At 41.0% G+C, this 72,089-nt stretch overlaps 2 protein-coding genes across 11 annotated transcripts in view; both read right to left on the reverse strand.

The window, feature by feature from the left end:
* Window positions 1-21,539: 21,539 nt before the first annotated feature.
* On the reverse strand, window positions 21,540-53,172 carry LOC126284186 (ubiquitin-conjugating enzyme E2 L3). 3 transcript variants are annotated; one of them, XM_049982931.1, is made up of 5 exons: window positions 49,641-49,892; window positions 49,230-49,325; window positions 48,964-49,150; window positions 45,829-46,008; window positions 22,065-22,191 (listed from the first exon to the last, which is right to left on the reverse strand). In XM_049982931.1, the coding sequence occupies exons 1-4, from the start codon at window positions 49,665-49,667 to the stop codon at window positions 45,854-45,856; spliced, it is 465 nt and encodes a 154-aa protein (XP_049838888.1). In that variant the 5' UTR covers window positions 49,668-49,892; the 3' UTR covers window positions 22,065-22,191; window positions 45,829-45,853. The 3 variants fall into 3 exon arrangements, with proteins under 3 accessions (XP_049838887.1, XP_049838889.1, XP_049838888.1); XM_049982930.1 differs by lacking the exon at window positions 45,829-46,008 and having other exon boundaries at window positions 21,540-22,191; window positions 49,641-53,172; XM_049982932.1 differs by lacking the exons at window positions 45,829-46,008; window positions 49,641-49,892 and adding an exon at window positions 49,468-49,569 and having other exon boundaries at window positions 21,540-22,191.
* A 15,629-nt stretch (window positions 53,173-68,801) lies between these two features.
* LOC126284967 (histone-lysine N-methyltransferase 2D-like) overlaps window positions 68,802-72,089 on the reverse strand; it is a 322,299-nt gene continuing 319,011 nt past the window's right edge. For all 8 annotated transcript variants that reach the window (XM_049984245.1, XM_049984244.1, XM_049984243.1 and 5 more), the window contains one exon: window positions 68,802-69,561. In XM_049984245.1, coding sequence (XP_049840202.1) covers window positions 69,208-69,561 — 354 coding nt within the window. In that variant the 3' untranslated portion in view covers window positions 68,802-69,207. The remainder of the gene's footprint in view (window positions 69,562-72,089) is intronic.

Raw genomic sequence — 72,089 nt, forward strand, 5'->3', positions numbered from 1 at the left:
GTTGGCACTCAAGTGGCTAGGGGTTTCTTTATCGTTGACATTGTTTTGAAGTTCAAGTTGTGCTAAAGTTTCACAGTTAAATTTTTCAACTGTAATTACGCCTTGTTGGCCAGTTCTGTTGTATTGTTTAAGCGTACCTCACGTACGTGCAAATTCCAAGCATACTGATATGGTTTTATAATGAAAATGCTTGTCCTTGTAGAAAATGTGGTACACAACTTCCTAATCACAGAATACCAGGTTCAAGACTGTTAAACTTGTGTTTCCGATAAACTATGTGAGACTAGTGCAGTGCCAGTAGTCATATTTCATCTGATATGCAAATCAATAGCGTGTGAATGAAATGGATGTCTGATTATATATATTTGGTAAAATATAGTCCTTCAAGAAGAAATGCAGAATTTCTTAATGTATCACTGTTTCACATACAAAAATATGGCAACATTACACAAGCATGAGAAATAAAATGAAATCATATTTTTCTTGAGTGTGGTGTATCTGCACAAATATAAAGCAGAAATATTTATAATCTTGTAAATAAGTGAAACAAAAGATGAACTACATCACCAAAATATTTTTGGGTAGTTATATTGATGCGTAACAAGTATCTGCTATGACTGACTGTATGGAAGGGGCTCCTTCCATTTCACTTTTGTCTTCACCTTTGGCTGTGAATTGTAATCTGATATATGCTGAATAATAACTAATTACATCCACAGAAAAGTATCTGCAGTTATTGTAGCCCCCAACAGATTTCCCTTACTTGTTTTCATTACATGTACTATCTGTTCTAGAGAAAATATTTTGGGAAGGATAATGCATACTGTTCAAAAGCCAACAGACTGATAAGGAATCGTGTCTTGCTATTTAAGTATTTTCATTTCAAACAGAACCTGCATCTTTTTTAATACGAACTATGAATCAGTTTTGCCACCACTATCTATGGTGGAAACTAAATTAATGCTTTTCATAGTCACCCTGTTTATCGGACCTTCAGCCTGATACCCTCATTGCTCAGTAAGCAATAGCCATTTCATTTTCTTTTCAGGAAGTTAAATTAGTATTCTACAACATAATTGATATTTTCAGATGTTTGGATTTAAATTCCATATGTCATGCTGTGTGTCCTTCTGATAACAAATCTATAATTTATGCACCATATACTCTTGAGCAGATTTGATTACCTCTATCATTTGTATTGCTCCTTACTCCTGGTTGAAGGATAAGTTACAAGTCTCTGTATGTGTCATTTACAATGAGTTCAACACCTTTGAAAAGGAGATGAAGGTAGACAATTGGAATTTTGTAACTGGCTGTTTGCATATTGCTGAGTAATCCCATTGATATTGTTTGCTGATGATGCCACTTTCACTAATGTTGGTATCAGTAATACTCTTCACATCACTGGTTCAACAAAGACTCACATCCCTTTGTAAAAACGTTTTGAAGAATGTTTACCTGTAAATGTTCGGTGTGATATAGAAAGACATACAGTTGTTCGGGTCCCTTGTGTTACTGCATCATGTTACAGTGCTCCATTATCCAAACTTTCTTGGAAATGAGCTTCCAGCATTACTGGAAGATGTTTCTTTGGCAACAAGGATGGGTATACTTGTATTCTTCCAGCATGACAGGGCTTTACCCATTCTAGTCCTCAGGTAACACCTCATCTAAATCTAACATGCCCCATAATAAGGATCAGCAGAAACGGACCTATTAATTGGGCACCAAGGTCTCTGGGCCTTACCTCTTTTGGTTTTGCCTGTGAAGATGGCTGAAAAGTGAAGTCTATAAACAACAAGTTTTTCATGTTATGGGTAGTGCTGCCCTCTTGAAATAACACTAAAACAACCTCAGAAGAGCTAGACATGGTATTGTCAAGAGAATACCTAAGGGTTCTGAAGTCAGAGTAAAACTTTATGAAAATTACTTCTGCACTTAATCTTATACCTTTGCTTGAGTCATTCCTTGAGCATTTGTTTGGATAAAATTCTAATAACTGTATCTCTGTAACCAACTGGACACCTTATACAGAAGTAGTTATTCGAATGAGCCTACAGCAACTGTAGATCACATGTAAGCACTATGAAACTACAGCACCTGTTTCCTCTCGATACTAGAGATGAAATTTAAATTAATGAGCCATTTTTACTTTTATACAACATATAATCCTTAAGCAAGTCAGTATCCATCCCCTAGTTCATGGAAAATATACAAAAATCTTTGTATGGAAATGTGCATTTCATAGACCCAGTGGTATAGGGCTTGACTGTTGCACGCATGGTCACATAGGGAGCTGCACACAAGGCTGCAAGGAAGAGGGAACACTGTTGCTTCTGCAGTGCCGACCCTAATGTGTTGGTGGAAGGTAGTTTTCTTTCTCTGTTTCACTGTATGTGGTGTGCTTAACTGTATACCATTCTCTTAAATGATTTAAAGTATGAAGTTACATTATCTTTCTTCCAGCAATTCTATTTTGATTCATTTTAGTGAGGCATCAGACTTTCAATGAGCATAATATAAAGGTTAAAATAAACTTTGAAATGTTATCCAAAATAGACTGCATTTTCTTTTGTGGAACATTTGAAACTCCCATACATGGCCTTGATGAAAAAGACGATTCAGTAAATTCTGGAGTATTTAGAGGTTTACAAATATTTCACATCTAAATTAGCTTCAGATTTGAAGAATAACTTAGAACACAGTGCTGTCTTCAAAGGTGCTTACAAGGCCACTGAAAGAGATGCTTGGCTGCATACTACAAAGGAGGTATGGGCAGAAGTTAGAAAAGCTTCCTCTGCAGCTCTCGTATCTGATGACCCAACAGATATTTTGGAACACATTTCAATCATTCTTGTCCCACATTACATATCAAATAGAAAAATATTTGAACATTTTTGGAGACTTAACTCCAGAAACCAAAATTCAGATGGCATATCAAAGCATATTTTAGAACAATAGGACATAATATTTCAAGGAAATGGACAAAAAAAGATGGCATTTGATAGTGCAAATGTCATGAAAGGTAAACCAAGAAAAACAGGAATGCAAGTAAAAATAAAACCAGTTTATCGTAATCCACATTTCATTCACTACTATACACATCAACGTAATTTAATAATGAGAAACACAGCAAGTATTGCTACAAATGGAAGAGTATTTTTCTCAGACATTCTAGCTATTCCAGTATTCTTCTACAAGGTGGAACTTCATGATAGTTCATGAAAATGTGCCACCTTTAAAATATAAAAAACAACCTCACTGAAATTCAGTGAAAATAAAATGCAGATCAAACCATTGCAGATGTAACAGGAATTTTAAAATACATAAATGATTTTTCACAAGATTATGCTTCATTTTTCAATAATTTACAACCAAATGTGGTCTCAAAAAATTAGTATGTTGAAAGTTAATGAATATGTAACAATATTCAAAACTGCTATTTTCTACTTAAGAAATTCAAAGTACAGTGAGAATTCTTCAAAAATACTCATGATAGAAGCTAAGAAAGTGTGTGTGTCTGTATATGTGTTGACGAAACAGACAGATATTCTTCTACTAAATACTTAGTAGCCACTAAATTGTTGCACGAGAAATGCTTTGCTACTTTTGAGAATGAACATCACACACAATAGATAGTACTGTCCAATGAAGCATTTTCCACGAATGATGAAGCAGAGCTCAAAACTGAACTAAAAGTATACTGTATGTTTGATATTCATGAATACTGAAAAATAAATGAGCTCCTGTAATTTATCTTGAGGGGAAAATAGAACTGCACATTGATGTTCTTAGTGAAATTGTGAAACATATAAAAATCCTCTTGACAGTTCAGATGACTATATCTGAGATACACCACTGCTTTTCAACACTAAAAAGAATAATAACTTTTCTAAAAAGAAGTATGAAGTTGAAAAGACTAAATGTGCTTGCAGCACTTTCAAAAGAGAAAAAACTAAAGTCAAGGAGAAAATTACTGATTTTTTGCACAAACTGAAAGAAGAAGAATAGATTTCCTTGTTTAATAAATAGACCAAACTTGAACAGTGACAATTTGGGTTATAGTAAGTAAAAAATATAGTTTCATAATAAATTTTCTTTTTATTCATGTTTGTTTTTCTTTACACAATTTTAAAACAAAGACTACAAATTTTTTTGGACAGCACCTCCACTAATTTTGGCTGCATGGCATCACTAATCTACATAATACTGGCAGGCTGGCCTGGCTCCATATGAGCAGCACCAAGTGCATACAGCCAGACAATTTCTCTGGCACAGCAGTGATTTTGTTTAGGAACCACTGTGCATAGTTACAACTGAAATTCACTGAACAACACTAGGTAACTGAATACCATCACATTCTTATAGTACAAAGCACCCTCGCCGACCCACGCATAACTGGTAGGAAGCACTCTCCACCATGCAACATCTGTACGGACCAACATCTGTCATGTAACACTGATAATGAGAGCCTTCTGCCAGGCAGAATCGTTTGGATGCAGACACTGCTACACAACATTAGTATGAAGCAACCCCTGGCACAGATCAGTATGAAGTATCTTTTGCCGCATAACATTAGTATCGCAGTCTTTTTCATGTACGGATGATTCCAAGGAGTTCTATTGTTAAATGGCAATGGAACTATTTACAGAGCAGCAGGACTCTTTCAATTCATAATAATGCAGCCAATTTGTATGAAATATTTCTAAATTGTACACACAAACCTTTCTTGTTACTCATTCTATCTGTTAGTGCAAATCGTACCAAAATCAGTACACCATCTGTTCAAAAGTATCTAGACAGTCGTATGGCATGTTGAACTGACCATTAAATGCAACAAGAGGTGGATCTACAAGTGTATAAGAAGGTATCAAGTACTGTATTTTCAGCACAGAAGCAGTAACAGCAGAATGGTCAAGTCACTGAATGTCACCTGAGTAACAAATCCATCAGAAACATTTAAAAGCTGTCCAAGTTGACTGTTGGTAATATGACTGTGAAGTGGAAATGCTAAGGAACAGCCACAGCTAAACCAAGATCAGGTGGACCTCATGTTGCGACAGAATTTTACTTTAGGATTACTAAAGGTGGATGTAAAAAATCACATGAAATCAGCCAAAGGAATCACTTGTGAGTTCCAAAGTGTTACCAGCAGTCTAACCGGCACAATGATTGTACAGTGCTCAAGCAGCTCCTCATAAGCCATGAAATTCGGTAGTCAGTGTTAAGCAATACTTGAAGTGAGATAAAGAATGATGCCACTGGTCAGTGAATGAATGAAAACAAGTGATTTGAAAAGATGAATCATGCGATACCCTCTGGCAAGCTAACGAAAGGGTTTGGATGTGGTGAATCTGTGGAAAATGTTATCTGCCACCATATGTAGTATCAACAGTGAAGCATGCAGGTGGTGGTATTACAGCAAGGGGCTGTTTTCTGTGGTTAGGCACCTGTGAGACAATGATCTGCAGACAATTATATCCTTGAAATGGACTAGCCTGGCCATACTCCTGACCTGAGCTCAATAGAACACTTATGGAATGAGTTAGAACATTGACTTTGGTCCCAACCCCAGCGTCCATCATCACTACTTTCTCCAGTTTTGCCTCTCGACAAAAAATGGGCCACCATTCTTCCACAGATATTCAAACACCTCATTTATAATGTTGCCAGCAGAGTTAATGGCATCAAAGATGAAGGATGGATACACCCAACATTAATGTCCACTAATTGGTGTCCAGAAACTTTTGATCCGATAGTGTACATATACACACTCTTTGGTCTAACCCCACACAAGGGTGTAGAGGCCTCACATAGCAAGCCACTTGACAACCTGCCTCCATGAATCTATCTTGAGCATGTTGACTCCTTGCTGCAAGCCATTCCAATCAGAGTCTTAATTAATACAGCAATCCTGAAAAAACCATATATGAAAGTAAGCTGATTTCAAGATCGGATTTTATACTGCAAAATATTTTCTGGGGCAGACTGATCACTGGCCATAATTAATTGGTTGTGAACTGCAAATTAAAACTGATGAAACTGCAGAAAGACTGAAAATTAAGGAGACAGGGAACTGTATAAGTCAAAGAAAGCATGAGGATGGTGAGAGTTTCACAGGCATCATTATGCAGCAATTGACTTAAACAAGGAAAATAAATACAATAGGAAATATGTGGGCAATTTAGAGAGACAAAATAGTGAAAGCAGCAGGGAATCAAATATGCAAAATGTCAAAACCCAGAAGAAATCCTTTGATAGCACAGGAGGTACTGAATTTGACTGACGAAAAACTGTATGAATATCCAGAGGTCAGACAGAAAACCAGTATGAAGCAAATAAGGGAAGGCTTAAGGTGGGAGGAACATATGTAGGTAGATATGATACCACAAAACAAATTTGACAGAGGGCTGAAAGACAGAAGTCGAAACAGTACCACTGAGCCAGATGACATTCTTTCTAAGTACAAGAATTTAATAGCTCCTATTCCAAGGAGGGTCACTACTGCCACATGTGATTACTGCTAATCCATTAGTTTAAGTCATCAAGGTTGTGAACACATTACTTATAGAAAAATATAAAAGCTGGTAGAATTTGACCCTGGATAAGATCACTCTGTGTTGGAATGTGTGAAGCAATACTGGCCCTACAACTTATCTTAGAAGATATGTTGAAGAAAAAGCTTTTGACAGTGTGGACTACAATCTACTCTTTAAAACTCTGCAGGTAGCAAGGCTACAGTAAAGGAAGTGATAGGTTATTCTCAACTTGTTTAGAATCCAGACTAGTATTAAGAACTGAAGGAGGACTGAGTGAGACAGGGTTGTAGCCTGTTACCAATGCTATACAATGTATACATTGAGAAAGCTGTGAAGGAAATCTAGGAGAAATTTGTGAACAGTATTGAAGACAAGGACAAGAAATAAAAACTTTGAAGTTCATCAATAATATTATAGTTCTATCAGAGTCAGCAAAGAAATTGTAATGCCAGCTGAATGCAATAGACAATGCTTTAACATAAGGTTATAAGATGAACATAAATAAAAGTGAAAAAAGGGTAATGGAATGCTCTCTAACTGCATCAGTCAGTGCTGAGGGAATTTTATTATGAAAATTAGACAGTAAAAGTAGATGTGTTTGCTATTTGAGCAGCAAAATTAATTAACAGTGACTAAAATAGAGAGGACATAAAACAAATTGGCGATACGTAATAAATATTTCTGAAAAACTGAATTTCATTATATGATTATAATTTTCTGAAAATATTTGCCTGGAGTGTATCCTTGTATGAAAGTAAAATGTGAATGATAAACAACTCAGATAAAACAAATGAAGTTTTGATTTTGGTGCTACAGGACAGTACTAAATATCAGATAAGAAGATTGTATAACTAAGAAGTATTGAATCAAACTGAGAGATAAGTATAGGGTAATTTTAATCAAAGTTAAACTTTCAAAATATGGTAGAAATAACACCACTGATCAAAATGACATCAAATCCCAATGGAAAATTATCAGAGAAGGGGGAAAACATATGGCAGAAGGAAGGAAAAAAAAAACAGTGTGAAAATTGATCATTAAATGGTGCTGTATGTGTCAGAATACATAAATAAAAACACTTGTCATGCACGATTCACTGAAGTTGGTATAAACATGCCAGGTACAAGGCTTTTCCTCCTTACGCACCTGTGATGTTCGATGACTGTCTCAATGCAGGATTGCACTCTGCTTGTAAAGCTGTATTACAAGAATGGTGACTGTGCACATGTCATTCTGCAGAAGTCCCGGACACTGAAGGGTTTGAGAAAGGCGTTGGTCTGATGACTGCCATGGGTCTGGAGAAAATGATTCGGTCAAAAAAGACAGGTTTCTTTCGGTGTGCAATCTGGTGAAGGGGGGAAGCGAACTGATTCAACGTCAGTGGAAGCAGTGACCACAGCGATGCAGGAGGAGATGAGTGGTGGCATGCGAACATTGGACATACCTGTGAACACAATGCATAAAGTTGTACAAAACATCCTTCTTTGCTACCCTTTCAAAATTACCCATGTGCATGGGTTCCTTTCTGTTTATCTGCCAGCAACAGACCTTTCCTTTAGAATTTATTGCTCACATGGAAGTGGACAGTGATTGGCTGTGGGACAGTTTGTGGACAGACAATGCCCATTCCCCATCTGACAGGATATGTCAATACACAGAACTGTCGAATATGGGCAACGGAAAATCCACACGCATATCAACCAGTACCACTTCATTGTGAAAAGGTCACTTTGTGGTGCGGGTTTACGGCATCATTTATCATAGAGCCATATTTTTTCAAAGAGACAGGTGCTTCCAGTCCTGTTACCTGTATCGTCAGTGGTAAGCACTATGAATGTCTTTTGCACAACGTCATTCCAGCTCTCCAACAGCATGGATGGAATCATTTTTATGTAAGATGGCACAACTCCGCACATTGCAAATCCAGCTGCTGAAGTGCCATTTTGGAAATGCTAGAATTATCAGTCACCATTTCCCTACAGCCTCGCTGTCCTGGTCAACTGATCTTAATCCGTGCGACTTCTGGCAGTGGGGCTATCTGAAAGATGATGTGTTCAGTGTTCCAATTGCAAATTTAGGCGCATTGAAAGCACACATTACACAACACATTCTGAACGGCACCCTAGAAACACTTCAATCGATTGTGCAACATGTTGTTTCTCAGTTTCAACTTGCATAAAACAGTGGAAAGCATATTGAACATGTTTTGCACCAGTCATACGGAAACTAATAATCCAATTTGTTTGATACTTTTCATGTGATTTTTGACCTCAGGGCAATTAAAACCCGATTTCTCCCATACAATGTGATATGACCTTGCCGTGGGGGATGGACTTATGTAGCTAACAGTATCACACCTGTACACCCACACACACTAAGTAGTACAGTTTGTTTAATGTCAAGTGTACACCTTAGGCATTGTTGTATGATTCATTTGTTATTTGTAGTCAACCACTATTAAATTATGATGCTTACAGCACCATCTATTGGTTCATTTTGCAAATATTTTTCTTTTGCCATAGTTTTCCCCCTTCTCCGATAATATTCCATTGCAATCTGAAGTCATTCTGACCAGTTGTGTTATTCCTACAGTGGTTAGAAAGTTTAACTTTCATTACAATCACCCTGTATATTTATGACAAAACTTGTCTAAAAGAAAGGAATGGTGGATAGATCACAGCTGAGACATTATTGAGGATGATGCAAGGTAGCATTGATCATCATCATCATCATCATCATCATCATCATCATCATCATCATCATCAACAACAACAACATCAACAACATCATGGTCAAGGGTACCCTGATGAAAAGTCAGTATGCCATTCTCGTGGAGGGTGGACTAAGCCTGTCCCAACATGCAGAGTAGTTTATAATACATTAAAGTCCACCTCCTCTCCCCAGCACTTCAGGGATGGCCTGACAGTTCACAAAATTTTGTAACCTGTATAACACTGGTATTTGTGTCAATAAGGATGGTGGGATCTCCAAGGACTGCCTTGATATAAGTTTATTAGACAATGTATCCAAGATATGCTAAACCGAAAAGTGGCCCACCACAAACTTCACAGAGTGCTGAATCCTCGTGCCACAGGAGGATACTTTGCGTTAAAGGGCTCTGTTGTATGTGCAGTCTTGTGAGAAGCACTTCCTTTCATTGGTGACGTTGGTATGATGTCATCCGCGCCTGCATGGCTGATTTGACTGACCATCGTTTGTTTCTCATCACTTTCAACCATTCAGTTTCCTACTGATGTACGATTAGTCTGTCAGATAATAAGATGATGGCATGCAAAGAGATGGCACATCAATGTACAAAATCATCCTGACATTCTCCTTTGGCTGCTTTGTCATTTCCTTGTAACTCAATGAGTCCATATACCCAGCAACAGATGACCACATTGCAATGGGGTTGGAGATACTGTCAGAGATCATGGATTAGCTGAATCAACTGGCCCACCAGATACATTTGGTGGATTGCATGTAACACCCTGAGAGTCAGAAGAGACAAGAAACCTTGTCCTGTGACGCATTCGAGTCCACTCCATTGCCGTCATAATGCCACATAACTCTGCATCATGATTTGTAAATTGTTCTGGGAGGCAAATTTTGAAAACCCTTTCAGAGAAACAACCTGAACAGAAAAATGGATTCTCTCGTTGGGATCCTTCTCTATAAACAATGATAAAACTGTGGTACATAGTTAAAATTTAAGAAAACAGAGTTGTAGAAACGTAATCTGAAGTGCAAATTTTCTAGTACTGTGTCAAGCTTCCGCGATTCCAAAGTTACTCACAGAAGAGAGAGAGTCCGCAAAAAGTGGACAGATCCAGTCAGAGGAGTCAAACCATAAAACAAGGCAGTTAAAACACACACACAAAGTAGAAGGCATACAGGAAGGCTAAATCTAAAAACTGGAAAAAAAAAGAGTGGTCATTCCACAGGAGCTCCAAGACCGAGAAAACACGAAGAGAAGGCCCCAACCACAACCATCCTGCCCCTGATCCAGGAGTAAAGCAAAAGCTCATTTTCATGGAGGGTACTGAGGACCATTTCAACCATCCATGAATCGTCTGCTCATATTAAAAGTAAGGAATCTGGAAGACTATACTTTATATGAAGGGCCAAATGATAAGGACATTCCACCAGTATATGGGATACCAGATGTCATGCCACTTTTGGGCAAAGAGAGATTTAACATAAATCCACTGCTGGAATCATTAAAGGGAATGGGGGATAAGTATCTGCTTCTCTAGCCAAACGGTCAGCCAGTTCATTCCCTGGATGTCCACAGCACTTGGGACCCAGAGAAAGACAACAGAGCAGGTGGCACGACCAACGGATGCAGAGACCAAAGTGTGATGAGAGTGATATCGGTCGATTCCCTGCAGGTCGCTCATTGAATCAGTAGATATTAAAAGTCTGTGGAGGAAATCCTGAGTAACAAAATGGAGGGCCCTATTGATGGCTACAGCTCTGCTGTGAACACAATATATGATCCCTACAGTAAATGGTGTTCTAAGCCAATAGGAGTGTGAAATCATATCCCGCCTTATCTGTCATCTTAGGACCATCAGTGTAGAAGATGGTAGCACTCTGGAACTCTACGAGGATGGAACATACAAAGTGCTGGAAGGCCATAGGGGTTACAGAGACCTCAGGACCCTGGAATAGGTCAGTACTTATCTGTGGTCTAGACACCATCCAAGAGGGGAGGGGGGGGGGGAGGAAATACATGGGTCATGTTCTGGTGAGTGAAGATGGAGATCCCAACAGAGGGAAGTGAGGCACATTCAAACCAGCAATCCCATCTGTGGGTGATTATCAGGGGGGGATATCCCTTGTTTGCAAAGAGGATGGGGTACACGGGATGGTCAGGGTATCAGCAAGTGGCGACTGCATAAGAAAACAGAAGTTGGCTCCATTATTTTTTTACAGGGAAAGGCTTCAGTAGCCAGATGCACCCCACAATGGTGGACAGGATCAAGAATTTTCAGAGTGGAAGGAGCCTCTGAGGCATAAACCTGGCTACCATAATCTTGTCTGGACAAGACCAGAGTGCAGTAAAGATGGAAAAGAGTAGTACAGTCTGCACCTGAGATGTGTAAGTCAGGAAGTGGAGAACATTATGCTCCCACACGCATGTAGTCTTCAGGTGGAGAATATGGGGCAGCCACATCAGCTTTTTATCAAAAATAAAGCCCAAGAAATGGGACTAAGCTACAGCATCTAGGAGCTGGTCGCTTAAATGAAGTTCTGGATCGAAGGGTACTGTGTGTCAATGACAAATATGCATAACATGTGTTTTGGAGGGAAAAAACTGGAATCCATGGGAGGTGGCTCATGCAGAGGCCCATAAGATGGCAACTCGGACTCTGTGTTCAGCAGATGCTACTGAGTGGGAACTGCACCAGATGCAAAAATCTGTTGACATACAACACCGGGGTAACCAGAAGCCCAACAGATATTACAAACCCATTAATGGCTATGTGGAAGAGTATGACAATTAACACTGAACCCTGTGGGATATCATTCTCCCGAATCCAAGGGATGCCGAGTGAAGTGCAAACTCAAACCCGGAAAACTCACGGATAAAAATTGGAAGGGGACCACAAAACGAAATCCCTAGTCATGGAGGGTAACTAAAATGTGATGGAGCCAAGCCATGTTGTATGTCTTAACGTAGGTCAAAGACTGTGACAATGTGCCAGTGGCCAGGAAAAGCCTGTGGGACTGCTGTTTCCAACCTGAGCAAATGGGCTGTTGGAGATCGTCCTTTCTGGAAGCTAGACTGATACGGGGACTGAAGGCCCCGAGACTAGAGTACCCAACACATCTGGAAGCTAACCATCCTCTGAAGGAGTTTAGAAAGTACATTTGTCAGGCTAATTGGGCAGAAGCTGTTGAGAGACATTGGGTTCTTCCCAGGTTTGAGGACGGGTATAACTATACTGTCTCGCTATTGCGAGGGGAAGGCACCTGTGACCCAAATGCAGTTGAACACCATGAGTAGTTGTTGCCTCTTGGTAACGTCTAAGTGTTGGACGTTGTGGTTGTGAATGGAATCTGGGCCTGAGGCTAAGTAATGTGAAAATGTAAGAGCCTGCAAGAATTCTCATTCAGTGAAGGGTCCATTATAGGGTTCAGCTTGGTGGGGATTGAAACAGAGGAAGGTCTGTTCACCTCAGCATTTCTGCCAGAAAAAGGTAGCTGATGCTCTTATAAAGTGTGTCACAAGGTGTTCTGCAAGGACCAATGGATCAGTACACAGAGCTTCTTGGAGGATAAGACCCTAGACAATTGACTGTCTGGGGCCCCAGAAGGCCATGGAGCTTGGAGCAAACATAGCTATGAGGAGGCATACATCCCCAGGGAGGAAACATAGTGTTTGCAGAAGTCCTTTTTACTCTGCTTAATAAGGTAGTGGGCCTTAGCATCGAGACACTTAATAGCGAAGAGACTGGTCTCTGAAAGGTGTCACTTAAATTACCGCAGTGCTCGTTGGCGGTCCTTGGTCCACCACAGTACCAGTCAATGGTGAGGGAGGCCTGTAGATATGAGGACAGCAATGCCAGCGGCATGTAGAATACTGGCAAAGATGTCCTGCACGACCAAATCAATGCAATTTGAGAGAGAGCAGTCGAAGTGCACAGCAGACATATATAAAGACCAATTGGTCCTGTGGACTGCTCAACTTGGGTGCCTGTCTGCCTGGCACTGGCAGGGGAACAATAGAACCACTGAAAAGTGGTCACTGTCACAAACATCATCATAGAGTGATCAATGTAGGGAAGCCACAAAAGCTGGGAATATCGTGAGATCGACAGCAATAAAGGTGCCATGAGCGATGCTGAAGTGGCTAGGGGTACATTCATTGAAGAGACACAAATCAAAGTCTGTAATAAGTTGGTCAATTAGAAGATCCCTACCCACTGAAGTAGCACTCCACCACAGCAGGTGGTGTGCACTGAAGTCCCCGAGGAGGAGATATTGGTGGCTGGAGTTACTGTATTAAGGTACACAGTTCAACATAAGGAAATGGCCTACCTGGAGGGAGGTACACATTGCAAACCGTTATTATTGGAGTTGTTTACACTTTAATCACTATTGCGATAGAGAGCACTGTGTGTACCTGACAGCAAACTGTTGCTCATCTCGGCACCAATGACTCCTGCCGTCTGGGTTCAGAGGTCATCCTCAGTTCATACAGGCGGTTGGCGGAGTTGGCGAGGACGGAAAGCCTCGCTCGCAGGGTGGAATCTGAGCTAACTTTTTGTAGTATTTTTCCCAGAACTGGTTGCGGTCCTCTGGTTTGGAGCCGAGTGGAAGGCTTAAACCAGAGGCTCAGACGATTCTGCGATCTGAGGTGCAAATTTCTTGAGCTCCGCTATCAGGTGGAGAAATGTAGGATCCCCCTGAATAGGTCAGGCGTGCGCTACACGCAGGAAGTGGGTACAAGGGTAGCGGAGTACGTGTGGAGTGTACATGTGCGTTTTTTAGGTTAGAGAATTCCCTCCCTAGGCCCGACAAGACGTCTCCTGAGATGTGACAAGGCATTAGTAGGCAAAATGCAACAGGGAATAACAATATTAATGTGGTAATAGTAAACTGCAGGAGTGTCTATAGAAAGGTCCCAAATCTGCTCTCATTAATAAACGGTCACAATGCCCACATAGTACTAGGGACAGAAAGTTGGCTGAAACTAGATGTAAACAGTAATGAAATTCTAAACTCAGATTGGAATGTATACCGCAGAGACAGGCTGGACAGTGAAGGGGGAGGTGTGTTTATAGCGATAAAAAGTGCAATAGTATCAAAGGAAATTGACGGAGATCAGAAATGTGAAATAATTTGGGTGAAGGTCATGGTTAAAGCAGGCTAAAACATGGTAATTTGATGTCTCTATAGGCCCCCTGGCTCAGCAGCTGTTGTGGCAGAGCACCTGAAGGAAAATCTGGAAAATATTTCAAGTAGATTTCCCGACCATGTTATAGTTCTGGGTGGAGATTTTAATTTGCCAGATATAGACTGGGAGACTGAAACACTTATAACGGGTAGCAGGAACAAAGAATTCAGTGAAATTTTTTTAAGTGATTTATCTGAAAACTACCTTAAGCAGTTAAACAGAGAACCAACTCGTGGCGATAACATACTATTCAAAAAAAAAAAAAAAAAAAAAAAAAAAAAAAAAAAAAAAAAAAAAATGAAGCAGAAAAGAAGGAAAAAATTTTTTATCTAACTGAATTCACTGAAGTGGGGCAAAGACATTTTGGAAATCAGATGGTTTTATGGCCCTCGATAGCAGATTTACCAGTGTCCTTTAATATGAATGCATTCATTTTGTGAAATAACTAATCTTTGCAAGACAGTGACCCATGGACACATTATATCACTCAAGGAAATCACCTGTTATCTTCACCAAAGACAACCATGAAAGAAAAGAATAAAATGTCTAACAATAATGGGAATTCTTGGATGGAAAAATACATGAAATAAGGGAAAGGCAACCATTTACAGACGACTCATGCCGGTCGCATAGAACATGTAATAGAACATAGTTACAAATAGCTTTTGAGTTTTTGCTCCTTTTCTAGTAATAGTATACACATGCACACACGCACTATGACTGAAGTACTGATGAGACTGATTACTGAAAGCAGTTGCCTAAGAATAGAGCACATAAGGGACAGACAGAGGGAGAGAAGGGGAGGCAGGGGCGAAGGGGAGGCAGGGGCGAGGGGGAGGAAGGTGGGAGGCAGGGGGGAGAGGGCGAGGGCGAGGCAGGGGGGAGAGGGCGAGGGCGAGGCAGGGGGGAGAGGGCGAGGGCGAGGCAGGGGGGCGAGGGCGAGGGCGAGGCAGGGGGGCGAGGGCGAGGGCGGGGGAGAGGGAGGGGGAGAGGGAGGGGGAGGGGGAGAGGGAGGGGGAGGGGGAGAGGGAGGGGGAGGGGGAGAGGGAGGGGAGAGGGAGGGGGAGAGGGAGGGGGAGGAGGGCGAGGGAGGGGGAGGGGGGAGGAGGGCGAGGAAGGGGGAGAGGGCGAGGGCGAGGAAGGGGGAGAGGGCGAGGGCGAGGAAGGGGGAGAGGGCGAGGGCGAGGAAGGGGGAGAGGGCGAGGGCGAGGAAGGGGGAGAGGGCGAGGGCGAGGAAGGGGGAGAGGGCGAGGGCGAGGAAGGGGGAGAGGGCGAGGGCGAGGAAGGGGGAGAGGGCGAGGGCGAGGAAGGGGGAGAGGGCGAGGGCGAGGAAGGGGGAGAGGGCGAGGGCGAGGAAGGGGGAGAGGGCGAGGGCGAGGAAGGGGGAGAGGGCGAGGGCGAGGAAGGGGGGAGAGGGCGAGGGCGAGGAAGGGGGGAGAGGGCGAGGGCGAGGAAGGGGGGAGAGGGCGAGGGCGAGGAAGGGGGGAGAGGGCGAGGGCGAGGAAGGGGGGAGAGGGCGAGGGCGAGGAAGGGGGGAGAGGGCGAGGGCGAGGAAGGGGGGAGAGGGCGAGGGCGAGGAAGGGGGGAGAGGGCGAGGGCGAGGAAGGGGGGAGAGGGCGAGGGCGAGGAAGGGGGGAGAGGGCGAGGGCGAGGAAGGGGGGAGAGGGCGAGGGCGGGGGAGGGGGAGAGGGCGAGGGCGGGGGAGAGGGCGGGGGAGAGGGAGGGGGAGAGGGAGGGGGAGAGGGAGGGGGAGAGGGAGGGGGAGAGGGAGGGGGAGAGGGAGGGGGAGAGGGAGGGGGAGAGGGAGGGGGAGAGGGAGGGGGAGGGAGGGGGAGGGAGGGGGAGAGGGAGGGGGAGAGGGAGGGGGAGGGGGAGAGGGAGGGGGAGGAGGGCGAGGGAGGGGGAGGAGGGCGAGGGCGAGGGAGGGGGAGAGGGCGAGGGCGAGGAAGGGGGAGAGGGCGAGGGCGAGGAAGGGGGGAGAGGGCGAGGGCGAGGAAGGGGGGAGAGGGCGAGGGCGAGGAAGGGGGGAGAGGGCGAGGGCGAGGAAGGGGGGAGAGGGCGAGGGCGAGGAAGGGGGGAGAGGGCGAGGGCGAGGAAGGGGGGAGAGGGCGAGGGCGAGGAAGGGGGGAGAGGGCGAGGGCGAGGAAGGGGGGAGAGGGCGAGGGCGAGGAAGGGGGGAGAGGGCGAGGGCGAGGAAGGGGGGAGAGGGCGAGGGCGAGGAAGGGGGGAGAGGGCGAGGGCGAGGAAGGGGGGAGAGGGCGAGGGCGAGGAAGGGGGGAGAGGGCGAGGGCGAGGAAGGGGGGAGAGGGCGAGGGCGAGGAAGGGGGGAGAGGGCGAGGGCGAGGAAGGGGGGAGAGGGCGAGGGCGAGGAAGGGGGGAGAGGGCGAGGGCGAGGAAGGGGGGAGAGGGCGAGGGCGAGGAAGGGGGGAGAGGGCGAGGGCGAGGAAGGGGGGAGAGGGCGAGGGCGAGGAAGGGGGGAGAGGGCGAGGGCGAGGAAGGGGGGAGAGGGCGAGGGCGAGGAAGGGGGGAGAGGGCGGGGAAGGGGGAGAGGGCGGGGAAGGGGGGAGAGGGCGAGGAAGGGGGAGAGGGCGAGGAAGGGGGGAGAGGGCGAGGAAGGGGGGAGAGGGCGAGGAAGGGGGGAGAGGGCGAGGAAGGGGGGAGAGGGCGAGGAAGGGGGGAGAGGGCGAGGAAGGGGGGAGAGGGCGAGGAAGGGGGGAGAGGGCGAGGAAGGGGGGAGAGGGCGAGGAAGGGGGGAGAGGGCGAGGAAGGGGGGAGAGGGCGAGGAAGGGGGGAGAGGGCGAGGAAGGGGGGAGAGGGCGAGGAAGGGGGGAGAGGGCGAGGAAGGGGGGAGAGGGCGAGGAAGGGGGGAGAGGGCGAGGAAGGGGAGAGAGGGTGAGGAAGGGGAGAGAGGGTGAGGAAGGGGAGAGAATTTAGGTCAGAGTCAGGAGGATTGCCAGAGTATAGGATACGCTGCAGACAGTTTCTATCTGTGTAGTTCAGATAAACTTCTGCTGGAAGTAAGTATCCAAACGGCCCGTTTACTGAAGCAGCTATTGAACTCTTAGTGTTGTGGTGCACATCTTATTCGGCAACTGGATGTTTAAGTTTGGGTTTGCCACTGTCCATTCATGTAGATGGACAGTTGGTTACTATTCATGCCCACATAGAATGAATAAGGTACTGAAGAAATGCATTAACTGAAAGTGCTGGGTCACCACAAATCAAGAAAACAATATATGACTATATGACAATTGTCATTGTTTCATCCAACATGGAAGACAGTGGATGTTGTAGAAATTCTGCCACAACAGCAATCTTTTTAGTCATAGGTTGAGTGAATCGCTTCACATTAATAAATGTACATCTCTACCTATTTTCAGTTTAAGTAGTGTGGATGTTTGGAATGGCACAGAAATGTTATACAATGGTAATAAACTCTGAAACCATAAATGTTGCCAATCATCATAAGTTTCAAGTTATCTCCGTTTTCTACTGGCTTGTCACCTCTAAACTTTAGGGTAGAGTGGACACAGCCCATAACTCTAAACACAACATAGCATGTTCCTGATCATACTGTGGAAGAGTTTTACGAAAGGCATCCATGTATCTTATGGCAGAAGGCAGTGTAGGGCAATCTACCCAATGCATGTAATCAGTGTTCAAGTTGGTGCAGAAGCTGCTGCATCATTAAAGATAATTCATCAAATTTCTACACTACAAGAGCAAATATCATGTACACAAGAGGACATTGTAGAGTACAGTGTAACGATGACAGAGAATGCTGCTCACACACAGACAATACATGAGAATTTGCATACATTAAAGTCATTCTGTCACTTACCAAAACATTTATAAAAAATAACCATGAAATGTAAATAAGAATCATTGCAGTGATGCACATATCAATCTGGGAGAATGCAACAGTTTGTCCGTCAATAAGGGAACATTTTGCAACATCACAGAGGGGAAAGTAAATAGTCTGATATGGTACACTCAATTACAGGGTACAACAGCTTTGCATTATTAACCAATGCTCTTCCAGTAGCACCCTTGTATTTGAAAATGTTTTTTGTGAAGTAAGTTTAATACTATAATTAATGTTCAATTTGCTAAGAATTATAAAAAAGTATCTTCTGGGAAATTCTTTGATTTCTATAATGATGGAACTCCACAAGACCAGATTACTTTTAGTGTGATACACACATCAAAAAGTTTTGCATCACCTCAGTTCTGGAACTTTTACAGAAAATTGGAATAGAGATACACATTAACATCATTTCCGCCCTTTTTATTGCTCACGAAAACCAAACATTGCATGTTGTACCACCATACTGCGAGACCTTCAAAGGTGGTGGTCCAGACTGCTGTACACAGCGATACCTACAATACCCAGTAGCACATAGTCTTGTACTGATGCATGCCTGTATTCGTTGTGGCATATTATCCATACGTTCATCAAGGCACTGTTGGTCCAGATTGTCCCACTTCTCATCAGCAGTTCGGCAGAGATCCCTCAGAGTGGTTGGTGCATCACATTGTCCACAAACAGCCCTTTTCAATCTATCCCAGCCATGTTCGATAGGGTTCATGTCTGGAGAACATGCTGGCCACTAGTCAAGCAACGTCATCATCCTGAAGGAAGTCATTATCAGTTGGATGATGGCATTCACATAATGTACAGCTGTTATGAAGCCTTTCATGACTACCAGCGGCGTACGTCGGCCCCACATAATGCCAACTCAAAACAGCAAGGGAAACTCCACCTTGCTGTACTGGCTGGACAGTGTGTCTAAGGCATTCAGCCTGGCCGGGTTGCCTCCAAACATGTCTCCGATGATTGTCTGGTTGAAGGCATATGCGATATTCGGCAGTGAAGAGAACGAGCGGTCCATTTAGCATGTTGTTGGGCTCATCTGTACAGCACTGCATGGTGTCGTGGTTGCAAAGATGGACCTTGCCTTGGACGTCTGGAGTGAAGTTGCGCATCATGCAGCCTATTGTGCATAGTCTGAGTCGCAACACAATGTCCTATGGCTGCATGAAAAGCATTATTCAACATAGTGGCATTACTGTCAGGGTTCCCACAAGCCATAGTCTATAGGTAGCGGCCATCCACTGCAGTAGTAACCATTGAGTGGCTTGAGGGAGGCATGTCATCAACAGTATCAGTCTCTCCACATCTCCTCCATGTCCAAACAACATTGCATTGATTCACTCCAAGATGCCTGGATACTTCACTTGTTGAGAGACCTTCCTGGCACAAAGTAACAATGCCGACACGATTGAACTGTGGTACTGACCGTCCAGGCATGGTTGAACTACAAGCAACACGAGCCATCTATCTCCTTCCTGGTGGAATGGCTGGAAATGATCGGTTGTCCGACCCCTTTCGCCTAATAGGCACTGTTCGTGCATGGTTGTTTGCATCTTTGGGCAGGCTTAGTGACGTCTCTGAACAGTCAAAGGAACTGTGTCTGTGATACAATATCCACAGTTAATGTCCATCTTCTGGAGTTCTGGGAACCAGGATGATGCAAAACTTTTTTTAGGTGCATAATTGTTGAAGGTGCAAGATGTACTACTACTACTACTACTACTACTACTGGAACTACTACTACACAAAAGTTATTCCGACACTGTTTTCTATGCATAAGCTCTATTTTTATACTGATATGGCGATTATAATGTGTTTTAATCTTTTTTAATCTTAAAGCATGCATTTGAGTGCGCCCAATTCATTCCTATTTTGTAGATCACATTATTTTGTGTAGTGGTCTGTCTGTGCTACTTTCTGCTCTATGTTCCATGTGATTCGGGAGGTTCCATTTGATTAATGAAGACTGTTTAGTCTGCCTGAATCCCACCCATGTGAACTTTATTATCTTTAAAATAACAGATGACAGGAGATTTAAGTCCGGCGTCATAAAGATGCAAATGGAGCATTAGAAAGATGCAAATGGAAACAAAAAATGAGCAAATAAAATGGTAAAAAATTGTGAATATCAGACACTTATGAAATAAAAGATATTACCCACCTTGTCCTGGCCGATTAGTGTACGAGCACAATGCTAGTTAGTTCCGCAGCGACACATTATCTGACAGCTTTGCGAAATTTTAAGTCTTATTTATGTGCCTACTAACCATTCATTCAATGCCTCAATTGCATACTGAATTGTTATCTTCATTCCTATCAATATTTGTATTCCACCCATGACTTTCACTATCATTTTGATAGGGCAATAAATAAGATGAAAAGAAGGACAAGATAAGAGGGGGGTTGTGAACACGAAAACACAAAATGTCAAATTTAGACAGATGGATTCTGTCAAAACAATTCTGCCCCAGAAATGGAATCCAAGACACCACCTTCACCAACCAAATGCTACGAGTGTTTTTATTTCCTTATGAGCTTCTTAAGGAATACTAGTTACAAAAGCTATACACATCCAATCCATGCTTGCTTGAGGAAAGGAATTAAATCACTCGTCATTTGGGTGATGAGACATTCAATTCAAATGGGGTATTCGTTATCTTATTTGCCGACCTTCACCGGTATTTCATGTTTGCTTCTTGATTTTATCACAACAACTACTGAATATTATCTATCATGTAACCTTGATGTTTCTCAAAACTTTACCATCATGCAGAAATGATGTGTAGAATAAGTGTATCAAAATGCATCTGTAACACCCTAACTTACATGCTTCGGCAACAAATTGTGGACTTTAAGTTACCTCATATCATACGAGTCACACTGTGTGCTTGTAAAATATTCCAATGTTCTTTCCTGTTTTAAACTTACGAATTCACATATTTCAATATGATATCACTCATGTCTGTGTACAGGAAACTTGTAACTACTATCCCCGAATCATTGACATTTCTAGAGTTACTACTATTGTTATAAACTTCAACAAGGAAATAAGTTTCATAGTCTTTGTAAAGCAATCTAATTCTATGTATGTTCTTAACAATACTAAATTTACATTAAGGGCTAATACCAAAAAGAACAACTACATATTAAGATATTTCACAGCAATTTATATTACAGGTTTTTTGAGTGGAACACACAGCAAATTAGTAAATTAAATATGTAAAATTTATTCACATCTTTATCTTTTAATGAAAACAATCATTTATACCATACAATTAAATATAATTGTTTTAACAGAAACTGTGAAATATGTATACAATTAAGTTGACAACAAATTGGAATAAAACTGCGCTGTAAATTCCAACAGACAAACTGTATTGGTGATAGAACAATACCCATACTACTTTCACATATAGTAGTCTCAAAATCATGTGTATCTGGGCTGGTGTTTATCAAAGTGACAAATAGTACCAAGGGCGTTTCTTTATGCACTCATGCACACCAGTGTTGGCAACACCTGACAAGCACCCATGCACCGCTTCACCTGGTGAGTGTAGATGGTGCTAACACTGTCACAGAGGGGGGAGGAGTGTTTACTACACTTTCAGTGCACACTGTACATACACCAGAATTACAATCACAAACAAATGTTCAAGTTGTGTATCACAAAACCTCTCCTCCCAAAGTCCAGGCAGGAACTGCATCATTTCACAGACTTTAATCGGACGGTCGCTTCTCACTATGCTTCTTAGTGAACTCTTCAGCATTTTTCACAAATTTTTTACGGTCTTTGAGATACTCTTCAGCCAGGTCAGCACGAAGTGGATGTTCAGGTTCTGGGTCATTCACAAGTGCTACCAACGCCTGGATCACTAACAACAACAACAACAACAAAATGAGAGTTTCACAATCATCATTTCATCTAAGATATTTTAAATAAACATTCTGTATTTCAAATGCATACATAAGATATCTTCAAAAGTAAATGGGGCACCACCTCTCATCTCTTTTCTTATTATTGTAAATTGTAATTTAGATCAACACTTTACAATTACATACAGAAGTACAACACAAAAGCCAATAGTACTCTTGAATCTGTATGCACTGTTTCAAATTTTCAATTTATCCATCTTTAATACCCGAGAAAATTCTAAAAAGAATAAATTCTCTGAATACAATTTAATCACCACATAATTTATCTTTCTTCTTTCATTTTTACTTAGTAATAGTCAAAACATAGCGTGATGTTTTAGATAATGAAGCTCAATCATGCATATTAATAGTACATTTATGTGGAGTTTTAACACCATATTCAATTTACAATAATGAAGAGAAAAAAAGTGAAATCAAATAAATATCAGATACTACATCCAAGTTCTTTTGTAACTACTGATAACTATCAGCATACGCTCTGCATTTAGGAAGTACTTGCTTCTATTTTATGAAATCTGTGTTTACATACTTCCAACTTTGTACGCTACGATGGTACCAGCCAATGTCCACAAATCAGCTACCATATACTCATGAAAATGTATTTCAATGGTAAATTAATTGGTTTATGTAGAGTATTTTTAGTAAGTGAAGGCTCAATATATCAGTAAAATAAAATGAAGCCCATGACTTGAGAAACCAAAAGAAGCTTCATTAATTAAAACATCTGGGCTAAGAGGCCGTGGTCAAACAGTAGAAAGTCCTTCTCCTGACGTTTTGTTGCCAACTGCGGGCAACATCTTCCAAGGCAACTAAATGACTTGCCTATTTTTCTACACAAAATTTTTACTCAGGTACAATTATTACATAATCTGACTAATTTGATTTATATATTCAGAAGCAGAAGGTGTTTATAGAGCAACAAAAAATATGAGCTTGAACATACATTTTAACAAAACATTATAATCGCAACTGTTAATTTCGTGACAAATCTATAAGTGTCTGTGTTTTCCCTTATAGAAACAACATGTGACATGAGGCTGTAAGACCTGACTTCGTAAATCCTAGAATGTACTCACAAATGAATCTGACATACAGTAATCACTGTAAACATATTCAGGGCCAGCAAGAAGTCTCGACATTATTGAAAGCACTAACTTACCTTATAATGGCTGTAAAATGCAGGAGCAAAGAGGGGAAGGGTGTGTGTGAGATACTTTGTCACTGTTTCAAATGGTTTCCAAAAAAACGTTTTTAAATTAAAATTTTATTGTGTGTGTTTTTTGCGATGTAAACTCTTTAATACTTTCATCAATGTTCTATCACCAAAATAGCTACATTTGTTAATCTTAACATGGACATTGCAGTATTTAAATAATTTTGGATCTGTTTCAACCCAGATAAGCTTCTCTAGACAACTTATCACTCATGGCAATTGTGTGGAATATTCACAGAATTATAATTGTATTAGTTTACCCTTCTTCAACTTTGGCCTCAAAATGAACATTAATAAACCCAGTGAGACTGAATCAATAACTTCTTACAGTCTACAGACTTTCACACTCACTCTTCTCTGTCAACATCCTCAGAAGCTCCGTCGAGGTTGCATTGCTCATCATCATGCCCAGCATTAGTGCAGGTATTTTAGGTTAAATTCCATAGTTGGTGGAACCTATCCCGAATTTCAGCAGTTACTCTAATGCAGAAAACATCTCTCATTTTAAATAATTTTCATGCAAAAAATTGGCAGCTCTACTTGCATCACCAGAAATGTGGTGACTCCTAATTCATCTTGGAGGGCCAATAAAGATTCCAAGTTCCTCACACAAGCTCTTAACTTGACTTAAAACCTTTACTAAGGATTCCTCTCATTCCTTTTCCAATATAATTTGTACCGTGCTTATTTTCTAAGTACAAGTCCTCTGTTTGCAAATAATTTCACCGATCATTCACTACACACAACAGATATGACTGCCTCGTGACTACCTGAATTCCTGTGTCTGTTTGCGAGTTCTAGCTTTCGTCTTTTTCTGTTAGCTTCATCTACATCTACATTGACGTAGATACTCTGCAAGCCACAGTATGGTGCATGATGGAGGGTACCATGAAACAATACTAGTCATTTTTCCTTCCTGTTCTTCTCTAACATTGTCAAAATTTCTTTGTAGTGATTTCGTATCATGTTTACTGTATCACCTGTGCTCCAATGTGACCTGAATCCTCTTCAAACACATGCCTGTAGCAGCAATCAGAAGCTCCCACCAATGTGTGACCACTGAAAAAAAACTACATTTAACAATGTTCATTCTGGATACATTTAACAATGTTCCAATGTGATGATGAAATCGCCTCTACCGAAGCTGCATGCCAGAAACTAGATTCAATGAGTGGTTTGAGCAAGGCACAAATTCTGTATTATGACTGATACATTTTACTCATTGCTGCACATATGCCTGTCTTCTGGGCACTGCAGCAGCATCTCATAAGCTTCCCTCTACAGTTCATAATGGGAAGTCCATTGGAACCACACTTACACGCTAAAGCCTTCAGCTGTTTTGTTTTTTACTTCACCAATTCCAAGAAATTGCCTCTCTCCACGCTGGTGCCACTTTTCCTGTGGCCAAGTAATGCCAAATTTTGTTAGTTTTGTTACTACATCAAGCATTATAGTTAGTTGGAATTCCATGCAATTTTTTAATTTCTTTTGCCACTACTTTTAGTTTCTTTTTATCAATAGTATGTCGTCCCTGAAGACTTGCTTCCAGTTCCTTCCATTCGCTAAAATTCTGGCTGTGTGTAGCACTTTATTTATGGTTGGTGATATTGGGGTTCAACATTTTACAACAGCTATGTAGTTCTGCAAATGAATGTATTTAATGGACAACACGAGCCCACAGTAATACTGAATTTCAATGTTAGAAATGTGATTCGGTGTCACTTGAACCCAAATAACATGCCAAAAACAATGGGCTCAGTAGCCCACTTTTGCATGTTATGTTGACAAGTTTTTAAATCAACATGTTTATATCATTTACTTTATGAAAATATAAAATTGACTATGGATAAAATTTTAAAAGGTGTGAAATTTGAAGAGAATCACTTACCAATAATCTATCCTTCCATGGTGCATGTATAGACGAAAGTTGAGAAGTAAACGAAACAATTTTTTTTACTGTAACAGAATGGGTCTTATGGTGGCCAGTATATGAAATTAGCAAATCTGTCTTTACTAAAGGCATTGCCTCTGCCTACTGGAAACTCATAATACTAACAATTTCATCAGTAACTGTTGTGTGTAGCAACAGACCAAAACCTTTTAGCACTTTGGGTTGAAGATAAACTTTAGAGATGATGTAACCATAGTTTACAGCAAACTTGTTTAGGTCAAATCTTGCAACTATATTTGGAACCACTTTCACTTGTCCGGTTGCTTTGAAATTCTACCTAAGTGCCTGGGTGGACTTAAGCTGGGGGCCTGCATGCCTAGTGTAAACCACTCAGAACAGTGAGTGAAGTGTTTTGCATGGATCACTACATCTTTTTGAGCACTATTTGCATTCTGTGCAGTTCAACTGTGTTTTCCAGCACTAGCATGACCGGAACTGTCGTGCGTGATAGGGCTGACACAAAGCAAGCAAAATTGTGTGTTAGCTGCACAGACAGGATGGATAGCTCATGGAATAAAGAGGAGCCAGAGCTTCACCCACAGGAGGCCAACATGCATTCCTTTAGGCCAGGCCAGAGCATCAGAGCAAATCCACAAAACATGAGCTGAACAACCCATGATGTAGCCCAACTACAGAAGATTTGTAGAAGGATTGTGTTCCTGGGTGATTAAACACACACACACACACACACACACACACACACACACACACACCTCTGATGCACCAAAGGCTCCCAACATCAAATTCGGAATTCCATTGAGACAATGACAAATGCCAACCAACCAATGCAAACATCAACCAATCACAACCCATGGAAGTCCAAGACAACCAACCACAGACGGGACAACTATGTCAAACTGGTGTTCGCAAGAAAAACAAAAAATGGAACCAATTCTTGGAAATGCTTTCTGCCAGTAAGAAAATCAATAAATAGCAACAGCAAATTTGAACTGTTTCAAATGGCAGATACAAACACTGCAGAAACTCAACCATAACCGTCCACTTCAGCCCCTAATAGCCACTTTTAATAAAAGCCAAAACTCCACCAAAAATTATTGAAACGGGAAAATACATTGAACTTAATGCCATACTCAATCAGAAATGCGTGAATGCAATACGTAAAAGTAACCAAATTAAATGCCACTTTCACTCCCTAGACAAAGAGTTGCAATCCAATTCTTTCAAGAGAGAAAGATGCCATTATATACCTATTAACCGCAAACATATAGAGGATAGTAATTCGTTATCAAATGGATACTTGAAGTTCTGGAAGAGGAATTTCATGAAGAACTGAAGATACTTAAATTCAATTTCACATGTTTGCACCCATTCAAGAGACGAGACCTACAAACAAAAAGTTCATTCGTCAACCTATGTACTGTGTCATACTTCCCAAAGGACCTCAAAATGATGCAATATATGATACAAATACATGTTTACTAAAAGAATAAAAGTAGGAAGATTACAAGACAATTGATGGGTCTGCCTTTTTCAAACAGCATTTTATTGTACAACGCCAACTAGGTGTGTCAAATGTGGAGACAATCACCATTCTAAGAACTGAAAGCGTCGTCACAATGAGCCACCTAATTGTGTACATTGCAATCAGGACATCCTGCTTACTTGACAGGATGTGATGAGTATCAGAAAGCTATCAAATCATAACAACTAAAAACAACCACCCCAGCCCACAGAAACAATATTCCAAAAAGCAGTCTTCCCACCAGTGCGAACATTGGAAATCACAATTCAAACCAAGACCAAACCCGGCAATGAAAAAAGCTCATTGACATTACAACACAAAAAAGGAATGAAATGACAAAACCAAAAATCTGAACAATACCTGAGACTAACAGAAATTATGAAAGTTGTCTCCAACATAGGATCTACTGTCTCCTCCTTTAAAAGATGCAACATCATAGCCAAAATTAAGGACATAGCAAGACAGTTCAAAAAATTCAACTGACCTTGTCCTAAAAAAAAATCTAGTTTTGATATATATATATAATGATAATCTTTCACAATGAGTAATGGACATACATCTATAATGGAAAAAGCACCTCACATTTTGCATATACAATGCAAATGGTATCAAGAATAAGAAACCAGAAGTCACAGATTTCATTGAATGCTGCAGAGTTGGTGCTATGTTCATATTAGGAAATCCAGCAATTCAAAATTAGAAACATTACTGGCTATAGCACTGGCAGGAGAGGAGGAGATATCACAATATTTTTGCAGTCCTCATTCAAACGAAACTATGAAACCATCCTGCAGCCAATGTCCCTATAAGCAACAGCAGTAACTACTGAAATATCGGCCGGGAAAATTTTGTTGACATCCACATACTTACAACCAGGGATTGATCTAGAAGATGACGATTTTACCACACTACTGGACTGTTTTGACAAAAACTTGCTTTGTGAGATTTAAAGTTTGAAGCACATAATGTGGAATTCAGATCAAGAGAACACAAGAGGAAGACAACTTTATGATACTGCGCAATGGCACAAAGCAACAGAATAAAATATTTTTATTCACCTTTTAGTATTTTTCATTCAACTGGTTTCATCATAGTTTACAATGGTACCAAGTTTTATACAATAATCAATTATTTATACAGAAAACAACACACAGAATAACTCGCTTATTTGAGAAGAAAAAGACTTTCTGTATCACTAACAATTAGTTTCTAGGAATAGTTCAATTGAATAGAATTCAACGTACTTTAGCTAGCTCATAATTTTGTAATGCTGCGTGAGCTAAGTATGGTAGTTTATTGAAAAATTTTACACTCAAGTATCTATACTTATGGGGCCAACGGCCTTGCTGTACTGGCAACACCGGTTCTCGTCAGATCACTGAAGTTAACTGCTATCGGTCTTTGTTAGCATTCGAATGGGTCACTGTTCAGGTCCGTCGAGTTCTGTTGCTGAGCGGGAATGCACTCAGTCCTTGTAAGACCAATTGAGGAGTTATTTGATTGAGAAGTAGCAATGCCGGTCACGAAAACTGACAATGGCCAGGAGAGCAGTCAGCTGACCACTTGCTCCTCCGCATCCGCATCTGGTGATGCATAAGGACTGAGTATCACACAGTGGATGGTTGGTACCATTGGGCCTTCAAGGCGTGTTTGGATGGTGTTATTCATAATTATGGATCTTCGCAAGTCTTGAGGATGGCAAATCCACACATCTTCTAATGTTGAATTTTTCCAGATTTTCTCTGGTATATATCGAACATTTATATACAGAGTTGTCCTAAAGCACAAGTCAAAAATGTAAAGGCAGGTAGAGGGGACCTAAATAAGCACTTCTCATACGGAAGTGAGTGTGTGTGTGTGTGTGTGTGTGTGTGTGTGTGGTACATTACAGTGCTAGATTGTACAGTAGTGATGGGAATCTCATATACCAGGTTTTTCATATGACTCCACAAGAACAGAACCACATAGGTTAAATGGGGAGAATGCAGTGGCTATGTATCTGGACCGCCCTGTCCTGTCCACTGCTGGCCGTAGACAGTGTCCAGGTGATTCCTGACGTTATGAATGAAGTGATCTGAGGCTCCATTGTGCTGGAATCCCATTCATCTATGGACACATAGAGGAACATTGCCCAGAAATTCGGGTACAGCCTCCAGTTGGAAGATGATGTATGCGTGGCCAGTTAAACGACTAGGTAGAATGTACAGTCCTATAAGTTATCAGGTACAATGCCTGCCAAAACACTGATGGCAAACCTTTCTTGGTGGGCATGTGCTACTGTGCCCACATTGGTTACCATGAGCCCACAGGTAAGAATTATGGATGCTAGGTACCAACAAGTAAAGTTGAGAGACATGGAAGATAATCATCACGGGTCATTGCTTGCACACTCTACATTTATTTTTGTAATTTAAAATGTACTCATTTGCACTGCACCTAGCATTTTTCATTTTGGATGTGTCAAGTTTTCTAATATTTATACAATTTTCCTTGTCCCAGTCACTTTTATGAGACTTATCTTTTAGAATTAATAGTAGTATCTTTTAATTAGATAGATAAAAAAATCTATCTCACCAATCAATGGCATAAGAAAAACAAAAAAAAAAGTTTTACATATGTGAGCTTTCAGAGCCAGTGGCACCTCCTCCTAACAGAAGGGTCAAAGGGGAAGGCTGAGAGGTGACAAAAGGGGTAGATTTCAGAAAAAGTCGCCCAAAACCCCATCCAGTAACTCTCCCGCCACGTGGTTATGGTTGACTTTTTCGAGCTCTACCCATTTCCCTGAACCTCTCCAGTCGTTTTCCTTCACCACTCTGTCTTCCCCTTGAACCCTTCTGCTAGGAGGATGAGCCACTGGCTCCAAGGCTTAAATATGTAAAACGTTTTTTGAAGTGTGTTCTCCTCCTGCTGCTTGGGGACTTGATTTTTATCTATCCACTGACATATTGTCTAAAATTCATTATTTTCTTTGTTATAGTACTATCCTGAGTTTGTTAAATTTTGAGTATAGCATTTATTGGTAAGGTACAGCTTATATGCGATATCAGTACGATATCTTTTCTGTTATGCACGTAATCTCAGTCAGGAAACTGGAAAAAAAAATTGTCAATACTTTTGTTGCTATCCACTCTATGAGACCAATCCATTTTCTTTCACTGGTTTATATATTGTAGACATTGGCTTCTCCTAGTAGTCTATGTCTCTTCATCCAGTACTGACAGCTGAATTTTCAATTTGAAGCCATAGCACTGCATGATCTGACATTAATTCTATTAAAATCACATTCTAGAGAGTCCCTGTGTTTATTAATAATGATGTTATCAGCACACGAATTCATCTGGTGGGCATTTCACTGAGACATCAATATTTCAGTGATTTAAAAATGGATTAGAAGAACCAACATATACACACATCATACAGAACCACAGAGCAGGTATGTTGGACGCAGTAATTGACAAGAACATCAGCCCACACCTGAGCTTAAGTGTCAGCAATGATTTGGCATCAGATCACAACCCAGTTCTCAGCTGCATTTCACAAGTAATAGATCCACCAATCCAGGCTAATACAGGGGGAGAAAAATGGATGTGGATCTTTTCAACATTAGTTAAATAATAGTATTAGACAAGCAGAAAAAGTCACCACAACAGAACTTACTGACCAAACAACTGAGACTATCATCAAAAGAGAAGACAGGCAAGCTTGAACAATAACTTGAGAAGCCATACTACGAAGCATTTCTGCCTGCATACCTGCACTCCTAGACCTTCAATACTTATACATAAAAAAACAGGGCCAGGACATAATGGCAATGATCTTTTAACACAACTTGCACTACAGAAATAAAGCAGTTGTCATGAGAGCCCTGAACTGTGGGAATATCAAATGTCAAACTTACAGCTACAGGTGTCATGAGATGAATGGCAACTTATTCACACCATTCAAAACCCAAGACAACCAAAAGGGTTCTACAGGACAACAATCGATTCATATTTGATCCCCTGGAAAAGATTGTATTATATGCCACAATGTTTAAAGAACAAAACATTATCAATCCAAGTGACTTCCAACATGACCAAACTGAGGACAACAGAACATAGGAACCAGGCAGGCTAATACACAATGTCAGAAGCTCAGACCAGCTAGAACTGACCATACCACAAGAGCTGAAGCAAATCATCAAGAACTTCAATACCAACTCAGCACCTGGAGCTGACGGCATAACTAACAACTATGTTAAACATCAGCCACGGAAGCCACTAGTATTGTTAACCAGAATTTACAATAGCTGTTTAATTAATGAACATTATCCCTACAAATGGAGAACAGCAAATGTAATGCCAATTCTTGGGGGAGCTACAGGCTAATAAGCCCATTATCAACATTTGGAATAATCCTTGATAGACTACTACTGGCACAAATCTGACCATCATTATTAGACAATATCATACGACCCAAACAATTTGAATATCAACAGAAACTTTTATCAGAGATATAATTACTCTGCCAATCTGAATACCAAGCGGATAATATGAATATCTCAAAGTTCATAGCTGCTGTATTCCTTGATATAGAACAATACAGACCTGCTGGAGTGCTGAATAAAAATCAGGCAGCTTTTTAACGGATATAAGGTTTTATGTACAAATCAATGTAAAAAATTGTACAGCGAGAAATAAACCAAAGGTATTCCACAAGGTAGTTTCACCATTCTGTTCATGACATATGTGAATGACTTCCCAAAATTACAGAATATGCTACCAGCACAGTTTGCAGTTGATACGGGACTCACATCTCGCGGCGGACAACTCATCAGTCATAAAAAGACTTCATCATCAATTAAACATTCTTCAACTCTGGGCAGCTAATACGAAAATCAGAATTAACCCCCTGACAACCAGTACTAGCAGGAAACTGGTAATCAAACAAGAAGTAGACTACATATCTTGATGTCACACTTGACAAAAAGCTGATGTACAGCAAAATGAGACAAGCCAATAAGAACAATTCGTGGACTTTATCCCATGCTTAGAGGCACAGACATGCTTATGAAGATGAAACTCAGAATCTATCAAAGCACCTACAAGTAATTCAAAACATGTGTCTTCGCATAATACTCAAACCCAAAGATGGACAAGAATACAAATCATGCACAATGAATGGAACATTTGGATGATACACCACTACTCAGAACCTACTAGACAAAATCGATGCAATGAGGCCTGATACTAGACAAATCAAAGACGTCACCAAAACAGAACCACAAATCTGGAACAAAATATAAATATCCCTTATGCATTAACAGTGATCTCTCAATAAATGAAAGCTAAGCACCATAATAAATAAAAGGGTATGAAGGGCCATGCTACACTGCCAATTAAATTCAATTTCCTGACAACGAAATTAGATACTGTCCTTATAATTGTTTTCTTTTAGATAATTTATCACTTGCACTGCAATATAGGCTTCATCTACCTGATCTACGATGAGGATTGTGTTAGCTGTAACTTACATCATCAATCTAGTGAGTCTGGTTAACTGTCAAGATAAATCAAACAATGGAAAATCCAGGATTGACTAACAATATTTTCAGAAATGGAGTTACTCACCATATAGCAGAGATGCTGAGTTGCAGATAGGCACAACAAAAAGTCTCTCAGAATTAAAGCTTTCAGTCATTAAGGCCTTCGTCAACAACAGACAATGTGGCGACTGGGTGGGGGTAAGGAGGAGGCTGGGGACAGTGAGGTCGAGAGAGAGTATGGCAAGGGTGGCCGACAGTGAAGTGTTACAGGTTAGACGGAGGGCAGGGAAGAGGTGGGGAGGGGGAAGGGTGTAAGTAGCGGAAAAGGAGAGAAAGAAACAGACTGGGTGTGGTGGTGGAATGACGACTGTGTAGTGCTGGAATGGTAACAGGGAAGGGGCTGGATGGGTGACGACAGTTGACTAATGAAGGTTGAGGCCAGGAGTTACGGGAACATAGCACGTATTGCAGGGAGATGGTTAGTTGGTTGGGAAAGGAGACCAGACAGCATGGTCATCGGTCTCATCGGATTAGGTAAGGATGGGGAAGGAAGTCGGCCGTGCCCTTTCAGAGGAACCATCCCGGCATTTGCCTGGAGGGATTTAGGAAAATCACGGAAAACCTAAATCAGGATGGCCGGAGGCGGGATTGAACCGTCGTCCTCCTGAATGCGAGTCCAGTGTCTAACCACTGCGCCACCTCACTCGGTATTGCAGGGAGAGTTCCCACCTGTGCAGTTCAGAAAAGCTGGTGTTGGTGGAAAGGATCCATATGGCACAGGCTGTGAAGCAGTCATTGAAATGAATGATATCAGAAGCCTTAGCCTCACAGAAATATAAAGGCCTAACATTTTGCCCCACTACCAAACTGAAACATACAGGACTTGTTAAAGACCTTCTCTCCTCCTCCTGGTATTTACAGTGGGAACACTTTATCGCCACCAGCCCTAGCAATCAGACTGAACTCTGCTTAACTCAGTTCACTCCACCATCCCACTGCTATCCACCCCCCCCCCCTCCCTTTGCCCCCTAACCACCCTCTGTTGACTTTTCAGAATTTCTTAAGCTCGAACCTTGCCTCGCCATCATTCCCCAAAACCCTCAACATGCAAAGTAACCTTACATCTGCATAAATAATTGCAGTCCACCATCTAAAAGCTGATCCCGGCCTTATAATCCTACTTACGCACAAAGGCTCCACCATCCATTGTTTTGAACTGCAAGGATTACCTGGCGGAAGGACTGTCAGCTGTGAAACACTTCACTGACAAACCTTGCCACAATGACCCCATTCCAGTAATCCAGCAGGATCTCAAGTCACTACTCAAAATTCTTAGGCCCATCCCAGAACCTCTCCCCCGAGTCCATCTCTCTACTCACCCCCACGATTCTCCCACACTCCTACCTTCTACATGCTTCCTAAGACCATAAACCTAACCACCCAGGGTGCCCCACTATGGCCAGTTAATGTGTCCCCACTAAGAGAATGGCTCCTCTCATAGACCAACACCTTCAACGTATTACCCGGAACCTACACTCCTATATAAAGATACTAACAATTTCCTCCATCGACTCTCCACAGTTCCTATCCCTTTACCACATGGTGCCCTGCTCGACACTATTAATGCCACCTCCCTGCGCAGTAACATTCTCGATGCCCATGGCCTTACCACTATTGAACACTAACTTTCCCAATGCCTGACGGATTCCAAACCCACAACCTTCTTCCTAGTGACCAACTACATTGTCATCCACAATTACTTCTCCTTTGGAGGCATTACCTACTAACAAACCAAGGTACAGCTATAAGCACCCACATGGCACCATCCTATGCCAACCTATTCATGGGCCACCTAGAGGAGTCCTTCCCAACATCCTGAACTCCTCACCTGGTTCAGATTCACTGATGACATCTTTGCTATCTGGATCAAAGGTGAGGACACTTTATCCACATTTCTCCAGAACCTCAACAACTGCTCCCCCATTTGCTTCACCTGGTCCTACTCAACCCAGCAAGCCACCTTCCTAGATGTTTAACTCCACCTCAAAGATTGCTACATCAGTACCTCTGTACATATCAAACCTACTAACCACCAACAATACCTCCACTTCAACATCTGCCACCCATTTCTTACCAAGAAGTCCCTTCTGTAGAACCTACCCACCTGTGGTCGTCACATCTGCAGTGATGAGCAGTCCCCCTCTGAATATACCAAGGGTCTCACTGAAGCCTTCACTGACCTCAATTATCCTCCCAACCTTATACAAAAACAAATCTCCTGGCAGGGGGGGGGGGGGGCAGAAAGTTCTTACAAAGATGCAGATAAAATAAGTGAAAGAGATGTCTTTGGACAAGCCAGTCAAAGTAATAAGACGAAGAACACGAGCAGCTGCTCGAGCGTCATTACCTATAATATCCTGTAAAGTAGATGGCAGAGACAGGACAAAATGAGACTGACTAAAACGGGGACACGGCAATAAAACATGGCGCACTGTCAATGCATGACCACAAGGGCACTGCGGGGCTGGGCCACCTGAGAGCAGGTAGCGGTGGCTAAACCGGCAATGCCCAATCCGCAACCTGGTCAGAAGGACCTCTTCTCGCCGAGATGGTCGGGAGGAGGTTGTCCAAGCAGTTGGGAACAGTTTTATGGCCCGGAGCTTGTTTCCTTGAAGTGATGACCAAGTATTCCACCACAATGACACAAGCCTCTTACAAACAACCACATTAATGTCAGATGACGGGACACAATGGGAGGCTGGCAGAGGCAGGATGACTGCAGCCAAGGCTGCAGCATCAGCAGCCTCATTCCCAGGCACTCCTACATGGCCGGGAACCCACAGAAAGCTGACAGGAGAGCCGTCATCAGCAAAAGAATGGAGGGACTGCTGGATCCGTTGCACCAAGGGATGGACCGGATATGAAGCAGAGGGATGGCTGAGCAGACGAAGCTCCCATAATCCAGATTTGATCGGACTATGGACCGATACAAGCAAAGCAGGACAGTGCGATCCGCTCCCCAAGATGAACCACTAAGATCTCTGAGGACATTAAGGGAACTTGTACAACGGGCAGCCAAATAAGAGACGTGCGGAGATCAACAAAGTTTCCTGTCCAGTGTGAGCCCTAGAAACTTAGTTGTTTCCACGAATGGGAGAACAATGGGACCGAGATTTAAGGATGGCAGAAGGAACGCTTTATATCGCCAAAAGTTGATGCAAACCGTCTTCTCTTCAGAGAACCAGAATCCATTAGCCACACTCCATGAGTATAGGCTGTCAAGACAACGCTGAAGGCAGCGCTCCCGGAGGCACGTTCTCTGGGCACTGCAGTAGATCGCGAAGTCATCGACAAAAAGAGAGCCAGAGAAATTAGGTGGAATGCAGTCCATAATTGGATTGATCGCTATGGCAAAAAGGGCTACGCTCAAGACGGAGCCCTGAGGCACTCCGTTCTCCTGGAGGAAGACGTCGGACAATACGGGACCCATACATACCCTAAACTTTCGATCTGTTAAAAAGGAATCAATAAAAAGGGGCAGGCGACCGCGTAGACCCCATCTGTGCATAGTGCGGAGGACACCTCCTCTCCAACAGGTATCACAAGCCTTCTCCAAATCGAAGAACACGGCTACCGTTGGGCACTTTCGCAAAAAGTTGTTCATGATGAATGTCGACAAGGTCACAAGGTGGTCAACAGCGGAGCGGCGGCGACGAAAGCCTCATTGAACATTGGTAAGTAGCTGTTGAGATTCAAGAATCCAAACTAATCGAGCGTTAACCATGCGCTCCATCACCTTACAGACACAGCTTGTAAGAGAAATGGGGCAGTAACTAGAAGGAAGGTTTGGGTATAGGAACAACGACGGCGTCACGCCAATGCATGGGGACTTGACCTTCGGTCCAGACGCGATTGTAGGTACGAATAAGAAAGCTTTTGCCTGCCGGAGAAAGGTGTGTCAGCATCTGAACGTGAATGGCATCTGGCCCCGGAGCATAGGACCGGGACAGTGCAAGTGCACGTTCGAGTTCCCGCATAGTAAAGGGGGAATTATAATTTTCCAGATTCAGCGAGTGGAAGGAAGGTCGCCGAGCCTCTTCTGCCTCTTTACTGGGAAGGAAGGCACGGTGGTAATGGGCGGAGCTTGAAACCTCCGGGAAAAAGCGGCCGAAGGCGTTGGAGACATCCACAGGATCAACAAGTACCTCATTACCTGAAGTCAGGCCAGGTACTGAGGAGTGGGCCGTAATACCCGACAGCCGGCACAGGCCACCCCAGACGACAGAAGAGGGAGTTAAACTGTTAAAGGAGCTGGTGAAAGAAGCCCAACAAGCTTTTTTGCTGTCTTTGATGACTCTACGGCATTGCGCTCGGAGTCGTTTGTATCCAATACAATTCGCCAACATAGGATGGCAGCGCAAGGTGCATAAAGCACGCCGTCGAGCACGGATAGCATCTCTACAAGCCTCATTCCACCAGGGGATGAAAACGCGACATGAAGAAGAGTTAGTTCGAGGAATGGAACGTTCGGCAGCATTGATGATAACAGCCGTGAGGTATTCGACCTGACTGTCACAACTGAGAAAATCGTGGTCTGGAAAGATCGCCAGAGAGGAGTAAAGTCCCCAGTCAGCTTTCGGTATGTTCCAGCTCGAAGGACGTGGGGATGGGGTGTGGTGCAGGAGACGAACGACACAGGGGAAATGGTCGCTTTAATAGGTCTCAGAAAGGACATACAACTCGAACCGACGGGCAAGAGTGGTAGAACAGATCAAGAGGTCCAAGTGGGAGTAGGTATGAGTAGAGTCCGAGAGGAAAGTCGGGGCGCCAGTATTGAGGCAGACAAGATTGAGATGGTTGAAGACATCCGCCAAGAGGGAGCCTCTGACAGGATGCAGGAGAACCCCAAAGGGGATGATGGGCATTGAAGTCGCCAAATAATAAAAACGGCGCAGGAAGCTGAACAATCAGGTGCATCATGTCAGCCCGACTAACTGCGGATGACGATGGAGTGTAGACAGTACAAACAGAAAAAGTAAAGGCAGAAAGAGTAATACGGACAGCTATTGCTTGGAGTGGGGTGGTCAATGGGATGGGATGGTAATAGACATCGTCCCGAACGAGCAACATGACCCCACCATGAGCTGGGATACCGTCCACAGGGGTGAGGTCAGACCGCTCCGAGGTATAGTGTGTAAAAGCAATACGGTCAGATGGGTGCAACTTGGTTTCCTGGAGACCAAGGGCGAGTGGACACTGCAGGCGGAGGAGCAGTTTTAATTCCTCCCGATTAGATCGAATACCTCTTATGTTCCAATGTAACAAAGCCATCGCTAGTCAGAAAAAAGGAGGAACGAAACGGGTAAAGAGCTGGTCACCTCGACGGCCGCAGGGGGCCAGGTTTTGAGGGAACAACGCTACGACCGGCAGGAGGCGTATTCTGTTCCATCGAGTTGTCGCCAGCTGCAGCCGCATTCCTGGGTTGCGTAGGAGGGGCAGCATCATTCGCCGACGACAGGCCAGCTGAGCGCCTGCCAGCAGAGCGTCCCGGCGAAAATGAGGACGGCCGGGAGCAGCGACTCATGGATGGAGCGTCAGACGAAACGCGCCGGGGTGGAGAGGGGGATAAAGACTACTTCTTGGAGGCCTTCTTGAAAGTCCGATGAGGCAAGGGGATGGTGGGCTGCACTCGGAGGAGGTCCTCACACGCGGGGTCCGTTTTGGAACGCTGGACCTCTGAAGCCGGGGTCCGGAATGTTTTCCCGATGGACGCCTGAGAAGAGGATCGCTTCTCAGGCGGCAGAGGGGGAGGAGGAGGAGGAGGAGGAGGAGGAGGATGGGTGGCCCCTGGGGCAGAGGGGGCAGGGGCCGCGAGGGAGGAGGATTTGGAAGGGAGGGATTTGGGAGGCAGGGGCATAGACCCCGGATGGGGTGAGGAGGTGGAGGGGGAACAGGATAGGGGTGAGGATACTGTGGAAGGAGTGGATACGACTGAAGCAAACGAAGGTGTCAACGTCACGGGATGGAGGCGGTCATACTTCTTCCTGGCCTCAGAATAAGAGAGACGGTCCAAAGTTTTTAATTCTTGAATCTTCTTCTCCTTCTGATACATGGGGCAGTCTAAAGATCTAGGCGAGTGGAGGCCAGGACAATTGACGCACAGAGGTGCTGGGGTGCATGTATGTTCCTCACGAAGAGGACATCCACAATCGCCACAAAGGGGCTCAGCCTCACACCGTGACGACATGTGCCCGAAGCGCAAACACCGAAAGCAGCGCACAGGAGGCGGGATGTAAGGTCGCACGTCGCACCGGTAGCACATCGCCTTTACCTTCTCCGGGAGAACGTCCCCCTCGAAGGTGAGGATAAAGGCCCTGGTGTCGATGCGACGGTCTTTGGGGCCGTGCTGGACTCGCCGGACAAAATGCACACCTCGGCACTCCAGGTTGGCCCTGAGCTCCTCATCAGATTGCAGCAGGAGGTCCCAATGAAAAGTTACCCCCTGCGTCCTATTCAGTGCCAGATGCAGGACAATAGACACTGGGATGTCCCCTAGTCGGTCGCACGCCTGGAGCGCCGCCGACTGTGTGGCGGAGGTGGCCTGTATAAGAACGGACCCCAAACGCATTTTACTGAGAGCCTCGATTTCCCCAAAGATGTCCTCGATGTGCTGGACAAAGAACATGGGCTTGGAGGTGGCGAACGTCCCCCCATCGGTCCGTGAACAGACTAAATAGCGGGGGAAGTACTTCGCCCCAAGCCGGCGCTCCTGTCCTTCCTCCCAGGGATTGGCCAAGGGGGAAAGGGCAGGAGAACCAGAACCAGAGACAGTACCTTTCTTTTTACAAGACTCGGCCGCAGATCGACCTGATACATGCTGACGTTTCATCTGCGAAACGTCCGCCCCGATACCACCCACTCCGACCAGGGGCTCGCCCCACGGGCGCCACCCAGCCTCAGCAAGGGCCACCTGGCAGGATGACCGTTGCCGGGAGTCCTGATGCCCCAAGGAGACGGGTATCTACTCCTTGGCCGACGTGGGGAGGGTGCAGCTCAGGTATCAGCAGTACGATCCCTGCGTTGTCAGGGGGCTACAACCAAGAGGGTACATGACGACCCCACCACAACGGGCTGGCTACCGTATTGGATTTTGGGTGCCATGGAAAGTCCATCATGATCGTAGGTGCAGATGGGCGTAACTTGTGCAACCCATCAGGTGTTTAGGCCCAATTTGAGGAATAATGGGTGCGGTTACAACGCTGAGTGCCAAGGTCGTAGTGCACTGAGGACCAGTGATACACCATGAAAGGCGTCCTTCCTCAAAAGGCTAGTACTTCTGTAGAATTTTGAAAAATGGAGGTCAAACCCCAAGGGGGACCATCACATGGAAGGCAGAAACGGTTGAAACTCCTTTTAGTCTCCTCTTACGACAGGCAGGAATACCTCGCGCCTATTCTTACCCCGGACCCGCAGGGGGGGGGGATCAACTAACTTTTGGGGAGCAAAGATAGCACTGCTATCTTATCACATGTGTAGGAAAAGGTCCTGAATTGTACATGGTCCTTTTCATTCTAGTGACAACTCAGCTGACAGATTGAGCACCACACACATTTTCACCTGCCACAAAATATAATTCTTATACAAAATCTCAGCAGTAGTTGGAACCCAACTTTGAACCTTCAAGTTGTGGTACCCGAGGTAAGCAAGATTCCAGTGACAATAAAACGAAGGGACAAAGGATGTGATGAAGTGGTGGCATGTTGGTGGACGCACTTTGTGCACCTGCTGGTACCTATGCAGTTGCGAATCATGAACAACAATTATGCTAGTTCTGGGACAACTCTCCACTTGATGTGAAACTGCTACATACTCTCCACATTCAGACAGTGTTATGATAAATATCTGGACTAGTGTCTACAAATTAACTCTTAGCTGAAAAGCTGTTTACCTCCCTAAACGTAAAGCAAATGAATTGTAATGCCCTGCTCCTTAGTTCATGCTAGTGCTATCATGAAGCTGGATGGACCCTGTTCCTTTGTGCCAATAGAAAAAACAGCTCTGTAAAAGGAAGTAAACAGAGAATTTACTCAGCTGTAGCAACAAATTAGCTATGACCATACATTTGGGGAGAGAGATTGATGATGCTCTTATTCGAAAGTTTGTATATACTCTTTCTGACTTATTTACATACCAGTTGCATAAATGTATGTTGAACTTGCAACAACAAGAAGGATACAAACAAAATTGGCAGGTGACTTCAGCTCATAAGAAGGGTACAAAAACGGACCAGCAAAATTACAGACTGATATCCTTAACATTAGTTTGCTGCAGAATTCTTGAACATATTCAGAGTTTAAATGTAATAAAATTCCTTGAAACGGAAAAGCTTATGTATGCAAATCAGTAGGTATTTAGATAGCGGCAGTCATGTGAAACTCTGCTTGCTGTTTTCTCCACTTGACATTTTGTGCACCACTGATGAAGGGCAGAAGGCAGATCCCATATTCCTAGATTTTCGGCAGGTGTTTCACACAGTGCTCCACTGCAGACTGTTGAAAGGTTGAGCCTATGGATTAGGTTCCCAGAATCTTAAGTAGCTCAAAGACTTCTTATGTAACAGAACCCACATGTTGTCATCGATGGTGAGTGTTCGCCAGAGACAAGTTTATTGCCAGGTGCACCCCAGGGAAGTGTGGCAGGACCACTCTTATTCCCTACATACAAAAATGATCTCTCAGACCAAGTGAGCAGCAATCTGCAGCTATTTGCCGATGAGGCTGCGGTGTACAGGAAGGTGTCATCGCTGACTGACTGTATGAGGATACAAGATGACTTGGACAAAATTTATAGTTTTGTGATGAATGAAAGCTTGATCTAAACACAGAAAAATGCTATTTAATGCAGATGAATAGGAACAACAATACTGTGCTGTTGAAATAGAGCATTGCTAGTGTGCGGCTTGTCACAACCACCATCCGTTAAATATCTAGGTGCAGTGTTGCGAAGTGATTTGAAATGTAACAAGCTCATAAGAGCGGTGGCTTAGGAAAGGTGAATGACGACTTCTGTTTATTGGGAAAATTTGGGGAATTGCAGTTCAACTATAAAGAAGATTATGTATAAAACACTAATGTGAGCCATTCTGGTATCCACACCAAGTTGGATTAACAGAAAACGTCTAAGAAATTCGCTAGGTTTCTTACAAGTATGTTCGATCAACGTGTGCTTATTACAGAGCTCCATGAACTCAAATGGGAAACCCTGGAGGGAAGACAATGTTCTTTTTTCAAAACATTGAGAAAATTTACAGAGTGAGTATTTGAAGCTCAGGACAGAAAGATTCCACAGCTTGTCGAATTTCAAACATTTGTGAGTGCCACGATAAACTCTTACTGTTATCAATATAATTATGGGCTTAAACTTAAATGAACCCATTAAAAATTTTTGAGAATAGCACACCCACCCTCTTTCAAAACAACTGTACTCTAATGTCTTTGCACAATTATGTGAAAAATAGATTATTTTTGGACATCAGTTCACTTGTATGTATGTTCTACAATCATACTGTAATCATCTGTGGAGACTAATCATCCAACAATTAATTGAGAAAATTACAGTTTTATTTGTGGTGGTGTGATAATACATCGTGTGAAACAGTACTGAATGCCTTCTTTGAAAACTACTCAGAACAGATAGTTAGGAGCTCCACTCATGATGGAAATATATTGAATCTAATGGCATACCCAACGTCTTTGAGGATGGTATCAGTGAACATGACACAGTTGTGGCAACAATGATTACCAATATACAAAGGTCAACTAAAACAAACAGGAAGATATATAGGTTCAGCAAATTAAATAAAAAATCAGTAGTGTAATATCACAATGAGGAACTTGAAAATTTCAGCACATGGCAGGAGCATGTAGAGGAACTATGGGACAAGTTTAAAATAATAGTTGACCACATACTGTATAGGTATGTTGTACACAGCAGAACAGTTAGTAACAGGAGGGAACCTCCATGAGATAGCCACAGCAAAGAAAATTCCCTGCATAGTAGGTGCAAAAGCATAGGGGTACAAATAGAGAGATGCTGAATGAAACGAGTCTGGCTGTCAAGAGAGCAATGCATGATGCCTTCAATAACTAGCATAGCAGAATACTGTCAAATGATCTTTCACAAACCCCAAAGAAATTCTGGTCATATGTGAAGGCTGTTAGTAGTATCAAAGGCAGTATCTAGTTCCTGGCAAATGAGACAGGAACTGAAACAGAGTAGCAAGGCAAAAGCTGAAATGCTTAACTCTGTTTTCAAATGTAGTATTAGTGTCAGTGGTGTTGAGAAACAGCTGAAATCAATAAAATTGAACAAATTTCTTGGCTCTGATGGAATTCCTGTCAGATTCTATGCTGAGTGTACTTCTGGGACCACAGTGGTTGTAAGAAGTTTTGTCATTGTCAAATTACTGATATGCCATACTATAGAAATAATGGTAAAACTTTCCATGGAGCCATCCACACAAACCCTGAAGCATAAGTTGGTAACAACTGTTATAGGCAGAAACCAAAAGTTATGGTGACAGAGTAACTGGTTTGTATACCAAATGACATAACATTTTTGTTTCAATTGCAGGAGAAACAGTAAGTATTTAATGCAACAACCACCACCGCCTTAACATCCTATAGTCAAGTTGCCATAAGATGGTCATTGACAAAAAGGGCTGGACACAACAGCTTCACACACCCGTCTCAACCAATCATGTAATGCCATTCAAGTAATATTTTCCTCTGCAGCAGTTGCACTGCGTGGGTCAAAGCCAACAATCACGCTGCTAGCTGCTCATCTTCTTGCACAGACTTTGCTACAGGTGATTGTGCACAATCGCACAGAACTTTCAGAGAAAAATAATTTGTTTGCAGGAGGCAAATAAGCACACACATTTAATAAATCCAGAATGAATTTTCACTTAGAAGTGGAGCGTGCACTGATTTGAATGGTCTTGGCAGATTAAAACTTGGTGCTGGATCAAAACTCTGACCTGGGAAACCTGCTCATGACAGATGGTACCAGCAAACACTGAGATTATCCCAGATTCAAGTCTCAATCTGGTAAATAGCTTTAATCTGCCAGAAAATTTCACATAAGAAATCATTTAAATCTGAGTTTTCGTTTTCTAATTTTGTCACACAGGGTACCTCAGGTATACATACTGTATGATAGCGGATGCATGTAAACAGAAAATAATGAGAAATAAAACACACATCATTCAAACTAACATACCTCAGACTGCACTGTAGATCGGTCTTTCACTACAACCGAAATTTCAATTTCACACATTTGTTGGCTTTGTCAATTCTCAGCCAAAATGGACACATGAGAACGCTAGAGTAACTTACGCATTCTCAGTTGTTAGTGCCTAATCAGTGACAAATGAATAGAGGAAAACAATACTTTATACTGGTTACAAAGAGTCAGTTACCAAGAATAAATCAGATTCCATAATTTTGGAGGAAGACCATTGTTTTGACTTTATATTTACAAATTTTAGAAACAGGCGAAGTGAAAATATTTAAAAAGTGCAAATTTTGTAATGGGTCTTTGTTAAGGTTGTAAAGTGCTCCACTTGAAACTTTAGACTTTTCCATGCCATCCATAGTTCAATTAACTTCACATACAAAAATCTAGTTTCAAGTAGTGTGTAACACAACCATGCGCACATAGAAGAATCTGATTCCACTGTCTGCTTTGACCCATGACGTCACCAATATGGCGGAAATGACCATTCTCAACATTTCCAATATGGTGCCTAAGACGTCATTACATGATAAACAACAACAAAACATGAAAATACATATAAAACGAACACACACATCTCTCTCCAAAAATATAAACAAACTAACGGGACCAGCCCAAGAACTTAGTGATTTTTGGGTGGGGACAAATTAATTATAAACACATAGACACACACCACAATCCCAACCACACAAAACGATGACATAAAAACACAAAATTCCCAAGTTCTGCTACACTTACAATATCTACAGGCATCGGTCACTTCACTTCACATAACTCGGGTCGACCAAAGCGTCCGATCCCACTCGTCGGCTTTGACCCGTGACGTAAGGTGGTTGTGGTGTGTGACATCACGGAATTTAGTTTGTAAGAGTGGCGTGTTTGTAGTTGTCATTTTGATGTGATCGGTGGTGCTCTCTGGTGGTGTGTTAGGTGATGTTTTTGGTTTAGTTTGCGAGTGTGTGTGTGGTGTGGTGTGGTGTGTGCATTTTGGTAAATTGCTTTTTTTTTATGTCTTTGGTAGGTATGGATATGACTGACAAGGTCAACAGTTTTCAATTGTCGGCTGTGATGAGGGACAGTGCGTTGTCTCTAATAAAATTTCTTCAACTATTCGGATTTTTGGATGAAGTCGTGAAGTGTTCAGTATGTCGTGAATAAATGAGGCTTACTTAAAGTTCCGGTATCTCGGACCATGGACGGCTGTATGTCTTAAGGATAACAGGTCAAGGGAAGTGTTCGATCCCAATGTGTGGCTGTGAATGTTGGTATTGGTATCAGGATAGGATTTTGAGCTATATAGGTCAAGGGAAGTGTCCGATTTCAGATGATATTGTGTTTAGTGGTATTTCGGGAGTTTTGTGATGTCGGTTTTTTTCGTGTTTTGCGTGGTTTTGTATGAGGGCGGATGTCTAAATTTGTTTATATTTAGTTTGTCCCCACCCAAAAACCCCCTATTACCGGCGCTTGTCCCGTTAGTGTCATTAGGCTTTTTGTGGAATGTGTGTGTGTGTGTGTGTGTGTGTGTGTGTGTGTGTGTGTGTGTGTGTGTGTTTTCCGATGTATTTTCGTCCTCAAAATGTGTACGTAACGACTTTATATATGCGCCATATTGGAATCATGGTTTATGGTCGTTTCCACCATATTTGTGACGTCATGGGTCAAAGCAGACGGGCGGGATCGGATGCTTTCGTATTTCCCATAACGCAACCGCAATTGTTGATACCACAAAATAAAAACTACTCCAAAAATTATAATCACATAGCAAATATCAATACCTCAAAACCAACACCTAAAACAACAAAAATTGGAATCTGACACTTTCCTTGACCTATATGGGTGACCAACAGCTCACCATACCAAAACACACATAGCTATGACGACAAATTGTAATTGGCCACTTCCCATGACCTATGCAGCTCAAATACAACTGATGATACTAAAAAAATTGAAATCAAGTACTTCCCCCTAAGATACATAAATCAACCACAAGTGCCAATACCAAAACATCAACCACCGACACATGCAGTAAATAACACCGACCCAACAACACACAAAAATCCCACTGAACATCATAACACGCGAACAATAGACCCAAAAAACGACTACTTACCATAAAAAAGTTCTGGCACTACACACTAACCCCCAACTTGCATATTCTGCTTGCATTCTCCGCATTTCACTATCTCCGTCACAAGCTCAAAAAGTTGCAGAAACTTAATGACGGACAACATGTTGTCCCCCATTACAGCCCGCGGACACGCTCTATTACACTTAGAAGTCATATCCATACCTAACGAGAGAAGCCACAAATTGAATTAAGCGACTTACTGTGCGACAAACAGCAAACCAATTAACAACACACGACACCACAATAACAAACACAACGGAAACTTAATTCTTAACTCACTGACTCTAACTTCCATTGTTCTATAACAGCCAAGACCAATAAATGCACACTTCAAGCACCGACACCCAAATGAACCCAATACATCACCAGAGAACGCCACCAACCGCAACAAGACGACATCTACAAACACAACACACCTATAAACTAAACTAACATCCTTACGTCACAAGTCAAAGCCGACGGGTGGACTCCGACACTTCTGTTGACCCCACAACCACTAATAACTCCAGGTTACACAATTTGTCTTTTCACTGAACATTTTCACTTCACCCACTACGCGAAAGTCAAAATTATCATTTTTCTCTAAAACTATGGGTCTTCAACAACTGATTCCATGTAACCAGTATGAAGAATGGCTTTTCTTCTTTCATTTACTACAGTTTAAAGAAACTGACAGATTATCAATTATTCTAGGCTTCTTGTGTGTCCACACAAGACGACTTCCTGTGAGAAAATTTCAAAACATCAGAAAATAATTTTGCGCACTGCGACTTTAACTAATCATCGGGGGATTAACAGCAATTGGCCTTGGCAATGTGTACCACTATCATAGAAAGAACAAACCACTCTACTGAATCGACACACATTATTATTAAACAAAATTTTTTTAGAAGTAAAGTTATACTTTAAAAATTGTATCTTGTTAAGTGCAGCCACATGGCTACAATCATCAAGCATGAACACACAAAAATATGAAAGAACATTTTGGATCACAAGAAAAATTAATTTGAGAAAAAAAAAATTATGAAACAGAATGACTGACCAGAACTTTACTTACTACTGTCAATGAGCTAAAATACGGAGAAACTTCCTGCGTACAAGAAGGGATTAAATTGGGTAAGGTTAGAAAGGAAGGGCAGGCCACTCAGACCTTAGAACAAGAGGACCCACATGTTGCAAGGACAAGTGGAAAATAATGATAAAGTGGACCTGGGGGGGGGGGGAGGGGTAGTGAGAGGGGTGGGAAGACAGGAAGTAAGGAAAACATGAAAAAGAGAGTGTACAGAAAATGGAGGGATTATACTTTAACAATATTCAGAATAGTCATCAGCAAGTGAGGCCGAGTGTGGACGGAAGACAAACTCGTTTGATACACTATGTATCCAGTTGGTACATATGTTCAACAGCATGACACCTTGCTACACAACATGGGCCATTTGGATCCTCCCATCTGACAGTAGCTTAGATGAACTCCATAGATGAAACTTGGATTGCAAAACATCTCAGTCTCACCTGCCCCCTCTCTTTTCTTAGTTCTTAACTACACTACTCGTTTCTTGTCCTCTTACTCTTTCTTTACTTCTGATGCAGTCTTCTCTGTACTGATGCTAGAGCAGTGCTTAACACTGTATTATCTTTGACCTCTTACTCCCTCTCATGCATACCCTTCATCTTTCGCTACACTTGTCCTCTAAACATGGGAGTCCCTCTCTTGCTGGATACTGAATGACATGTCCTGCCTATCTACTCCTCTCCAATCCGTCCCCCTGTCCTCCCCAAGGGAGGAAGTAGTAGTTCTGAAACTGGGATAATTTCTTGTACTTTTGTGTGTCCCTATCAGTTGTACTCAGAATTTTGACTTGCCTCTGGAAGGTAAGCATTGGCCAACCATTTTAACTCTTAATTTTACTAATAATTTTTCACAGATATCAATAATTAATTCTGATAGTAATCTGAGAAGAGTAAAAACATCCTGAGTATTCTTGAAGTTACACTGCATGAACTGTTGGCCAACTGGCACATATTATTCATGTCCAAAATTTATTCCACTAGTTCATACTGACTTGTAATAGCCTATGAAGTATTAAAGCTGCAGTTTCATGCATTTGCAACTTAAATGTGCCTCAATGGTGCATCTATCACACTTCTCTACAATTCATGCTAACTAAGTAAAGAAAAAGCCAATGACATGTCACTGTAGCACCATTCATCCGCTTTTCATCTCTTACAAGTCAACAGTCCATGCACAGACACCAAATTAGTGTAATTTAGGAATGTAATCACTCCTATTTTACATACTAAAGGCTTGCACTGATTTATCTTCAAGATAATATATTTGTAGAAATTTTCTCTAATAAGTGTTCTACGAAAAAGTGCCAGAAACTGAAATATGAGTAATCGAAGGAGTAAAGTTAACTATACACCAAGTTTTACCTTTTATCTCACCCCTTACTAAAACTGAAGTCCTTAATTCCTCACTCCCACCCCCTTTTTTCCAGTCATGCTGCCTAGCATTACATTTACCCATAACTAAATCTGTGCTAATCAGAAATTCGATTTGACAAATGTTACTAGCGGTGCGCGGGAATTAATTGCAGTCTAGCTGCCAACCTGCTCTTAATATTTTCTAAGTAGAGTTACAATAACTTACAGCTCACAGATTATAAAATACATGTCATTATCTTCCAACATATGTTGAGCACCCACTTTCTGAATGTAAATAACGTGCAACTGGATTAAATACGTGGCTACCGTAACTGGAAATCTTGACAGTGTATCAACTGTATACATAAAAATGACGAAGCATCACCACACATCCTAAATGTATACGGCAGCAAATTAACGCTACGATCTGGATACTGTTCTCATATTGCATATAGCATTCAAGCTACCGAAAATTTTAAATTTGTAAAAACATCGTAAAACGACAGTGGACAGACTACGCATTTTGTACTGTAGAGGACTCCGTACAAAGAGGCTGTTTAACACGCGCTTATTGCAACCCTTCTCCCATTACCACTATCACTGTTTTTAGATACCAAGTTATCTGCCATAATTCCCGCCGGATATTACAAAGAATTCTATGTTTTTTATGAGAGCGTTGCCAATTCTAGTTACCTTGATCAGTTTTCGTTGCTGGTTTCCAGTTTTCAGCGCTGATGATCGGCAGACAGACTTGGCCCTTCTCATCAATGTTCGGATGATATATTTTGGTCTTGAAATTTATTTTTGGTGGTTTGAATGGGTATTCTGCAGGAAAATTTATTTCAATCCTAAACGCACCTTTATTATAAGGGGCATTATCCTAGAAACGGAAAATCGTGTGAAGAACAAAAATAAATAGTTACTGTAATAAATAAATTTACAAACGATAAAACAGTTACCGGCACTATAAGACCTTGCCATGTTAATATATTAGAGTCATCCACTTGGATTTCTCGGAAAGATTTCATGCCCGACGATCGGATGTCGCCGAGCTCCTAAAAAGTACAAAAGCATAATTGTATATAGCTATCCACATGTAACATGCATATAATTGATTTTCCTGGCTGATACGAATCCAGCTCTGCATTGCAACTACTGAGAATAGTTCCGTGTCTAAACGAAATAACTAATTTATACCTATGGAATGTCATGCAACTCTCAATGAAGATCAACACATTTCAACAGGCGAAAACAGATGAATAATTTGTATAACTATTTAATGCATGCTAATGAGATTCTATACAATCTTTTTTTATATAAATCATAGCCAGTAATTTATCTCGCAACACTCCTTAGAATTTGCTACTCACTTTCTGCAACCTCCTGGTCGCTGCCATCTTCCTTATTACCCAATATTCCAATAACCGGAAGCAAAAGCCTCGCTATTTGCCGTAAACTTATAATTCGTTGAATCTAATGCTTTGGCGGAATAAACACTAGCTTACAGAATTATTCGGACGAAACAGTTCCCAAGTTTTGACAAATGATAAATAATACATAAAATTCTAACAAAATGTAGAAGACCATCAGTTGGAATCAAATTCTACTCCTTCGCTATCTTTGGATTAGTCAGTCAGAGATAAATGCTCCAAATGACAAGACAGTGCGGAGAAGAAGGGATAATTCGTTTCGGATATGTGTTTTAGAATTATACTGCAAAGTCACTTCTGTTCGGAAATTTACCATGTATGCCGCTCATCAAAATTTCCCGTATCATGATAGAGTAGAAATACGCAATCGAGGGAAGACAAGCAGATCGAAGCGGTTGACAGAGTAAAATTTCTGGGCTTAAAACTCGATAATAAATTCAATCGGGAAGGGCATACCGCAGAATTGCTAAGTGCGTAAACAAGCCTGTATTAGTAGTGAGAATTATGTCATATTTAGGAGATATAAATATAATAAAAACTTGGGTACTTTGCTTACTTTTATGCTATTATGCCATTCGGGATCATATTCTGGGGTAACTCGTCAAACCGAGCAAAAGTTTTGCGTGCAAAAGCGTGTAATAAGAATCAGTTGTGGTGTAAATTCTAGAACCTGTTCAAGGAACTTTGTATTCTAACCACTGCTTCTCAATATATTATTCCTTAATGAAATTTGTTGCAAATAATGTATCTCTAGTTGTAACCAGTTGCTTAATACATAGTATCAATACTAGGAATGATCTACATCAGTTATCTGCAGGTCCTTTGCCTCTCCATTTTTCTGCAATCCATTGCTTTCTACGTAAGGCTGCTGTGTGTTGTACCATCCATCATGTCATCCAGTATCTGGAATCTCTTCCTACCTCACTTCCTTTTCCCCTCTACATAACCTTCTAAAACTGTTTTTATCATTCAATCATTCTTTCTTAATATGTGTCCAATCCAATTTCTTTTTCTTCTCTTTATTACATCTAGTAACTGTCTTTTCTCTCCCACTCCTCTCAGTACCTCTTCATTTTTTACTCTGTCCATCCAACTTATTCTTTCCATCCTCCGCCATGTCCAGATCTCAAAAGCGTCCAGCCTTTCTCTGTCTTTCTTCCTTATAGCCCATGTTTCATCGCCATATAGAAGAACACTCCATAGAAGACATTTTGTGAATCTCTTCCTAAGTTCTCTGTCCAAACTGCTGCAGAAAATTCTCCTTTTCTTATAAAACACCTCTTTTGCCATTGCTATCCTTGTTTTAATTTCTGTGGTGCACTTCCAGGCGGTGTCTATCCTGCTTGCAAGATACTTAAAAATTTTGCACGTGTTCTAGTATTTCTCCATTCAGCATAATTTTTATTTCCTTATTTCCTCCTAGTGTCAATACTTTTGTTTTATTTCTGTTAATTTTCATTCCATATTTTTTCCATTAGTTTCAATGGTGTCCACCAAATCCTGTAATTCTTTTTCCCCTGTGCTGTCATCAGCAAACCTGAAACACCCTACTCTTCTTCCTCCAATTTCTACGCCTTTGTCATCTAATGAGCACTGGTCAACCATATTTTCCAAGTAGGGGTTGAAAGTAGTGGGTGATAGACAGCATCCTTGTCTTGCTCCTTTTCCTAGCCCGATCCAGTTTGTACTTTCTCCTCTCACTTTAATTGAAACTTTTTGATTAAAGTGTAATGAGTTTACAAGTCATCTGGTTTTCCAGTACACTCTCTTTTCCCTCATTATACTCGCCCAAACCACGTTGTCAAATGCCTTTTCTAGATCAATGCAGCCCGTATATATAGGTCTCTTCCTTTTTCAATAAACCTTTCTCCCAAGATTCGTAGGAGAGATTTGCATTCCTGGTGCCCGTATTCAGTCTAAAGCCAAATTGCTCCTTGCCAAGATTCTCCATCATCTGCATAAAGACCTAAAAATCCCCTAACTAGGCCCAAGAAAGGGTCCAGTATTCAGGAACGCACATTTTCAATAAATTGCCAGCAACCGTTACAAACGCCGGCCGCGGTGGTCTTGCGGTTCTAGGCGCGCAGTCCGGAACCGTGCGACTGCTACGGTCGCAGGTTCGAATCCTGCCTCGGGCATGGATGTGTGTGATGTCCTTAGGTTAGTTACGTTTAAGTAGTTCTAAGTTCTAGGGGACTAATGACCACAGCAGTTGAGTCCCATAGTGCTAAGAGCCATTTTTTGAACCGTTACAAACTTGGTTTCAGACAAAGCATGGTTTAAACAGAGTTGGAAAGACTTTTTCATTGACAACTTCTCCTGCTCTGTTAATGAATATCTTAACAGGGACTGTTAGACCAACTTAAGTAGCACTTGGTCAAAACAGTCAAGATTAAGTATTTTGTGTATGATAAATTTATTTTAAAGTGCAAAACAATGTTTTATTCTGACAGCGTATTAATTCTGTAAATATTAGCAGTTCCAGTTTACTGTAATGTATTTACCAATTTTGACGATCTTCTCATAAATGATCAGTGTAGTAAGTACCATACCAAAAAATTCTGTGCTATACTCCGAACTATTTTACAACAAAAGGATATTCAGAAACAAATTACGGATTGTTTATAATTCATATTCATTCTGCAACTGAGTGCATACTAATTTTACACAGAGTTGTATCAGTATTTGCTGTTCAGTGCCCAAGTTACAGTAGTAACTTTAAGTTTTGTATTTTGCGGGTACTTAGCTTACATATTTGGCAGAGGACAAAATCAGTAATAACTTTGTTTATATCTTGCAGCTGTCATTTTTTCAGCAGTATTGTTATGCTGATTGCACATGTTTATTTTTAAATAGAATGTCATTTCCGTTTTATAACACTGGGACATTGAAGCTAGTAACAGGAAAAAACGAGTTGTGATGCTTCACCTCAACACTTGGAACGAAGTTTGCTACCAGAACTCTCTTTAGACAAGATTTGTTTGTTATCAATCACCTCAGTTTTTCAAACTCAAATTTTGTCTTAATATTTACACCTGTGTCAAAATTAGCTCAAAATGCAGTTCAGTATGTTCAGGTATGGATGGTAACATTTCTGATACTTGTTTCTGCTTACAAGTATGTGATCATGTACATATGATATCAGCAATATAAAATACATAATTTTCAAGGTTCTGGCACAACCAGTTAGTCATCTTATCTTCACAGATTACATAATTTAAAAAGTTTTGGATGTTGCGAAACAAAGGCCTGACATCATTGTATGTACATAATCATGTGATGTATGTATTTTATTAACTATTAATTCTTATCCTTCCACCTACCATGCTCAGCCCTTTCCCATGCAGTTCGAATTCATACTATTTTGGTGCAATAATAGGGATCTAAAAGATCAAGACTTAATCCATGCCCAGAATTTTGCGTGGCAGTCATCACCAACTTTCCCTGTGAATCAGGTTGCAGGCTAACACACTCCCTCCCCATCCCTGCCCCCTTAATTAACTGGTAAAGTGTGGTACTTTTTTTTTTGGTTACTCAATGTCTGTTTCCCTTGAGATCGTTACTCAGTCTGAGTCAGTACTTGTGTTCTAAGAACACTGAACTCTCTAATTGTTCTTCCTTTCTAGTAACTGATCATTGCAAGAAAGGCCTAACAAGCAGAACCGTGTTTATCACAGGGCTATGATGACCAGAGCAATCTTCCAGTTGATTGCTTTAAGTAATTGTTTCACATCAAAACTGATCTTAATGACTAATCATTCAAAAACTAAATGTATCTTGAGTTTTAAGTTTGTTGCTTTTATATTCATTTACATTCCTTGTTATTTATTGATATTTCTAAATGGTTTCATCTACATAGCAGGCTCCTCTTTTACGTTTTGTGGACCTATGCTATCACATGCTATAAAATATTTTATTTTATTTATTTATTTATTTTTTATTTTTATTTATTTATTTATTTATTTTTTAATTCTCTTACTGTGTTATTTGTAATGAGCATGGGCAAGCAGACAAGTTCTTTTGTTCAGGGGTAGCTTGCACCATTGTTAAACCATCAGAACTTCATGTTTGTTGTGAGTTAGGGTCAGAAACCAAACCCTAGTTGGATTTTATATGCCTTTATAATTCTCTCTGTCACATCACCTGCCCTGTTTCCCATATAAAGAACCAGTTTCATTTTCTCCATTCTTTTTCCATTTGTGTGAAATGTACAGGAAAAACTCTTTATTCTCAAGTTTGGCAGTTATTTTCCTAATGATGAGACCACCACAACAACAACAACAACAACAACAACAACAACAACTGGCAAAAGGTATAAATTAATAGGATTAACCTTTATTTGTATTGGAACAAGGGCTCTCAGCAGTGAATACTGCATTTCATGTAACATCCCTCATTGGTTTGTTGAGCATTTCTAGCATATTCTCAAACCAACTAAGCACCTTGCTTCTTTGAATATTTTTCATCTCTTCCATTAATCCACTTGGTAAGAGCCTAAGACAAGAATTTTGTAAACAACCACTTTTCAGGATTCTTTCAATAAATCTTAGCCTTGCATTTGCTTTCCCAGACCCAAATTTACAGTAGTGTTCTGCCGTAAGCAGCTCTCAACAAATACTACTGGTATGTGGATGGTTCAGTTGAAAAGGATATGGCCGGCTTCCTTCAGTAATCCTAGCATGTGATTTATCTCTGGTGACTACCTCACTGATGGAATTTTAATCTCCCTTCCTTTTTCTCAATACTTGATGCTTGTTATTGATTTCACTAATTGGTCACCACTCAAGAGGCCTGGTGCAAGTCCTCCAATTGGGCAGCACTTTGGTGAATAGTGTGTGCTTAAAACCACTGTTACTCAGTTTTCCCTGGACAGTCACCCATCCATCGCATAAACACTATTTCTTCTATTTACCTGCATTATATTTTATTTATTTATGTTTTGGATCATCAGCCTGCTAGTTTCAATTGCTTACAATCTGCAAGTTTTCTTTCTTCTTTTTTTTTAATTTATATATTTTGTAAACAGTAATGGAGTCATTGCGCAACCTTGAGGGGCTGTACTCTTCTTTTCTTTCTGATTACATCTTGCCAAAAATATGAATGTATTATGTTTTTTTCAGCAAAGATGTCTTCATTGTGTTCGCATACCTGTTTCAATATTTTGTAAGATGTATTCCGTTCAGTAGGACACAATGCAGAATGGTATCAAAGACTTTTCAGATCTGTAACTACAATATCAACCTGATTATCCATGTTCAAAGCGTCACTGATCTCGTGAAAAATGGAAGAAGCTTTGTTTCGCATTATTGGTGCTTGTGTTAAGTACGCTAATTTCTGCAGACTAATTACATGAAAACAAACTTATTCTATAATTCTACAGAGCCCAGTGACGTAGGTCAGTATTTCTGTGCATCATTAGTGCAATCAATCGGTTCTAATCACATCAACAGCTTTATTGTCCCAACAATCCCATGAGGTCCCTTTTACGCTGTCAGTCATTTTCACTTTTTCAATTTCTGCATGCTAAAAGCATCTATGGTAAGCATTTCAGCATGTTGCTTAGTGATAATACAAAGTAGAGCAAATAGTGTAATTTGCAAAGTATTGAAGTAGCAGGAAAAAATTAAACACAAGACACAGATGTAATGCGTGCTTGGCCATCCCTATTTCATATTTGTACAGTTTAGTTCCATGACAGTGTATGTAATGCATTTCCATATATATGCAAAATATTGCAATATATTTAAATTAATGAGTCGTGTAGATTAAGATTCACTTCTTTGTTTAATTTGGGTTAAAGTCAATATTGAAAAGATTACATAGTAGCCCCTATCACCTTTTTGCATTTATCACAATTTATGTATATTGAATGTACATAATATGCACCAAAATACTTGTCATTTTCTGTCCTGTATACACAGCATTTCTGAATGAATGTTACAGTTAATTGTATAGAAAATGTGTTCTGTATGGAATGAATATTTGCTATTGCAGATTCATACTGAACTTAGAAATCAAAGTGTTTTTTATGTTCACATAGTAATTAAATATGGAGCAAATGATGGAGACCTAAGTCCAAGCTGAGATTAATTTGTTACCACAACCTTTCATTTGTATTCACATTTATTGGCGCCAAGTCTCATCCAAACTGTCACCTGCCTACCCAATCAAGAGGGGGGAAAAACTCTCTCTCTCTCTCTCTCTCTCTCTCTCTCTCTCTCTCTCTCTCTCTCTCTCTCTCTGGTTCTGTGATTCTCTCATGAGCCAAAATATCAGCGATGGACGCACTATAGTTTTCACTATGGTACTCAAAGAAGGATGTAAAACTGACTGACATTCTTTGGAAAACCAAGCATCTAATGAGCCCATTCAAATAAATGAAAGCAAACTAAATGATGCAGAAGAAAGTTTACGTATATACTTAAAAAAAGAGTGCAAGCCCTTTAATACAGTATTTGTCAGCATCTGTTTTCGAATATGTGCAACATGTGTAATAGTGTAAAGCTTAAAGCCCTGTGGATTAAAACTGTTATTTTCCCATTTCCTGAAAAAATTTAATTTATAGAACACACTTATTTTCAACACATCAGTTGGTTTAAGATGCTCTAAGATACATTGATCTTGGGCAGCCAATTTCATCTCTGCTGTGACAATTAACAATAATCAGCAGAAGCATTAAAAAGTGTGTCACATACAATAAACACTTTCAATACTTTTACCATTTCAGTCAGCTGATAGACACACACTCACCAGTTGTAATTTTAATAACTCCTTTTAAAAAAAAAATAAGCTACTTAATGGTGGTGGTGGTTAGTGTTTAACGTCCCGTCGACAACGAGGTCATTAGAGACGGAGCGCAAGCTCGGGTTAGGGAAGGATTGGGAAGGAAATCGGCCGTGCCCTTTCAAAGGAACCATCCCGGCATTTGCCTGAAGCGATTTAGGGAAATCACGGAAAACCTAAATCAGGATGGCCGGAGACGGGATTGAACCATCGTCCTCCCGAATGCGAGTCCAGTGTGCTAACCACTGCGCCACCTTGCTGGGTAGCTACTTAATGCAACGTGACATATCCTTATAGCAAATTAAATAAATTCAACATAATTCTGCTAAAAAAATTTTAATTGTAGTCCCACATTAGAGAAGCACAAAGATAAAAATGCACAATCAGTGTAGAAATAATGTTACATTTTCCAGTCAGCCTAATTTAAGAGAGCTGGAGATTTAAATATTATTTATAAATTAATACCGCCACTAAAAATTTAATATCTATGGAGCGGTGAAAGTTGATAGACACTGAAAAGTGTCAATCAAATGGATGCCTGGCAATGGGATATAGTAAGAATGTATTGCGGGGGCAATGAAATTTGGTAGTGATGGTTGAGGATGTTATTCCAGGCTTAACTTTAGATGATTAGATTTGGTTGATAGTTGGCACGTCATGGGTTAATGGCCTGTAATCTTGCCATGGCTGTAAAAAGGACCTTTCTGGGCCTTGTGGTTGTTACATCTCAAAGATTTGGTCACAAACCCGTAGTGCTAGGGGCACGGTAACAGTTGTGTTTTGCAAAGTCATTATTTAGTTCTGTATATGGCTGTGTGGTTCAGCTGTCATAAGATCCTGGACACTAGCCATTATGAGAATATAAAACGGGCAACAAGGGAGTAAAAGGGCAAATCCTATCTCCCCCCTTAGTCTGGAAGTTGGTTTGCCATTTCTTACCATCTGAAGCCAGCTTCTAATGTTTGAATCGGAGTCCATGCATCAGAGCCTTGATCCCCAGGTTTGGTAGGGATCTCTTGCACTACTTAGCAGATAACAGACAGCTAGAGCAAACAGGTGATACATGTGCAATGTTGGATGGACTCCAAAGAAAACAAGCTGAAATTTAAAGACAACAGATAAAGTGAATTCATATGAAACTCTGTCTCTAAAGGTTACTTGTGATGCTATGCCCAGAGTGCCATGTATGGGCTTGACTTTGTGAGAACTAAAAATAAGATAAAAGACTCAGATTATATTAGTGTAAAAAAAATATAAATGTTGAAGTAGGGGGAAAAAAACAAGCAACAGGGTTCAAATTTATGAAAAGTGCACTTGAAAATTGTGGACAAAAATACCTGTGCTAGTGGTTTAATAGCAGAACAATTGAGGAGCCTGACATGTGAACAGCTGAAGAAGATGGCACAAGTGGACTTCCTCAAAAAATCTGCTAGAAAATGAAATAGACACTGAGAATACAAGAAGCTCAACTGTGGAACACATGACCACTGGTGCAGTAGATTCTGGGGTCCGCAGCATTCACGTGTTTGTGGAGTCTGGGGATGTTAGTTTATAATAATTCTTAAGTAAAGCTGTGTAAACATTTTTTTTTAAATAAAATAATGTATGACTGACTTAATGAAAGCCAACTAACCTTCACATAACCACTAAGAACACCCCTTTTAATTTCCCAGTTTCAGCAATAAACAGTAAAATGTATTGTTTTGAAACGCAAAATAAATTTCTCAAACTGGTGTATGAGTCAACAGTTGCCAGGTATCAAAATGTTATCATCAGCCTTATTGCTGCATAAATTGCATTACACATAATAGTATTTTGCCTTGAGAGACAAATTCTGTTTCCTAAGCAGAAAATTGAAACCTTGCTGTAGCATTATTCTGAAATTTGCAAGCAAAATGTTACCATCACTTTGTGCTTCTTACACACAGTACCTCCATTATTTAGATACTGTTTTACCCATAGTTGCATTTGTTTTTCTTCTTTTTGTTGTAATTTATAACTATAAATGCGGCACAAATTTCCAAGCACACAAGTTGATGCACATGCATTCTTTCTATTGATTTTTGCATATGCAATTCTGTTCCCACATATTTGCACTTGTGCATGAGGAAAGAAGCATTGTATGGACATACTGTAAGAATGGCAAATTTAGATGTTTTAACTTAGTGTTGAGTAAAACTCCACCCAGGCCATTAATGAGGCTGATAACAGTTTTAAAGCTAGTTTATACTGCAAACCAACTCTTTAAACAAGGATTTGACTATTTTAGGTGTGTTTTGTATTTTGACTGTTGTTGAAACTGATTAGACAAGGCAGATGCATGCCTCTGGATCAGTTTTCTTGGAAATGCTTCTGGGATTCACCCATCAGTTTGGTTACATTCAAATCAGTCCAAGGGTTCTGGGTGAGGAATGATTCAAAATATATATCTTGTTGGTGGCTGTGAATCCCTCCAGCAGGGAAAGTGATCCTAACCATTCATAATACCCCTATCCATATATGAAAATGAAAGACTCATTTTGGTGGATACAAGACGTATTGGAGTCCTGTGTCACAAGATGGCCAAAGAAACATGGAAGGTATGAAGAGCTTGCTGTTGCAAAATATTTAAATGGGAAAAGAGTGGGTGTGCGTTCAGAGCAGTAAATTGATGATTACCAGTTACATGATTTTAAGAACAGTCTATGAGGGTCTCATGAGGAAGCCAGTCAGTCTAACAAGGCAGTATGCCACTTATCTTTATCACAGTACTACCTGCTAGGATAAAGGACCTATAAATTTGTAGTGTATCAATCTTATTGAATCACATTTTAGTAAACTACATACATGCACTTGTAGGATACTGCTGTAACCAATGTAGTGAGATTTTAATTGTAAGTGACATGCCAACCACATATCTTTTAGCCTTTGTGTCATTCTGCATCAAGTGGCCCTCTTCAAAGTTAATGAAATTTGTGTAGAATGTACCTAAGCAAACTGCGAGACCTTCTGCCAAGTTTGAGCTCTTATCAGCCACTGACTGTTGCAGTTTTTTTTAAATAATTGCATCATTCACTTTGCAAAGCCTTTTTCTTATCTCTTGAACAAATTTTTTGAAATTAAAGTTATTTTCCAGTAGCTAATAAATATTTGTGAAGATCTGAATACAAGTTTATCCCATTAGCTTCTTCTCGATGTTTCTGCATGGTGGTCAGAGTTCTTGGCCTGCTTTTTATCAGACTTTCACACATTGTAGTTGTTCTGCCATTCCGATATCAGTTAGGTGCAGACATTTGTGTATTGTATGATACTTTTTGTCAAACGATGCAAGATTTCATGCATATGTGACAGTAGTGCTTCTTGTTGAAAGCATACCAGAGAGTCTTCATCCAACGGCAAGCTATTATTTTTGTGAATGTAGAAATGTATGCATAGACAGGCTGTACTCCTTGCGAAAGACCTTCACCCCTACCTATTCTTCTCTTCAGTACTGTTAAAAACACAATGGATTCCACTTTCACTTGCAGCAACCGGACTTTTATTGATTACATAGGTAGTTACTTGCCAGGCTTTGTAGATTATGTAGTTCCTTTGTTTAATCTGTTTATCTGTTGACAGTATGAAGATGACCACTGGGAGGTCAAAACCAGTTACGACACTGAAACACCAATGTGATTGTGACCAAAAGCCCAAGCAGCCATGTTTCTAACTCCTTGTTCAAATACGAGGAAAATATCTTACACCAAAATTTGTCAGCAAGTTTGAAGTGAGACTAAACTGTGAGCACTGCTTTCTGATCTGTGCAAAAGTTGCATTATCCTAGCTACTTTAGGTAAGGAATAATGGCTTGTTACACATACCAATTTTTTTGTTTTCTTGTGGGATTTCCAGTTCTGAGAAAAGCAATCCTTGTAAAAATCTATGTGATGTCTACACAGAGTGAGAAATGGAGCTAAAAGTTTGTAGTAGTTCATATAGATCACTTATGTACAATCTGTACAAATCTCAATAAAACTGAAGTTGGCTGAGCTGAACGGGCTGTAAACCCCAGCCATTCTTACTTTGAAATTATTCCACATGGATCTCATCTCTATTTCTCTTTATTTTAGAAAAATAAAAAAATTAAAGCTGGGACGGTATGTCCTTGCCTTCCTCAAACCTTTGAACTGACTTATCCGTAATGTTATAGAGCTGTCTACAGTTCAACGAGGCACATGAACTGTGATATAGTGTGGCATTTTCACATTACAAAATACCTTAGGTGAGTAAAATGATAAGTAGCAGAAAAATCTTAAGACTGACAGGATTGAATTTTAAACTTTTGGACTTATGACATTTGTCCACCAAGCTACACCTAATGTGTTCAACAAAAATGATCCATGACAAAGTGAGCTTGATGTTCTCTTGTTGAGTGGAATCCTGCCATATCTGCTGTTAATTCTGTGGATACCACCTGCTTGTTTTGTATCTGAAACTATATCATTAGATGATGCAGAGTTTCCTTTTCTAATCTATTTAAAATTTGCTTATGCTAGCTGACAGTTATTATTCCCAAGTTCATAAGTAGTTGTGCCTCCACTAATCTTCACATAAAGATTTTCAGGCTAGCTTTCAGTCTCTTCCCTAATTTCTGATATCTCTCCTGTGTACCATTGCAGTTGCTTTTACATTTTACCTTGTACATTTTTTTTTGTGATCTGCATGTACAATGTCTTTACTTTTCTTAATGGTTAGAAGTTTTTAACTGTATCTTTGACAACATTCCTTGCTGCATAACTCAGGATTCATGCTAGGGTCTTTGCCCCAAATATCAGTTTCTTTTTCACATAACGTTATTTAATGGAACACACATTACAGTAAAAACAGAAATTGTTGCTGCCTGTCACCAGTGGGCCATGTTAACTCCTAAAGGCCACATTCATAACTGACACTAAACTTACATAAGTCTTGGTCTGTGTGTAGGTAAGTTATCTATAGTGCGTTTTAGAATTAAATTGAGAACCAGTCAGCCATTTGCTCAAATGAATGTGACAAGTTTATTGAGTGGTCTGCTTAATCATTACTAGTCTGAACAACCATTCCCAAGAAGCTTTGGTGTACCCTGACCCAAGGATACTGAAAAGCTGTGTATGTAAGGTGATCATGCTAGTAGCACTGGAGGAGACTTTGGTATTAAGGACTTTTGCTAATTTGCCTTTTCGCTGCGAGTATTTGTTGGTTGCTTGCACACTGGAGGGATTCTGTCAGATTTGTAGACTGAGAGTAATATTCGTGTCTTTGTTGTGGCCAGAAATGTGTTTATTGAGTATACACATTCTGGAATAATTAAAAGTCTGTGTAAAGTTTGGCAGTGTTTAAATAATATATTGCAAATATAATAGACTATAGACTTTATTAGTTTCTTTCTTTTTCTTTACATTGTTTAAGGCTAGTTGACCACATCCCTCCTGATAATTCAATTTCTATGTATAAAAAATATGGCAGTAATTGTTGCAATTACTCCATGCATTGCCCTCTGTATGGATCGCAGTAATCCATTTGAAATATTTTAGCATGATTATGATCATTCTGTTGTAGCAGCAAGAAATAGTAAGTTGTCTGTTGCATACAGGGGCATTGCAGAACAGTTGTTAGGAGATGTTAAGAGAATTTTTTAATACTTGCAGTCAGATAGTTGAGAGTTGATTTCTTTCTGTTCTAAGTCAGAATTCCATTATTGTCAGAGACGGAACATCACACAAACATTTCCATACATCTTACAAAATAATTGCTGACTCTGTTTAAAATACTCAGAGATGACCCATACAAAAATTTAACAGTGTGCTTCAATGTAGCAGCCTATGGCCTTTGACTTACAACGGTAGTAATTGTAGCCAAAGAATCTGGTGTATGAATGTGTATTCAAGTACAGAGAGATGTAAGCAGGTAGAATATGGCGGTGTTTGTCGGCAATGCGTGTACAAGGCAAAAATTGTCTGGTACAGTTGTTAGATCGGTTACTGCTGCTACAATGACGGTTATCAAGATTTAATTGAGTTTGAACATGGTGTTATAGTTGGGACATGAGCGATGGTACACAGCATCTCCAAGGTAGTGATGAAGTGGGTATTTTTATGTATGACCATTTCACGAGTGTACAGTGAATATCAGGAGTCCGGTAAAACATCAAATCTCCAACACCACTACAGCTGGAAAAAGATCCTGCAAGAACAGGACCAACGACGACTGAAGACAATTGTTTGACGTGACAGAAGCGCAACCCTTCCTCAAATTGCTGAGCCATCAACAAGTGTCATCATGTGAACCGTTCAATGAAACATCATCGATATGGGCTTTCAGAGCTGAAGGCCCACTTTTGTACCCTTGAGGACTGCACCAACACAAAGCTTTACGCCTTGTCTAGGCCCATCAACACCAACATTGGACTGTTGGTGACTGGAAACATGTTGCGTAGTCAGACGAGTCTCATTTCAAATTGTGTCAAGCAGATGGACATGTACATGTATGGAGACAACCTCATGAATCCATGGACCCTGTATGTTAGCAGGGGACTGTTCAAGCTGGTGGAGGCTCTGTAATAGTGTTGGGCATGTGCAGTTGGAGTTACATGGGACCCCTGATACGTGTAGATACAACTCTGACAGGTGACACATACATAAGCTGCCTGTCTGATCACCTGCATCCATTCATGTCCTTTGTGCATTCTGATGAACTTGGGCAATTCCAGCAGGACAATGCAACAACCCACATGTCCAGAATTCCTACAGAGTGGCTCCAGGAACACTCTTCTGAGTTCAAACACTTCTGCTGGCCACCAAACTCCCCAGACGTGAACATTACTGAGCATATCTGGGATGCCTTGAAACATGCTGTTTAGAGGTTGTGTTGCGGCACTTCTGAATCCTCGCTGGGGCCCTACACGATATTAGGCAGGTGTACCAGTTCTGTTGGCTCTTCAGTGTATATTTAAATTCTATAATTAACATTAAAGGAGTAATAATAAAAGAAAATGATAGCAGCAGTAGAAATCAAACACACATTGACAAATTGCCAGTCCATGCCTTTAACCAGCTCCATAGCTGATGTGTGTACTGTTGCATGTACTTTACACTTCGAGAACTCAGATGCTATTGGCACTGTAATACCTGTTCTGCCGACCCTATCACTGCTACAAACAAATTACTTCCTTATCACGACATATAAAAAAGTTCTGAATATTTATCATAAAATATAGGTGCCTCTTCACATTTTGTTGTTTGCAATATACCTCATTTCGATATCTTGAAATGTTTATGAACACAGTAGAGTCCTGCTATTCTGAACCCCAATATTCAGAAAATCTGCTTATTCTGAAGAGAGTTCATTAAAAATATCAATTTCTTAAACTTAAAAACCAGAGAAATTGACAATGTGTTTGCGAAGAAGCATAAATTTATTATTATACAAAGAAATTAAATATGGACAAACAGAGTGTAAGCTTGATGAAAATGCCTGAAATCATATCGGAAAGAAAGCTGGTTACTTGAAAGTACAGTACATGTCGGCTCCGTTTGTACATTCTGTAGAATAATTCTTAATCATTGCAAAAACACACACACACACACACACACAAACAAACAAACAAACAAACAAAACGCAATTCACAACCATTTAAGAAGTAAAGTCCGTTATTTTTTCTGACAGAGAGAAATGAATCGATCTGAGGATGTAATGTTCCACCATTGCTGCATGAACATAACATCATTTGGTGTTGAAGCATGTTGTTTGATGTAGCATTAGGAGAGGTGTATGATATGGGTTCAGTTTGAGTGTTCACATCTTCCTCATCGATCTGAGCTGATGAGCCCTGCATCACTGCTACAATGCCTACGTGTCAATACTCCTGGTGACCATTGTCAACAGCAGCAGTCCACTCCTCAACATAACTTTCTTCTGTGTCTTCGCAACCTTTTCTTGACTAGTGGAAGGAGGTCACAGTCTTTCACTGGTGTAAAAAGTTGTTTCAACAAATTCCAATGTAGAGCAGAGGTTTTCCATGAAGTTTGTAATGCGCCTTAGTGGTGCTAGCCCCTGCTTCAGCCAACCAGTAAATCACATCTTTTATTGTTATTTTCCTAAGTTTTTGCAAGATTGTGATTTCATTTTTATCTTCTTCCAGTAAGTTGCAAAGCAGCGTTTTTCAGTATTTTTGTTTAATGGCCTGGTCCATAGGCCGAAGAACTGAAATTACATTTGGTTGTGAAAATCTGCTTTGATGCCTCCACAAACAAGTTTCATTTCTTTTGGGTGGGATGGAGCATTGTCTATACACGGCTGAGCATGATTAGGCAATCCATTTTTCCTGCTGAACGCAGCCACTTTAGGGACAAACTGGTGCTCAAACCATTCCTTGACCAAGTCACACTTCATTGAAGCAATTTTTTATTTTTATAATACATGGGAAGTGAGTTGACATCAGTGTTTTTTTAACACTTGTAGTTTCTACATTTTGCCTATTACCATCAGTGGAAGTTTGTTGCTGAGATGCTGCTGCAAGTTAAGGCAGTTAGACGTTGTTCGTCGATTTTAAATCCCAGGGCAGATTTCTCTTCTTCCAAAGCAAGACTTTTGGTAGGCAAAGCCTTAGAATTCAGTCTGGTTTCATCTGTGTTGTATACTTGCAGTAGTGAGCAGTTTTGAGAAGAAACAAGACTTTTAAATTCTTCCAGGTAATTGGCAGCTGCTTCGTTGAGCTGTCTAATGGGTCACCATCCATAACCTTGTTCAGTTCCAGAGTCTTTTCTTTTACCACAGGACCAGAAATGAGGATTCCTGTCTTTCTTGAGTGAAACACAAGAATAATGGCTTGTCAAGTTTTTCATATGAAGAGACAGTTTTTTTTTTTTCCAAGACTTATTTCACTTGAAGCAGAACAAAAGTGCTCTTTTTTCCCCCCCTCCAGGCACTAATCATTGATTTTCTGATGGCATGTTCAAGTGATAATTTAGAAGCACTTTGTCCCTTGTCCAGTCTTTTTAACACTTCAAGTTTTGTTGTTATGAACACAAAGAACAACTTCCTTTGCTTACCATGTTTAATGTTTAACAGTAGACATTAGGGACTAAGAATATAAATAAAAAAGGCACAGTGACTTGATAAAAGTAATAACACTCATGGAGCAAAACTTAATAATAAATTTGCAATAATGTATTTGGAATGCGGGAGAAGAGGGACAGGCAGGGCATCTGCACTATGAGTCATTGAAGGTCAAAAGCAGATATCCCTGCACTTAATTTATGCCTTAGTAAGTTAAAACATTGATATTATTCATGAAATCTACATGTACCAGATTCCCACGAAACCAAACAGTGGCCAGTCCCACTTAGCTTGGAATAGCGGAACTGTATTGTATGATGATTCTAATAACCGTGGTTCCCAATGAGCAGGGACAAAAATGAGTACTCCAATGGACATAAAAACCAATATCTCTAGAATAAAATGAGATGATATTCTGTTCTCAGTTTTAAATAAAATTTTTATCTCTTATCCACATTTCATACACAGCAATGCATGGGCCGAGATCAGCCATACACAAAGTTTACATAATGCATTTTTACCTCAGCAAACTATTTAACGTTCGTGTTATAATTTACTGGATTTGATGAAACACAGTAAATATAATGAAAAAGAGAAGAAATTCAGTCCTTTATCGCACGAACATATCAAACTGTAAGGTGCGCAAATCTTAAATTTTTTCACTGAAAACTTTCCTTCCAACTAGATGATCGGTATTTCATAGTGTCCGGAATGCAGTCTCTCAGCACACGTAGCAGCATTAGGCAAGCAGTGCAGCAACAACAAAACTGCTCTCAACGCGGGATGTAGACAACACATCTGTAGCAGTCCTATTAAATTTTATAATTAATAGTTTAATACTGAGAGGAATAAAATCCCAAATTTTAAAAAAAAGTTTGGGGCAGCAGGATTCGAACCTGAGCAAATGAACTGCCAATCTGTGTGCTACACCACCACTACAACAGCTGTTCTAAACTTACTCATATTTTACTCTTGTACAATATTTTACATGCAGTGCTCAAAGAAAAGTACAAACCTGGTGCTGTGAGCAATGTAGTATCCTCAGTGTGGACAAGGATGATGTCACATCAGAGCATGTGCAGTTGAAAACAGACATCTGCATACCTTCTCAAAGTTGACTGTAGTGCCACTGACAGTCATTTCAGCACTCAACACTGATTTCGAGTTATCACAGAGAGAGTGCTATAAAACAAGTACTTGTCCATGTTATTTGCATACCAGCACAAATTTTAAGAGAAATGGCATAATTTTAGAGTGATATTCACAGTATGCTGTAGCATGTTAGCACATGATCAACAATCGCCACTGTAAATACTTTAGTTAGGGGGTATGAGGAGGCAGATGTACCTTAAAAATTCAAGCACTTCATTCCACCTTGCAATACAAGACGAGTTGTTTTAAGAGTAGCTACAATAAAGAAAGTTTTGTCAGAACTTAGTACTTTAGGAGTAAAGGAGACGAGTTGTTTTAAGAGTAGCTACAATAAAGAAAGTTTTGTCAGAACTTAGTACTTTAGGAGTAAAGGAGACCACTCACTGAACAGCAGAAGCGTTAAGCTGTTAACAGGCATACAAAAGGGAGTGAAAACTTTACTATCTTTTAGAAGAAATCCTTTGATGAGCTAGAATACAAATATTCTGTAATCCCAATTATTCGTGCCGCATCTGAGTGCATGCAGACACTGGCCACCACTGCCAGCTTCTACTCGTCTACCTGCCTAGTAGACATCCCGAATATGTTTGAAAATACAATGTTAGCCAAATGGACACAACATGTAGAGAACAAACAATTTATTGAAATATGTATTATACTTTATTTTTAGTTGTTGTACAGCTGATCAATGTAACGTCTTCAAACTCTTCAGTTTTTAGTTGACACTATGGCTGAAAATTGGGACTGGAGCAAAGACGACTTGCAGCAAGCCTGATGAAATTGTATGGTTCAATTACTTTTGTCCGTTCAAAGTTTAGAATGTGATTTGCACATGAGACACCAAGCTGTTTAACACTGTACCACATCTACACGCAGTTTGTGAATGCCAGATCAGTAGCTAACAACTATTGAGGCAATGCAGGACGTCCAAGACCAGGAAGATATGAACAAAGCATCGCTGTTATACAGGAAGCAGTGTTGCAGAGTCCCTCAAAATCAGCATACAATGCAGTTTCAAAACAGAAATTCCTCAAAAACAGTGAAATTTAACCTTGGGATGGGACCATGCCACATCCAAGTTGCCCAAGCTTGAACATTGGTGCAGGTGGAATGCTGTCTTTTTTTTTATCTGAACTGACGAATATGTGGCAAGATATTCTGAATGTAACAGCATTCAGCAATTAAGCCACTTTTCACACAAGGGGTTTGTGAACCAACAACACAATTTTGTGGGACACCACAAACCCACGTGCCATTCTGGGTCTTGACTCCCCCAAAGTGAATGTAAGGTGTGTGCTGTGATTGCAGCTGGACCCTACTTTTTTATACGTGAACAGTAACTTCTGACATCCGTTTGGAGATGCACACCATTGATGAACTAATACGGTTTCAAACAAGATGACACTCCACTGCATCTCGATGCGATGTTCTCACACTGGTGGATTGGTCATCAGTGACCACTGGGCTGGCCTCCACGAACTCCTGAGTTAACACCATATTATTTCTGGTAATGGACATATTTAAAGTAGGAAAGTTCATGACGTAAGTTACCTAAAGGACCATGTACTGGATGTGGTATCATCAATTCCGAGTGAAATGTGTGTACAGATTTTAAATGTTAATCGCTGATTTTCAAGTGTTGAATGTGATGGTGAACTGACTGAATTTGGTGGTACTTAGCACTTGCAGCACATCATTTAACACATTCAGTGTATTTTGTTTATAGATGTATGTGAAGTCAATAAATTGTTTCTGCCATTTGAGTGGTAATATAATTTCGACTAACCCTGTACTGCAATTATTCGTGCATATCCACCCCCACCCCCCTCCCGCTTTACCCCAAATAATCAGGAGTACCTGTACACCCACAAGTGGGCAAGTGCACTCTGCCCCGTCAAAGGGTTTATTCTAGCAAAGTTTTCATTCTTTTATGTGCACCTGTCGACGACTCACCACTTACGCTATTCAGTGAGAGATGTCCCGTACTGCATAAGTACTGATTTTTATGAGTAAACCATTTTCGTTCTGTTGTTGAAGATGTTCTTGTGAACTTTTAGAACTGTCTTCCTTGATTAACAGAAGGGGAAATGTTGAGAAATGAACAACATAGGATTTAGTTATTTGTTTATTTTAACTACCATGCTCATGTTACTAACTTGTTGCAAAAGCAAGGAAGTTTACATAGTTCACAAAATGACATTTCAATGACACCACTCTGTAATCTGGTGTACATAATACTTAACAGATACACTGACATAGTTATAATACAAAACATTAAAAGACATAACATTTTCACAGGAGCAAATAATAATTAAAAACTTATGAGAGCTGAAACATTGTAGCAGTGTGCTGTACACAATCTATAGGTACACCATATCTAGTATGTACAAAACTTCATTGTAGATATAAGTTACAAATTGACTGCAGCACATAACTCCGGCTCACTCTGATAGGTGCTGAGGAAGGAGTACTGCAGGGGGTCAGAGATTACAGAGCTCAGGTAAGCAACCAACTGATCCTATCTAGCTGGCCTCATCCTTTTCACTGGATTTGTAACAGTTGATGAATCAACTGGATCTCGTCGTTCAGTACCAATTCTCTTTCCTTTGTGGAGCACAGGGACAGGTACAGTACTATCAACAAAATTAGCACTTGCCAGATCTGTCCTCTCTTTTTCAGTTTCCACTGGCCCCATTTCACCATCACTATCCGCATAACTTACAAGTGGACGTGCCACCATTATCTCCGCTTCCGATTCCATATGCTGCTGTAGTCGTTGCAATTTTGGTGGTGTCTGAGGTGAGCCAGCAGCTTCCTTCTCATCATCAGCACTGTTATCTTGTTCATTAGGATTGTCGCAGCTGTCACTGTTCTGCAATAACAATAGAATCAATATTATGTAGTGGCAACATTGCAATTAAGCTAGTTCTCTACTCAATAGTAGCTTCTGTGCTAAACATTAATTTTCTAATATAACACAAATAAGTACAAAAGAATGTTGACACGGATTCCTTCTTTGTGAATGATGTGGAGTTAGGCAGTCCATCTGAATTCAGGATAAGAGAATGTGAAACTAGAGTTTAATGACTTGATGGTTATATCAATAGACATTAGCAATGTGAGCCAGAGAGACTGTAAAGGAAAGAAGGAAGATTAGGGTTTAATGTCCCATCATCAACAAGGTCATCTGAGAGGAAGCACAAGGTAGAAGTGGGAGAGAAAATTGGCCGAAGATAGTAACTGTTCTCAAAAGAACAGGTACCATTGATGACTGTGCAGCTTCTCTAGCATAAATGATAGACAATTGAAACCATCAGCTGCTGACAGGTGGTATTGATATACCTCAATGGGGACAGCTGAAAATGTGTGCCCTGACCAGAACTCAAACCCAGGATCTCCTGCTCACATGGCAAATGCTCTAGCCATCTGAGCCACTGAGGACACAGATGAATAGCGCAATTGCAGGGACTTATCCTTTGAACGCTTCCCATGAGATCCACATTCCCAACTGTACACAATCTACGTACATAATTTATCTAATAGATATTTTCCCATTATTTGCACACGCTGAGGTGACGATCCCCCTAAGAGTTCGGGCAACCTGTGCTCTTTCACACAGACGTAGGTAAATGGCTGGGTTGCCCGAACTCTTCAGGAATCGTCACCTTAGTGTGCACGAGTGATGAGTGGATGGGCAAATATCTATTACGTACATTACATGTGTCCTCGGTGGCTCAGATGGATAGAGCATCTGCCATGTAAGCAGGTGATCCTGAGTTCGAGTCACCGTCAGGGCATACATTTTCAGCTGTCCCCACCGAGGTATATAAACGACACCTGTCAGCAGCTGAGGGTTTCAATTGTTTATCACTTCACTTATATGAAGACTTTAAATAAAAGGCTAGCTTTTTTCTGAATCTCTGAGGACAAATATTTTTTCCTTAAATAAGAGTTTAGCTCCAGTGCGCTAATTACAAGTACCATAATCAGAATGTCTACGTTATTAGTCAACTGAGTGGCACTTTTTAATCACTGACAGAGGATTCAGTCATAGAAAATCCTAAAATACAATTTATATTTGACAAAATAATTTGATTGGATTGATAAAAAAATCTGCTCATACCAAGCAGCAGCAGAACACTTACTCAAAAGAAAGTTATAATTAGGCAAGCTTTTGGAGCCAGTGTCTCTTCAGGGAGGAGGGTCAAAGGGGAAGGAAGAGGGATGAAGAAAAGGGACTGAAAAGGGGTAGGTTTTGGGAAAGTCACCAAGAACCGTGGGTCGGATGGACTGAGAAGGAAAAACAGACTGTTGGGGACTGCATCAGATGAGATTTGAAAACCTGAGAGCTTAAAGGTAGCATGCAGGGTAATATGCAAGACAGAGATTACTGCTTAAACATTGTGCATGAGTTAATAAGAGTGAAAAGCTAAGTGCACTGTACGTAACAGAGGTGGGGGGGGGGGGGGGGCAGTGAAAACTAGACGGGTAAGGCAATGAAAGCTGTAGGAAACTAAAACAAGGTGAAGGGTTTCCACCTGTGGAGTTATGAGAAACTGGTGTCTGGAAGAAGAATCCAGATATCGTGTATGGTGTAACAGGCACCATGGCCACAACTCTCATGTTGTACAGCACGCTCCGCCAGTGTTCACCCTCTACCTATGACAATTCATCTTAATTGATAATCTGGTAGTAGCCATGCCAATGTAAAAGGCTGAACAATGTTTATACATAACAGTTGGTATATGATGTGTTGTTTCACAGGCTGCTCTCCCTTTGATAACTGGCAAAACATACTATCCAAGGGGAAGCAACCTGTGAAACGACACTTCATATACTAGCCGTTATGCAAACACTGTTCGGCCTTCCATATCAGCATGACTACCAGCAAATTACCAATTAGGATGAATGGCTGTAGGCAGAGGGTGTATACTGACAACATGCAATATCCTGTTGCAGAGCATGCTCTACAACATGACAATTGCAACCTCGGCACCTGTTTCACTGCACATGCCATCTGGACTCTTTCCCCAGACATCAGTTTCTCAGAACCCCGCAGGAGTGAACTAGCACAACAATATGTCCTTGGGTTCACACCACCCACCTGGCCTTAATTTATGTTACTTTCTTCCGTCTCAGCATTTCTTCACTGTAACTACTCTTTGCTTCACTCTCTTTTAAGTTTTCTACGTCTTTCATTGTCTTTCTCATTTATTTTTCCTCACCCCCCCCCCCCTCCCACCTCTGTTTCATACAATGCATTTAGCTTTTCACTCTTATTAACTCATGCATGGTATTTAAGCAGTAATCTCTGTCTACATATTACCCGTCTTCCACCTTTTAGCTCTCAGGTTTTCAAATCTCGCCTGATGCTGTCTCCAACAATCAGCCTTTCCTCCT

The sequence above is a fragment of the Schistocerca gregaria genome, chromosome 8, assembly GCF_023897955.1.
Source record: "Schistocerca gregaria isolate iqSchGreg1 chromosome 8, iqSchGreg1.2, whole genome shotgun sequence".
Lineage (NCBI taxonomy): Eukaryota > Metazoa > Arthropoda > Insecta > Orthoptera > Acrididae > Schistocerca > Schistocerca gregaria.

Bases quoted from the DNA above. Each gene is read 5' to 3' on its own strand.
- LOC126284186 (XM_049982930.1), bottom strand. From the start codon at position 49,667: ATGGCAGCGACCAGGAGGTTGCAGAAA. The intron at 49,151-49,229 runs GTAACTGTTTTA...TTCCGTTTCTAG, and splicing joins GGCAAGGTCTTATAGTGCCG to GATAATGCCCCTTATAATAA. The intron at 22,192-48,963 runs GTAACTAGAATT...TGTTGTTGTTAG, and splicing joins AGCAACGAAAACTGATCAAG to TGATCCAGGCGTTGGTAGCA.